This window comes from Rutidosis leptorrhynchoides, unplaced genomic scaffold (assembly GCF_046630445.1).
Source record: "Rutidosis leptorrhynchoides isolate AG116_Rl617_1_P2 unplaced genomic scaffold, CSIRO_AGI_Rlap_v1 contig66, whole genome shotgun sequence".
Taxonomy (NCBI): domain Eukaryota; kingdom Viridiplantae; phylum Streptophyta; class Magnoliopsida; order Asterales; family Asteraceae; genus Rutidosis; species Rutidosis leptorrhynchoides.
The window spans coordinates 3360-75448 of record NW_027266859.1 but is presented as its reverse complement, the minus strand read 5'-3'; the positions used below and the strand labels follow the sequence as shown (position 1 = coordinate 75448).

General features: G+C 39.0%; 3 protein-coding genes and 1 pseudogene across 4 annotated transcripts; 3 read left to right on the top strand and 1 right to left on the bottom strand.

The window, feature by feature from the left end:
- The first annotated feature begins 1147 nt into the window (after positions 1-1147).
- Positions 1148-8481, top strand: LOC139884983 (cytochrome P450 84A1-like; annotated as a pseudogene).
- A 36693-nt stretch (positions 8482-45174) lies between these two features.
- LOC139884987 (protein BASIC PENTACYSTEINE4-like) lies at positions 45175-46238 on the top strand. 2 transcript variants are annotated; one of them, XM_071868944.1, is made up of 2 exons: positions 45175-45246; positions 45381-46238. In XM_071868944.1, the coding sequence occupies exons 1-2, from the start codon at positions 45175-45177 to the stop codon at positions 46236-46238; spliced, it is 930 nt and encodes a 309-aa protein (XP_071725045.1). The 2 variants fall into 2 exon arrangements, with proteins under 2 accessions (XP_071725045.1, XP_071725044.1); XM_071868943.1 differs by having other exon boundaries at positions 45363-46238.
- A 14077-nt stretch (positions 46239-60315) lies between these two features.
- Positions 60316-62607, top strand: LOC139884982 (bZIP transcription factor 29-like). Its single transcript, XM_071868940.1, is given in 6 exon segments — positions 60316-60389; positions 60391-60503; positions 60542-61478; positions 61608-61740; positions 61853-61937; positions 62420-62607. Coding segments are annotated over 6 exon segments (1530 nt in total).
- Positions 62608-63224: 617 nt separating this feature from the next.
- On the bottom strand, positions 63225-64922 carry LOC139884981 (amidophosphoribosyltransferase, chloroplastic-like). The gene has a single exon (XM_071868939.1). It carries the CDS (start codon positions 64920-64922, stop codon positions 63225-63227), a length of 1698 nt encoding a protein of 565 aa, XP_071725040.1.
- Between the last annotated feature and the right edge of the window lie 7167 nt (positions 64923-72089).

Below are 72089 nucleotides of genomic sequence, written 5' to 3'. Positions count from 1 at the left end.
AACTTGTTCCGGTTGTCCATACACGTAGGTGGACTCGGATGTTGGACGAGGAATCCATACCTTTAAAAATACAGTAATTAGTAGATCATATAAATAATTGTATTATAATAATGTATGTTAAAAAAATTATTTGTATTAAAGAATTAGACCAAAAGGAAAAAATTATAGTATATATACCAAAATGATTATAATTCATTTGAATTTATTTCATCGAATTATTATCATAATAGAATTTTATATTTACTTTTTATAATAATAAATAGGATAAAAATAAAAGCCACATGTCAAGAGACCTGTCCGTTGAACAAAAGTGCAACTATATAATTTAATTAAAAATTAACTATATGATTTAACTATAGAATAGCATATTATATATATATGGTTGTTTTAATTATGAAGAATAAGAATACAAAAGAGGACATTATGAGATTTTGTTTCGGAATAAAGAGCTAATTATGAAGTCAGAACAAAAATAATGTATTATAATTTTTTTAATAATAATTTTTAAATGATAAATAGCGAAAATGATTCATGTTCCAAAGTTTAATTCGCCTATAAAAAGTCAAGTGTTAAATTTTAATTCGATAATAAAATCTACAATTGGAACAACTAAATTATATTCGTGGAACTCGAAATATAGATCTATTTATTTAGTCAGATGACCCTTACGTCTCATATGTGAATGTATACTAATTAATAGTTTATTTAAATATATATTTTTCACAAAAATTAAATAGGTGCTATATATAATTATCTTATTATATTTGTAGTTAAGACGGTTAAATTATATATGAGTTAGAGGTCAAAAAAGTATTAAAAAGGAAAACCAACCAAAACAAATAGTACTACCAAAAATGATTTTTTTTTTTGATGTTAAAAAAATGATTTTATTTTTAGGTAGCCTAGTTGTCTATAAAAAATAAATGCATCTGTATATGAATTTTTCCTAAAATGGTTTAATATAGACCATAACTTAATGGTTGTTAAATATTGATTATATAAGCCAAGTACTAGAAGGCTATGATGTCAACTTAGGGAAAAAAAACTTTTAATTTTCTGTTATCGCTAATATTCATACCAACTCTGAACCAATTCTCTCAGTATAAAAGCCCTCAAAAACATTCCTGGGTCTTAGGAAATTATTAACATGGTTTTTGTTCAACTTTTGCAATCTCTATTACAACCTTTATCCTTGATTTTCCTTCTTCTTTCTCTGCTTGTTTGCGTTACTTTCTCAGTTCAATTTCATGGCAAGTTGTCATACCCTCTAGGCCCAAAAGGCTATCCAATCATTGGTAACTTGACGATGATGGGCCAACTCACCCATCGTGGTCTTGCTCATCTGGCCAAAATCTATGGTGGCCTGTTCCACCTTCGTATGGGTCGGATTCATGTTGTCGCAATTTCGTCGCCGGAAATCGCATGTGAGGTCCTTCTAAACCCAAGACGTTATTTTCTAAAATCGGCCAGCAAATTCGGCGATAACTTACTTGACGTATGATTGGGCCGATATGGCCTTTGCTCATTACGGCCCATTTTGGCGTCAAATGAGGAAGATCTGTATGATGAAAGTATTTAGCCATAAACGGGCCGAATCTTGGGCCTCGGTCCAAGAAGAAGTCAACTCAACGGTCTAGAATGTGATGGGCCTGGTAGGGTTGACGGTCAACATTGGTGAGTTAGCTTCTAACTTGACAATGAACATAACTTATAGATCAGCATTTGGTTCGATTTCGAATAAAGGGCAAGAGGAGTTTGTGAAGATTTTACAGGAGTTTTCTAGACTATTTGGAGCTTTTAATTTGGGAGATTTCCTACCTTGGTTGGGTTGGATAAATGGAAAAGAATTTAGTAAGAGATTGGTCAATGCTCGAGCATCGCTCGATAGGTTTATCGAGGATATCATAGATGAGCACTTGGTGAAAAAGAATAAAAGTAGTAGATAATAGCAGATGGGCTCAGGCCCCATTACTTTCATCAGTTCCATACAAGTTCTTATTGTATTATGTTTCTATTTTCTTATCCTCCTATATATAGAATTAGAATAGGCTACAATCCTTATTAGTAAAGGATTTGTATTGTACACATTATACTCTAAATTGAGTGTCTTGTATTGAATAAAATTGCAACAAATTCTAGCCTAAACAAATCTATTATGGTGTTAGAGCTCTTCGACTAACATCACAAACAACAATTTTTATTTTCCTATCTTTCTTCGCAGCTTATACCATCTTGATCGTCCACCATGTCGCTACCACTCGCTGCTTCCTCCTCTTCCAACATGGCCAATCTCACCACTTTCAATATTCTAGGGCAAGCCTCCCTCAAACTGACATCCACCAATTACATGGCATGGAGAATTCAGTTTTATAGCCTATTTATGGGCCATGGTCTTATTGGTTTCATCGATGGAACCAAACCAGCGCCACCAGCCACGATCGTCTCAGGCGATGCAACCACTCCAAATCTAGCATACCAACTATGGTTAGACATGATTACCTCATTCTCAATGCCATCCTTACTGTTCTCAGTCCCGAGATCATTCCGTTTGTTGCCTCTGTCAAAAATTCCAAGGAAGCCTGGGATAAACTTGAAAAAGTTTATGCTCAACCTAGTAGAGGTAAAATCAAGGCTGTAAAAAGTCAACTTCAGAAGCTTACCAAAGGTCAGTCCTCTATTACTAATTATATGTTGGTTGTCCGAATTAAAGTTGATCAATTAGCCTACATGAAAGCCCCCATGGATCCTGAAGATGTCACGGACAAAGTCCTAGCTGGTTTGGACTAGTCATATCGTCAAGTCATCATTAATGTTAATGCTAGGGACACTCCGATCTCTTTTGACGAACTTTAGGAAAAACTCATCATTGCTGAGGCCGAGATGCCACCTACTGTCCAATCACACTTCCCTGCCACAGCCATTATGCACATCAGAACTCAAGTGGTAAGAATTCTAATAAGAACTATTATCAAAATAACAATTGGCGTGTACAGGGACAGCAAAATTCTAGATCTTCAACACAGCTGTACACATAATAGAATTCTAGAAACAATAATCAGAGTTACAACACCATATCTACTAATCAGCAATCTAACAATCAGAACCGGAACTCCACCAATTCTGGCCGCATAGGTTATCTTGGCAAATGCCAACTTTGCAGTGTACAGGGTCATAGTGCAAAGAGATGTCCTACCTTCAAAGTTATTGCACCCAATTCCGATCAGCCTGCTACATGGAAACCGACAGTTAATTTTGCTGCCACTGCTGCTCCTCCCACCGATACTCCTTCCTGGCTTCTTGACAATGGTGCTTCTCATCACGTCACCGCCGATCTGAATAATCTATCCCTACACACACCTTACAAAGGTCAGGAAGATATCATGATAGGTGACGGTACAGATCTGTGTATTAGTCATACTGGTAGTACTAATATTCATACTATAAACTAAAAATTAAAACTTAACAATGTTCTTTGTGTCCCTACCATGCAAAAGAATTTAGTTTCTATCTATCAATTGTGTACTACTAACCAAGTATCTATTGAATTCTCACCAATTTCTTTTGTTGTGAAGGAACTTACAACGGGAACTCCAATTCTCCGAGGCGCACCTAGGAATGGCGTCTATGAGTGGCCGATATTGTCATCTCCTCTTGCCTGTCCGACCACAGTTTCGTCTCCCATCAATTGGCATGCTAGGTTAGGCCATCCTGCAACACCAATTGTAAAAGAAATTTTATCTCATAGCGTCGTCTAGTTCGCATGATTCTTATTGTAATGCATGCTTGGTTCATAAAAGTCATAAAGTACCTTTTTCAACTTCTACTCTTAAATCGTCATCGCCTCTCGAAATTATTTTTTCAGATGTTTGGACTTCACCTGAAATTTCACATGATAAATTTAAGCATTATGTCATTTTTATTGATCACTTTACTAAATATACATGGCTTTATCCATTAAAATTTAAATCAGAAGTAAAATAAGTTTTCATTCGATTTAAATGCTTAGTTGAAAACTTTTTTAACTCTAAAATCAGGACACTTTACTCGGATAATGGGAGAGAATACATAGCCTTGAATGAATTCCTAGCAACTAATGGTATTTCCTTTAGAACATCACCACCCCACACACTGGAACATGATGGGCTCTCCGAAAGAAAGCATCTACACATAGCTGAAATTGGTCTAGCCTTATTATCTCATGCCTCTATGCCGAAAATTTACTGGTCTAATGCATTTATTACAACAGTTCCTTGATTAATCGTATGCCTTTACCTAAACATGACATGATCAGTCTATACATGTGATTATTTAAAGAAAAACCGAATTTTGCAAAACTTAGAGTGTTTGGATGCTTATGTTACCCCTGGTTGAGACCCTATGTTCGAGACAAACTAGACCCTAGGTCTAAAACCATGCATTTTCCTAGGTTATTCACATAGTCAAAGTGGCTATTACTGTCTAGAGCCGACAAGTTCATGCATATACACGTCTCGACATGTTCGCCTTCCAGCTGCTGCTCCAGAGAATTCGGCAGCCCCTATTATAGGTAACTTGATATAAAACTCAACTATTGTTAATAATCGTACTATGGTAACTCGTGGCAAGAATAATATCTCAAAGCCTATATAGAAATTATGCTTGTCTACACAGCTTAGTACTCAGACAGATTACGAACTAACTACCATTACTCAAGCTTTCAAACATCCATATTGGCGGCAGGCCTGTTCTGAAGAATTTAATGCTTTAGTTAAGAATGGTACCTGGAATTTGGTTCCGGCCAGCAATGCTCACAATCTCGTCGGCTGTAAGTAGATTTTCGGATCAAATGGAACTCCGATGGCACCATTCATCGATACAAAGCACGACTTGTTGCCAAAGGGTTCAATCAAAGACCTGGAATTGATTATCAAGAGACATTCAGTCCGGTTGTCAAACCAACCACTATTCATATTATTCTTAGCATTGCATTAACTCATGGTTGGTAAATCAAGCAACTTGATGTAAATAATGCATTCTACAGGGACCTCTATCGAAAAATGTCTATATGCAACAACCACCAGGTTTTATTGATTCAGATAATCCTACTCATATTTGTCACTTGCAAAAAGCCATCTACAGTCTAAAGCAAGCTCCAAGAGCCTGGTACCAAGCTCTCCGAAACTTTCTTACTACATCAGGCTTTACAAATTCATAATCAGATACGTCTCTTTTTATACATAATACTGCTGTAGGGACGGTCCTTCTAGTCGTCTAGTCGATGACATAATCATCACAGGCAGTAGTACACATCTGATTCAGCAATACGTGACAGTATTAGCTACCAAATTTTCTATCAAATATTTGGGATTACTACATTACTTTCCAGGTGTTGAGGTCATCTCTAATGTTGATGGTCTCTTACTATCTTAGAAAAAGTATATCTAGGATATGCTTTATCACACAAACATGATAGATGCAAAACCAGCTACTACACCTATGGCAAGCTCGCCTACTCTGACTCTCAACTCAGGCACTACTTTATTTGACACAACTGAATATCGAAAAATTATTGGGAGTTTACAGTACCTGTTATTGACTCATCCAGACATTGCTTTTGCCATGAATAAGTTGTCCCAATTTACTCATCGATCGACGACTGACCATTGGCTTGCTGTAAAACGCCTTCTCCGTTACTTAGCAGGTTCCATCGATGATGGAATTCAATTGTTTTGATCATCTCCTTCGACACTTCATGCCTTCACAGATCAATCAACAACTTTTCTTCTTCGAGCTTATTCTAATGCTGATTGGGCAGGAGACAAAGATGATTTTCACTCCACCGGTGCTTATATTGTATTCCTTGGCCGGAATCCCATTTCATGAAGCTCCAAGAAACAACGATCAGTTGCTCGCTCTTCGATAGAGGCGGAGTACAAGTCCGTCGCCAACACCGCCGCTGAGCTCACCTAGATCTGTCATCTTCTCGTCGAGCTTCACTGTGTCGTTCCTCAGCCGCCGAATATCTACTACGATAACATTGGAGCAATGCAACTAAGCTCCAACCCTGTATTTCACAGCCGAATGAAGCATATTGCCATAGATTTTCACTTTCTTTGCGATCTCATTCAGGCCGGCAAACTCCGCGTGGCTCACGTTGCTGGCGACGACCAGACGGCTGACGTTCTCACCAAACCCCTCTCTCGATCTCATTTCCTGCTTCTGAAGTCCAAATTGGGCTTGTGTAGACGAAAGCCCATTTGAGGGGTGGTAATAGCAGATGGGCTCAGGCCCCATTACTTTCATCAGTTGTCCTTATTGTATTTATATTTCTATTTTCTTATCCTCCTACATATAGAATTAGAATAGGCTATAATCCTTATTAGTAAAGGATTTGTATTGTACACATTCTATTATAAATTGAGTGTCTTGTATCGAATAAAATTGCAACACATTCTAGCCTAAACAAATCTAGTAGTATAGCTGAAGATGAAATTAAGGATGTGGATATGGTTGATGAATTGTTAACTTTTTATTTTGAAGATCCAAATATTGACGATTCAGAATCCTCCTCTCCTAAGTTCACTATAGATAACATCAAAGCTCTTATCATGGTAAGTCAAATTTTATTTATTTATTCTTTTTTGAAGTTACTTTTATTTATCTAATGAGAATAAGTAACATTTTATTTAATCCATATATGAAATGTTTGTACTTGTATGCTCGTCGAACTCACTAGATGAAATTCCTCTGGATCTGTAAATAAGAGTACAAAATATATACTTTCCCCTTAAATTATTATAAATATTTGATGCCTTAAATTTGAAAATCTCAAGTGATATCTGATTGGTCAATTTTACATTTCTATGATAAATAATTTTCTTTAGATTGATCTTCCATGCATGTATATCTAAAATTATGTTTTAAAATAACTTTTGATCTTGATACAAATTTGAAGGATGTAATGTTTGGTGGAAATGAAACAGTGGCATCAGCAATTTAGTAGGCAATGGCAGAGCTAATGAAAAACCCACAAGAGCTAAAGAAAGTCCAGGAAGAACTCGCATGTTTGTGACGATTGAGGAGGAACTCGGGTTGGGTTCGAACTGGATCAGAGAGCCGCGAACGGTAATAGTGAGAGGACGAACTGACGATAGCACAAGCTTCGAGACGTTCATCCGAAGAGGGAGAGTGGACGACGGCGTCGCAGCGATGAATCTAGCTGGAGGCGGCGGATCTAACCTCGAGAAACATCATCACCTCCACCTGCAAACATATTATAATCTTCTGATTTTGCACGAAATCGATTTGGGAATTTGATCCAACCGAGATTTTTTTAGGGTTTTTAAATTAGAGAAGGGAAATAAATGAATTCGTGGGGAAGATTTTTTTTTTATGAAGTTAATTTGTGGGAGAGATAGAGAGAGGTTATCATTTTGTTTTCATGGATTTCTTCTGTTTGAGGAGAGAATGAAGTAAAATGATTTTTTTAAAAAATCTCTCAATTATATGGCCACGCTTTAAAAAGCGTGACGTAAAGTATCTATCGCCACTCTTTTCTAACCGTAGATTACTTATAAATTCTTCACTGCTAGAAAAACGTCGCGTAAAGTATCTACCACCACGGTTTTTTATAACCACATTCAAAAAACTGTGATTATGGATAGCTTTACGCCACGATTTTCAGCCGTGGAGACGTGTTGCGTGGTGCTAGCCCCATTTTCTACTAGTGCCGACTTGTTTTATTGGCAATTGACGAAACTCAATTTTGTGCGAACAAGGATGTGACTTGATAGTATGGCATTTTCTTTAGGAAGCACAAAAAAGCCAATTTTATGAATCCATAAATATCAGACCAAGTGTGTTTCATCCAAGGATAAGACGAGTCTAAGAAGAGTGGGATGTTGAGATGACTGGTTGCGAGTTCTCCTGAAGATTAGAGACACAAGGTGTCGACGACGATATTTAAGCGTCTACGCTCTAGGTTGTGATCTAAGGCTCACCCAAGACCCTAAGATCTTGGACATATCTTCGTATGAAATGGGTCCACGTGTGAGTGTATGATTTGCCTTTCTTGTGATAGAAAGAGAATTTATTGTCTAATGGTTACTTGATAGTGCTCATTTATTGAGGGGTTTATATAGACATATATTTGGACCCATAAATACCTATATGCCTTCGAGTACGCATGTCTGTTAGATACCGATCGGGCCTGAGACATGGCCTGAAACCTAGCCCATATCGTTTGACCCCTTTCTTGTATAGAAGCCATGATTTTTATGGAAGACATATTACTCATCTTAGACTTTCATGACGCTTAGGCCTTGGTGCACTCTAGAGCGTAGGCAGTATGATGTCAGGAATGTTCGCATTATGAACTTCTAACCTGATCATGTGCTTAATGAAGCATCGCCTGCAAATCTCACGAGAGGTGTATCGAAGGATCTCCACCTTGGTCAGATGCGCAGTCGAGAGCCTCGAGATATTTCTACAGGATTTATGTAGATATTTTGCCCTCAAGTCGAGATCCGTACGGGTCGCGACATGTGTGGGGTCTTTGATTCTCATGGAACTTGGTTGACATGAGTGAGTGGGGTTGAGTGGCGCCTTGGCGTGAGTGAGTCCGCCATCAATGAGGGCCAAAAGAGGGTTATCCTTGTCTAGCTCCACATGATTTGATCATGTATGATGGAATGTTATCTTCTAGCACTTTGGTGAGGATCTTCATGAATCATAATTTTGACTAAGTGTGAAGTTCAAATGCTCAAACACTTGGCAAGTCTTTGAGATCTTGCTCTCTTGGTCTCGGAGTTGGTGTTATTCAAAGCCAAGCGCGCATACACTCAACTGGGTCTCGAGCGGTCGCGAGCATTGTTTGCCCATAGGGGCATCTGGCTAGGGAGTGTGGGAATTGGAAGATATATGAGGGAATTGGCATTGGCACAGATCTGAGCAAAATTTTGATTAGACCAGGTCAAGATTTGAACTAAGTCGGTTGGATTTCAGATCGGTTTGCCTCTTTCCATATTTGACACCTTCACCCTCAGGAAGCATAAAAGGTACGACTCTTGATAGACTTCACAACTCTTCATCATTGGTGTTGTTATTGTACCATACTTTGGGACCCTAATATAAATAAGGGTTTTTCACTTCTCATTTTTCACACTTACTTGAAATTACTACGGAGCACTTGCAAAATATTTTAGCAATTTTACTCTCGAGCTTTGTTAGAAACGTCCTTGACTTCCCTCGAGCTTTCGTAACTAACCTTCTTATTTCTTCGAGTTCCGTCGAGAATCTTTTCTACCCCAGGGACCTTCGTTCTTTCGATCATTTTAAACACCCTCGACCACTCATGACTTCATGAGGAAATCAAGGGCAAGATCCTATAAGAGATCGTATTAAAGATCATATCCATGTGGACATCATATTCAGGCAACACGTGGCAGTATGGTAATTAGCGGACTTTTATCTTTTCTTCGGTTTAGGCAAAGTTTATCACATAACTCTCACATGATTAATTAATGCGCAGCGAAAATCCAAGATTCATCATTTCGAACATGTAATTGAATTACTCTAATTCAATCTAGCATTTTACATGCAACAAATATGTCATCACATAAAACATATAAATGATAAAAATATTCACATAAATAAATATCCAATGTCCAAATTATACACTCCGATATTGATTTACATATTTCGAAAATGACATCCAAATGAAAAATAATGTCTTCTTGCCTTCAAGTCTCCGACTTGCATAAGAGGAGTTTTATTAAGACATGTGTTATATGGAGGCATTTGCATAATTCGATTAGACACATGTATAACTAGGTTGTCACTTTCTGACATAGCACATTGTAGTAATAAATTAGAGTAGGTTATAAATATATCAATTGAATAAAAACATTATGACATTTTATGTATTAGTCTTTTTTAACATTTGTTTGTGTTAATTAAAATATAAAACATAACGAAATCATCAAGTCTCACGAGGCATGGAAGTTCAAATAAGAAGCATCACTTGGATTGCCACATTGGAAACATCAACGGACGAAATCTCCTTAATCAAATCATGTAGGATTGCCAAGGTAGCAAAATCAAAGACTATGAATTGAAGATGTCCTCACCAAGACAAAGATTCAAAGAGATAGGGAGAATGAAGACATGAAGCATAAAAGGAAATAAAGATAAAAAAATACTAGTAGAAAATCTTGATACGGCCACGGCCTGATAAGCGTGGCCTAATGCCAAAATAACCGTGGCGTAAAGAATAGGCCACGATATTTTGACTTTACGGCACAGTTTTGAACCGTGAAATTTGCTGCCGTAGCCTGAGGTATACGCCACGGTTTTCTTCCATTTTTCACCACAGTCATACAAAACCGTGGTGTTTAAATATCCATCCAGGTTAAACAGTTTCCCACTTTTATGTCACGATTTTTTAGCCGTGGCCGTAGAATGCCACGGTTTTTTAGCTGGGATGTACATTGTCATTGTTTGCGCAACGATTATATAACCGTGGAAATGTTGAATTTTTTGACCATGGTTTTATCACAAATAATTGGCATGTTTCCTTTTCATTAATACCATGGCTTATAAATCGTGGCATATTCATGTACTACAACCACATTCTAATTCTTATTTCCGAAGGCACCTGCATGCATTGATAATTACTACTACTAATTAACTAACTATTAAATTAAAAAAACAATTTAATATTTACTTATAATACGTCGTATAATGTCTACAAATTTGTTCTACTGCTCCTTTTGTCAACAAAAAATTGTGGTCCATCCTGTACGACTATCAAAATATCTACGTTCTTCCCTACGGACTAATGATCATCGGCTTCGTCATTATGGCTCTGATACTCTTTATGAGGACGAGCTACCTGAAAGTCAAATACATCTCAAGACATCAAAATTCCACACGCCATAGTTAATAGTTAAGGCTAGACAGTTAACCATTTTAAAAATTCCACGGATAATAATTCAGGCCAAAACACTTAACCATGATAAAATTTTCTCAAAGTCTTAAAGTGTACCATTTGTTTTTATTGAAATATGAGGTAAATACAATAGTTTACCATTATTGGAGTCTTATAGCCTTGTTCAAGGAAAAAACTGTTAGCCATTATCATTTAACAAAAAATTAACCTCAAGCCAAAAATTAACTTTTAGTTTCACATCCTGCATTGTCAATGGAGTCGAACGCACTAACCTCATGGCCATAATCATTGATCCCTATGGAAGAACGTAGAGCACTATTTGCATTCTTTAGAGTCGATAGTGACAACAAGGCATCAATCCCAGCAATCCCACTTAAATCTAACCCTCCCTTCTCTATAACTTGCCTCAACAAGCTCCTAAACCCAGAATGTTCTTTTTCCCTCACCCTCTCCCTCTCTTCTCTCTCCCTCTCCCTCTCTGCCAATTCCCTCAACTCCCGTGCTCTTTACTCTTCCCTCTCTTCAAGTTGCCTCTGCTTCTCCTCAAACTCATTCTGCTTCTGTTGCATTACCGCCAATTCTACTTCATACTTGGCCTCCTGCTCTTGCCTATAGAGAGTTTCCCTCAACATGGTAGGAGTCAAAATCCTCCCTCCACAGCAGACCCGCTCGAGCTTTCTATCCTGAAGACACATTGAAAGGCTTCTATATCATTCTTTCCATCTTCCTAAATTGTTACAAGCTTTTATTATAATAAAAAAATTAATATAGTTCAATGCATCAATCACTAGGAACATTTCAGCTATGTCAATTACTATTCGACTTACAATTGTTCCCAAAGTTTCATTATCTACATCCTTCCATTCGTTAACCTCGTCATGAGGAACATTTCGGCTTGGGTTGGATCTCTTCCATGCTCCTCGTGCTATACCGAGAGGATAAATATATTAGTACTCACAAACATAAGTTTATTCGAAAAATAAGGGCTTATCACAACTCCTTCAAATTCTGCAGCTAAGATAAAAAATCTCTCATTTTCCATTCGATGAAAGTATTTCATTTTGGCCTTTTTCTCAGCTTTTTGTCAGCATATTTACTACAAGTGCACGCCCAAAAAAATAAACATACAACTTTTAGTTAATGATAAAATCACGTGAGCATATAACAAAAACAACATATCGTCAACGCTCACATAATCACCCTACGCAGAGCAGTTCGGGGGTCCCGGATCCTTATGGATCATATCAATACGATTCTCTTTATTAAATCACCATAAATTATGCATAATCATTATCACACAGTAAACAACATAGAAACATCATATCATATTCTCAGTCAACACATAAACAACATAGAAACATGTGAAACAACGATTATCATGTTCTCAGTCAACACATAATCAATATATATCGCATATATACATAAAGCGTAAAACCATATCGAATCTAAGTGAATCAAATACCGGTCTGATACCAGTTGAAGGGAATTAACATGCGATTCAATCATCAAACATGATCATATAGGCAGTGGAATTATATATTAATCGCATTAAACAAATCCATGAACATTTGATTCGACATAGTCATGGTTAGATAAAGAAGAAACATGCAAACCTCGTAGCTTTTCTTCTTCAAATTATCTTCTCCTTATTTCGTGATGGTTAAACTCCGCTCCACTATCGAACCTCTCCTCTCTATTAACTCAGACACATGATTGCACGAAAGAGAAGTAGAATGTCAATTCTACATAACTAGGTTTTAGGTGGTTGTTTTACCTGAGAGAACTGTAGCATCTTTGTCACGTCTAAACCTAATTTCGGCTAAGATTGGGAATGGAAGCGTTTGGTTCGTAGTAGCCATGATGAATCTGATTTTCCAATACATATTCCCATGGACCGGAGGACTCATCGTAAAGCCTTCCTATTTCTTTCTCAAGGCTGACCACTTTGGCCAAAAGTTCGTAGTCATTAATTCATTCTGCTACTCATCTTTACTATAAATAAATTTTTTCTTACTTCTATTACAATATATGTAATAAATATATCAATAATTTTTTTATTAAGTAATTATATCAATATTGAGTACTACTGTAATTGATATATATATATATACACACACGTATCTAATGTTTTGTAATGAAATAGAAATTTTGAACCTCTTAAAAATGGAAGGTGGCGCCTAAAACATTATGCACATGAAGATGAGAGGATCAAATGACACATTGATATAAGTCTTATAAATCGTACTCTGCAGTGCATCCTATTAAGAACAAGTGTATCAAGAGGATTGGAGGCAATGAAATGGTGACATGGCATGAGAGAGGTAGAGAGGAATGGGTAGAGTGAGTGGAGGATTAAGATCATCAATGCTTGAGGAATTAGTGGAGCCTATTTTTATTTTTAAATTTATTTGTCTCTCACACACGTTTTCTTTTCAAACTTTTTTTTAAGAAAATCAATATTAAATCATGTATGTGAAATTGCATAGAGGAGCAACATTTATATTTATATACGTTAACATTGGAACGTTATAAATATATACGTTAAATAGAAAAAAAATTACATATATATTTAAATAAAAATATTATTATTTCACTATAAATATCATACTTTTCTTTTCATTTTCATACACATTCAGTCTATCCATCTTAGTTTTTTCCCTTAAAATCATAATCAAGTTCCCAAAATTGGAACGTCAAATTCTGATCACGAATCAGAATCAAGATCCTCCTTTTTATGTCAATCAATCTCCCATTTAAGAGGCTTGAAAACTATTGACTTAAATAATGAAGAAGATTCCGAGTTTGAAGTGATCGAAGGCGGGAAGACTACAAGCAGAAAAAGGTTATGGAGCAATGCTGAAGATCTTCAGTATTTGGCTAGACACTTCTAAAGGTCCAATAACAAGTAATGATCAAACCGGTAACAGTTTTTGGAAAACTATTAGTAATGCCTTCAATGCAAATGTTGCTACAATTGGCGGTCATGAAAGGTCGAGAAGCCAATGCATGGATCATTGGAGTAAGGGTAATGCAAGTATCACATATTTTTGCGGCTGTTACAAGCGAGCAAGTGACTTGAGGGGAAGCGGATGGAATGCTAAACAAGTAATGAACAAGACAAAAGAGTTCTACTATCAAGAGAAAGGTAGAGAATCTAAGTTGGAACATTGGTGGGAAAAGGTAAAAGATGAGGGAAAGTGGAAATTCATCGAAAAGGACCAAAGTATCGGATTTTGGAGCTTATACATCCTCATCCAATGTGGATGATGACGTGAACAGGGACCGTCTAATTGGACAAAAGGCGGCGAAGAGGAAGGCAAAAGGTAAACAGGATGGAGCAAATCCTTATACACAAGAGTTGATAAATTTGGAATCGAAAAAAATCCTTGCTCTTGACAAGTTAGCAGATGCAATAAAGGAACACGCAGAAGCAATGAAATTCAACAAAACATTAAAAGTTCTATCGATGGACACTTCCAGAATGACGGAGGCACAAAGGATGAAACATGAAGAACTTTGGAACAAATAGTCCATATTCTTCCAAGTATTTAAAGCTACAAATTATTATGTATGACAATAAATAAGAAATTAGCTTTTTTGGTGAATAAAATTTCTTTAGATACAAGTATTATATTGGTGGGTATATGTATAAACATTGAATTGCACTTTATAGATGTGGTTATAACCAATTTGATAATTTGATATATGTGAAATGTTGAAGATATCAATGCTTGAATGATGAATCACTAAAATGCATGAAGCATATAAAGATGCATGCATATAAAGATTAATAGTAAAAGAAAAACTCCCCAAAATCTATACATCAAAATTATACATGCATAACTTAAAAAGAGTATACTTATTCAAGATAGAATATATAGTTATATAACATACATGTTATACTTTTTTTACCTCAAGCATATTGAAAACAAGGATATTGAGCAGAAAATATTTTAATTTATAGAGTTGTCCGTCCAATAATTTACTAAAGAATTTATATTTGCCAAATAAGAAAGCGTTTGTAAATGATCACTAATTTAACATATCCAGAAGATGTGCGGATTAGTTTCAATAGTAAAGATAACGCAACTTGCATTATTTAGTTATAAAAGAAATGATATAATAAAGGTGATAGGACGAAGAATATTTAGCCGAAAATTATTCTACTTTCATAATCTTCAAAAGAATGACGACGTTAATGATATACAAGTGCTGATATCACGGATATATTTATCAAGACATCACATGAAAATTGATATACGAGGTTGAGAAGCGTCAACTCAAAAGTATTAAGTAGTACCGTCATGAGGGGGAGATTAAATTATATCTTACTCTTTTTCTTTAACTTAGATTTTATCCCAATGAATTTTCATAAATAAAGTTTTTAATAAGGCAAGTTTTCTTAGAAATATATAATGGTATACTTTTCATTTACTAGGTTTTCCTCATGAGGTTTTTTACTAGTAAAATCTTTATGAGGCATAAAATAAATATCAAAAGGAAGTACAAGTGCATATTTAATGGATATCCAAGGGAGAGTGTTCTGAACATATTTATTTGGTAGATATCCATAGAATATTCTTATTCATTATCTTTATTTTATTACCATATGTAATCTTTTCTAATCCGATAAAAAGAATATAGAGTAATGATTAATGCTTAGACCTATCACAAGCATTGAGATATTAATCTACGATTAAGATTGACTAGAACTAAAGAGTGCACAATTTAAGAAAAGAATCAAGTGCTTAGATTGAACCATATCTAGTGCAATTCACTACGCGAGAGAATTAATATACCGAACCAAAAATACCGACGCAGACAATTAAGTCGGTTTATAGAAAATACCGACACAGACAATTACGTTGGTATATAGAAAATACCGACACAATATACCAACGCAATTTTAATTGCGTCGGTATTTTTTGTTGGGCTAGAAAATTGCCACCTGAAAATACTATACCGACGCGGTAGTTGCGTTGGTATTTTGGTCAAGTTGACGGACAAAGCGGTCCAATCAGGCGGTGACACGTGGCAGACGGTGAAATACCGACGCAAGTATACCGACACTCTTTCTTGCGTCGGTATTTCACATTATAGATCTGGGACCGCATCTCGTCTCCCTCACAAAACCGATCGTGTCTCTCTCTCTCACCGGAACTCGCTCCGCCACCGTATTTTTTTCCTCTCTCCCTCTCTCTCACGGCCACTGAACCACACTACCGCCAACCCTCACCGGCTGCCATTCTTCCCAGACCAACAGAGGGTGATTTTGACGCCGCCGTCGCTTCTGTTCTTCGTCCGGCGTCCTTAATCGTCGATTGAAGGTATAAAACCTTGTTTTTTTCGATTTTCCCTTTTATTTTAGTATATACACAATTAATTTGTTTTATTTTGATTATTTTTCTGTTCCGACGAGTTTGGCAGCCCCCGCTCTAGTCCCCCGCCATCCAAACCGCCGCCCGCCTCCTGTCTCTGCTCTACCGCCGTTAGTTTTGTCTGGCAGTAGGGTATAATTTTATTAAAATATTTATTTAGTTGAATATAATGTAATATTAGTATGTTAAATGTTAGGTATGTTGTGGTTGTTTAATTTTGTTACGTTATGGTTATTGTTTTGAGTATATGTCATGTAGTTTTAGATTTATTGTTGTAATTTGGAATGTATTTTAGGAATAAAATTGATAATGATGAAATTTAACTCACGCAATATTGATGATGATAAACTTTTTATGTAGCTATAGTCTTGTAAAACTTATTGGTAAAGAAGTTGTAATGACAAAATTGAATGTATTATAAGTAATGTGTTTTAGATTTGTTGTTGTAATTTGAAATGTATTTTAGAATAAAATTGATAATGATGAAATTCTTGTACAGATGAGTAGCAGACGTTCTTCAGGTTCACGAGGAGGTAAAGGCTCGCCTCAATAGCTTTCTCATCGTGTGGAGGCCATACTTCTCAGAGTGGAGGGTCGGCTCCACTAGGGTCTCGAGGCCTAGGACGTATTCATGTTCCGACCCAGCACCGACCGACCGGATCAGAGAGACGTCGACATCATGACGTCCTCGAGTCGAGCCACCATCAAGATCAGAAGATACATCTTGATGAGCGCACCTGTTATCCATCATCTAGTGGTACTACCCCTTCATCCGATTAGGATTCTGCCCTAACACCAGATGATGGTCTCTCGACACCAGGTGATGCCCCATCTACCGTGAGTAGATTCCATATCCTTCCACAACTTCCTCATCCGAGATCTCAGGGGGCACCTCTTATTCGGACTGGAGGTCTTAGGGTTACGGTTTCAGAGAATGGACGGTGAGCGTGTCCATTATCTTATTAAGTTCAAGTTTCATTATTTGTAGGCTTCTGCCATCTTATGAGTGTTCCACCGCTTGCACCAATACTTTTAAGGCAGACTTGATCCCCCGGATATTCTTAGGGTAAAGTCTCGGACGAGATGAAGGATTTTTATTGGTTCAAGTTTATGGAATGTATCTTTATTTCTTAACTTTATATGTATCGCAATTTATTCATTTAACACTTTTGCTCATGATATTTGATATAAATTTTCTTTTATTGCAGAAGAAGTTGGCGCACGTCCCTCTGGAGGAGTTGCCCAAGATTAGGAGGGCGTGGGCGAGGAAGTGTGTAGACAGATTTAGAGATTTCATGGGTGATTGTAAGAAGCTCCAACATAAAGCAAAACCTAAGTGGTGGCCAACCGACGAGGCATGCAATAGCTATCTAGAGCACTGGGAGTCGGAGGAAGCCGATGCAGTTTTAGCCCAGTGATGCAAGAACATGAGGGGTGGGGAAGATATCGAGAGATATCTCGATACCCACACATATGGCCCTATCAGTATCGATGAGACTCATAGGCATCTGATATGTAAATAATCCATCTTCCATATTAGTTCTTAGTTGATTGGGAAAATGTTTATATATGTCTTTGTTTGATTGGGAATATAAATATTTATATATGTCTTTGTGTGATTGGGAATATAAATGTTTATATGTTTGAGCTGATTGGGAAATATGGTTAATTATGATGGTTATGTTGTCATGCTGTCAATATTTTTTTTTCAGCAAGAAGTGCACGGTGAGGTGCGGATTGACCAAACCTTCGTCTATACTAATCATAAGAAGGATGAATCTTCGGTTGTATTGGATGCGGCGTGACAAGTTGAGATAATTTCAACATATACGTATTTATCTTATATCGTATTACGATTGATAGTTTTATCTTATTACTAATAAGTAATTTTTTTCCATGTCATCTCTTAGTCAAACGTTCCCGAACTTTAGCTCAACATGGCCGTATGGATTCGGCAGTTATGGATCGGAGCTCTTCAGGGGAGCATCGTCATCGTCCTATCCTGCTATAGGCGTATCTACATCCGCTCCACCTCCCTCTACTTTTGATGACTTTCGCCGCTTGATAGTTGATGATATATCGAGACGTCTACAGGAGGACCATGCTGAGTGGGCTAGACGTGATGCGGAGCGAGAGGCGGCGATGTTGGCGCGTGAGGCGCGACGTGAGGAGGAGTTGGCTGGCCTATATGGCAAGATGGAGCGGCTTAAGTGGGAGCTCCAGGCCACTCTGAGTAGATGTGAGCACTTGCGTCAAGAGGAGGAGAACGATGATGATGATTCCGACGATGATTGAGTATTTTCCAACTCCCTATTTTCAGTTATGCATGTTTTTTGATTTCCATTTTAGTTATATTTCTGACTTGTGTTTTATGGATGTATGACTTGTGTTTTATGGATTTGTAGAATAACATTTATCTATTGTATGGATTTTTTTATTATATAGTTTTATTTGGAATTATAGATTTTTTGGATTATATTTATGCATTGTTACTACTTTCGGAATAATATTTACGGATTTTTATGTAATCTGAAAAAAAAATATGGGTAAAATACCGACGCAACCACGCCGACACAGAAGGTCAACGACTGGTTAACGGCCCGCCAACCACGCCGCCACAGGTAGAATAACATTTATCTATTGTATGACTTTGTGTCGATATTTTTGTGTCAGCCTGCCATACCGACAGGGTTTTTACCGACGCAACAGTTTGTCGGTATTTTGCGTCGGCATCGCTATATACCGACACATTTACTGTTATAGTGATGCAATAACTGGGTCGGTATTCTGTTCCTTCCGCGTGGTGCTTCTTACATGCGCTTGATGTATCACGTCATTCGACGGATGACGTGGTACATAAAGTGCATGTAAGAATTTCTCCTATATCTAATGTAACGTACGCTTGAGTATTCTCCTAGCATCACTTGACCTAATAGTTCTCTGGATAGGTATCATCTTAAAAATCATAAGATCGATCCTTCATGAATACGAAAAAGATATAGTTTAAAATTAATTAAAAAATAAAAAATCTCTGAAACTATTTTATTATGTATAGATCATCTATCTATAAATAAGAGATCCCTTTCTCATCTCCAAACTTGCACAGTTGCACACAAAAGAGGTGAGAATTTTTAGGGTAAGATGCTCAAATGAACTTTTTACCCTCAATTTTAAAATTTGGGGAAGGTGTATATGAGCTTTAAGTCTTACAGGTGTTGACAAAAGGCGGCCGGCCGAAACGTACCGTCTAAACTTGAGGTTTGTTCTAAACTTGAGGTCTCTTAAAAAGATTTATACCTTTTCTGGGTCAGCTCTCATTTTGTAAAATTAAGGTTTCTGATTTTTCATTCGGTACTCTATCGTCTCTGTGTTTTGGTTTTTATGCTATTGATACGAACCATGAATTCGTCTACTTGGCTGGATATATGGAACTTGAGTGAAAAATGTGCAGCCTTTTGTTTCATGCAGTCTTGAAATCATTCAATTACTGGGTTGATATCGTGTTTCATACCCGATGATAACCTGCGTAGTTTGAATAGGGTAGTTGAAAAACGTTGCAGTCTTTGTTTTCCAAACTGTCACTCTCTGGGTGGCTGTTAATTTGGAAGAGACCTAATGATATGGGAATGTATAGAATTAAGTAGTTGTGATTTATGATTTCGTTCTACTATGTTTTAGGGATATTCATGGAGACAGACAGCCAGATATCTTGCTTCATTGTTACGATTTTATACTGTTTCTCTGTAATTATTGTGTATTTTCTTTGAGAACTTGAATTTTCTTTTTAGTTAACGATTGACTGATTATGATCTCTGTCTGAAGCTGAAGTTTGCTTTGCAGAAATTTGATATTTGACAATGCACTCTCATCTAATCATCTGTCTTTGTGATTGACCCGTTTTAGTATTCCCTCGACTTACTTTTCTTCGAATATGCAGAAATGGCTATGAAGCAGTGTGTGGATGATCTTTCTAGTGAAGATCTAGCTTGGGCTGAGTCTTGCATAGTAAAAGATCCTTAGACTTCAGATATTGACTGGAATTCTGTGAGAGATGCCTTACTAGATGTTTTCACTTCTCAACCTCAACCATCCGACAGTTCTGCCTCCGGAAAAGACAGTCTTCTTGCAGGAACTGATACTGAGATGCTCTCTTCAAGTACAACAGACTTTGCAAGTGATGTTCCGTTACTTCCTTCTGGCAAAGAGGACGGAGCTGCAAAGCCATCCCCGCTAATCCTTATTGACGACGATCAATATATCTCTTTCTATGACGTTCCTAGCGACAAGGAAACCGATGTTTTGATGTTGCAACTTGGCCAAAGCGATACTCCCCAACCTGCATTTCCAGTTATTGAAAAAAATCATCATCATGGTTCATCTACCGAGTCGATCGTCGAGGAAGATATTCTGATGATGTCCCAGGTATTCCGAGGTGGTCTCTCGCAACCTTTAATCGGGGATGAATTTCCGCAAAAGAGTAGTGAAGATGGCAGCGAGAAGGAGGAGATTGAAGGGTCTGATCTGGGATCTGATTCTGACATCTTCAGGGTCTGGGATCTAAACATTCCACCTGAGGAAGAGGAGTCTGAGTTTACTAAACAGTTGAACAAAGCACTTGATTCAGTATCTTCGCCAAAGGATGATTCTGAACTTGTAAAAGATTTGGCAGTGGATAAGTTAATTTCTGGCATTGAAGATTTGTCTATATAGCTAACTTGAACAGATTTTGTTCGTATCCTGACTGACACCATTGAAGCCTGGTTTTGAGTAATTTCTTAGATTTAGAATGTTTTTGTTGTGATATCTATTTCGGATAATGTGAACTAGCACCGCTGCGTTCTTTGGAGACTATGATGTTGATTTAATTTCAAAGATATGGATGATTTCTTCTAGAATTTATCAAAATATTTATGTTGGGGATAATTCATTTTTAGCTGTTTGCATAATTAGCTTTTCTATGAATTTCCAAATGCAGAATAAAGAGATGTTAAGAAACCACAAAATGCTTAATACGTAATTGAAACTAAATGAAAAAATGTGCAGTCTGATGTAAATTTGCAGGCAACTTCATGACCAGCCAACCAGGTACAGAAGTTCTGCAACAAAAATAAGGCCACGTCAGCAAACTTCTGACCTGAAATTCCTTGTTCATTCATCAAACTTCCTCTTTGCATTGTTATAACTAGCTAGTTTTCTATAGGTACACTTCCATTTCCTCGTCTGTCAGTAGTTTTCATTCCTCGAGTCTTACTTTGTACTTGTCTCATTAGTTTAGTAGACGACTTGACGTACTATGCCGATGACACCGTCTGGGGCATCTAGAACACCAACATTTAGAGTTGAGACGAAAAAGTGCATTTTCTTTTGCCATCTTCGGAAATTGCCACCATCAAAACGATCCAATTCACATGTCAATTCTCGTCGAATTTAAACATAGGATAGAGTCACGTGTAGTGATTGGGTTACTTTCATAGTCATCATCACTCCTTTTTGTTGAACTTGACCCTCATTTTCTCTTTTGACCAGAGAACCCTTTGAGTGACGACAACTGGCTCCGAAAGAAAGGATATCAGAGCCAAGAGCCCATTGACGGACTTAATTGGTGCACACGAGCGAAGATTCGAAAACGAGTAACGATCTCGCGATTGGCCAAGAGCCTTAAACCCGACAATTAGATTCGGTGTTCAAATTCCTTACCATCCCTCGGCACTACAACTTCAGGCAAACTGAGTGGAACAAAATTTATTCCCTAAAGCTCTTCCAACAAACTGGACAGAGACCAAGGAAAAAAATATATTCTATATTAAAATTTGGGGTAAAATCCATTAGTATATATAATATTAATGCTAAATCGAAGGGAGTTGATTAATATTTATATATGTACAAAGAAATTGCGTGAAAAAAATAGATACTCTTATCGGCCGACTACTGCTTCGTGGTGAAGAAGGAAACGGTGGCAAAAGGTTTAGGGTTTGCATGAATTTTTTCCCTTTTTTTTATGGTAAGGTTTGCATGAATTATTATTATTATTATTATTTTAATGGTAGGGTTTGCATGAATTAATTGAAGATTGATCTAATATTTGTATACAGTTATAATAAATAAATATACTTTCTTATGTGATAACAAAGTGTGTAAGTGAAATTTATAAATAACGCAAAAAAAAAAAATTATAAATTAAAAGGGTGTTTTAACTTCAAAAAATTAAAAGGATGTTTTTATAATAACTAGTGTATAGTACTCGGGGATTGTCCCGAAAATTCTATAAAAGAGTTAGTTACAAAATACAATTTCCGTCTCAAAATAGATACAAATTTCTCATTAAAATTTACATGTAAAAATTTATATCTATTTTGAGACGGAAATAATACTAGATAAAATGTCATTTTGATTGATCCAACAGATAGAACGCATCATCGGCATTTTCCTACATTTTTTTTATACTTAATAATTTACCACTTTTCTAAGCTACAAAATAAATTATTTTGTTTTTTATGTTAATAAAAAATAAACTATTTAATGCATCATATTTATTCATAAAATTATTGGATGGTATTGAATTTACTTTATCCTTCGACCCTTTTAAACTTGCAAAATTTATATATATATCCTCTAAAACTACAACATTTATTACAATTCATTTACAACCTGTTGAAAAAAAATGACCAAACAAATAATAATTTTTTTTTTGAAGTTCAAACAAATAATAATTTAGTGTTAGTTTACATGCCTATAAAATCTTACCTTTTACGGACACATGCAAACCCAGCCATATAAATAAATTTTGACAATATCTAGCACTATAATTATCTCTTCATTTGTCAAAATCGATTTGATGTTTATCTTTTTTTTTTTTTCATTACCATTATTGCTTTCAAATATGTAAATAAATCATCGTAACAAATCAAATTTATGAGAAAATAATACATCAAATACATTTTAATTGTTATTTTCTTGTTCAATGACACTTTTACATTCTTTTAAGTTTAAACTAAATTAAAATGTTTTATCAATATAGCATCGATCTATATCAATAGAATATTTTCTTCATCATTTTTACCGGCTGGAATATATGCCTTAACACAAATTATGAAAATCAATTCATCCTTTTTGAATTTAGAACTTTAAGATTTTACGAACGATAAATTTTTCATTCTCATTCAATATTCTGGTGTATTACATTAAAAGAATTATGAATCTAAAATAACCCCATACTTAAATTAATATAGTATAATCATACATTATTTTCCACGTTGAGGTATAAATCTTTTAAAAGCTATCTTATAAAAAAAGTTCATGATCACCGGAAATCGTTGAATTTGAAACATTGGAGAAAATAATAGAATTGCATAAAAGATATCAATAAGCGGGAAAATGATTTGTTACCGCTTCGAGCTTGAGCCTTTCACAGTCACGATCTCTCTGGTTCTTCAATTAAGGAAATAAACAACGACTCATACAATTCAAACAATATCCAATAAAATGATCTGATATTAAAAAAAATATACAAAAGATCAAATATATTGAGGAAGAGAAAAAACAAACATATTCTCATAATATTAAATTCTCAATGGGAGAGGAGGATATTCATTAAAAAAATGGAAGAGGAAGTTTGTTGTGTACTCGTGAACGATCCATGGGGATTTAATCTCCGATTTGGATTTGTATTTAGATTTGAATATATCTTTGGTCTTGTTACCAATTATAGATGACTGGTAAGACAATATCATCCTTATAACTTTAACATATGCTCGAGTTGAGAAATTTTTAACGCTACCAGTGACTTTCTAATAACCTTTGGGGTAGTCCTTTTATATCCGCCACATTTTACATCTTCTTGCATCTCACAAAAGAAGAACCAGTTGTTATCCAACAATGTTTCAACTGAAAGACATGAATATATATACATATTGAAGAAGAAAATAAATAATTAATGCAAAACTAATCCAAAAATAATCACCAAATGCACATATAGAACAAAATTAAATCACTAACCAGGTAACTCCCACGGTTCAAGCTTGTTACAATCATCAATAGTGACGATTGTTTAGTTGAGCCCATTCAAATGGTTCCCGATGACTCTGTTTCTTAGATAGTAATCTATCAAATCGTCAGTATTTGGAAATAACTTAGGCCAACTTTGCGCTCCATATTAACTAACGAGAACAGTATCGAGGTCTAAGATAGAGATGCATGAAGTAATAAGAGCCTAAACACAGAGAGAATAGCATACCAAATGTTCAGTACATATATAGTTGAAAACATACCATACCAAAATGCATAAATCATTGTGTGCAAATTTTCATTGCTACCTTTAAAAAAAACTGGTCATTCTTCGTGGGAACATTTGTTACCAACAATTAAAAGTCGATGCTTTTCATCAAATCGCAAATTATATTATTCTATACGTTTTAACATCAAGGCACTATGAGATTTCAACTTAATTGTGCTAAACCGACTACATATAAACTTGACATTGCCAATGAATCTAAATTCACTACGCTGTTCATGTTGTGAATGAAACATCGCTACTCCAAACAAAGAAAGAAAAATAATTGAAATATATATATGCAAATCTTTAAAGATCGATTACAACTGAAGATTACATTAAAAATTAACAAAGTACCCAATTCTTAGTATCAACCCAAAGATAAGTTATGCAAAATTTAAAATTAGTTCTAAGACGAACTTAAAAACCCTAAAGTTACGGAGACCTTTCAATAATAGCTTACAATGGTTACCTTCGTATAGCTTCAACTTAGATTGTGAAGTTTCGAACCCTAATGTAGAGCTTGGCGATCGATTGTCGAGCGTCGATCGACGAGAATTTTTTTGAAAGTCGAGTACTTGATGATTTTTGAGTTTCGGAGAGAGGGTTTGTCATGCTTCAGAGAGAAGTGAATTGCTTTTTGTTGAATAACAAGAGAAGTGAATTAATATTGAAAACGATATGTTGATTGGCGCGCGTGTCCCATTTTAAGTTAGCAATTTTTTTTGAAAATACACGCCACCAAACGACGACGTTTTAACAACAAGACATAGTGCCACGGTTTTTAAGTATAATACGCCACGGTTTTTATTATAATACACCACGGTTTTTTGTCGTCTGACTTCTTTACGGTTTCTAAACCGTGGCCAAATACTATGCTTCACAACAAAAATCGATCTTGTTTCTATCTCGAAGCCACCTACATTAGATTATCCTTCACATACATAGACAATTCGATTTCAATTCCAGTAATAAAATATCATAAACGAGCATTATATAAAAGACCTATAATTAAATTACATAAGAAAGTTTATTTAAGAAGACTGAGAATCTAGCTAGCTAACGTGTATAATTTACCCATAGGAAGACTGATTAGGGTTCTCTACATTCCTCCCATTCCTCCCTTTGTTGGTTGACAGAGTTCATATAGTTTATCATTCTCTCAGAATCTTGGTTGCATACTACACATTCCTCCTATTAATCCCTTTGTTGTACGGAGTATAAGAAAACAAATCGAGTCTCGAGGAGAACAAATAAAGGATACTGGAAAATCACATGTGGGCATCAAGAGGTGTACTTAAAGCTGACTCCAGCTGATCTTCCCAGTCCCTTCCATTCATCCCTTAGTTGGAAGACGGAGTAGTGAATCTCATTGGTCCTTAACATGAAAATGACCAACATGTATAATTGACTCCTACTTGTTGTTAAGAACATGCATTCTAGCGTACAACAAGACTTACAAACACTATGGAGCAGGTACAATCGAGTGTAGTATTGGCATACATTTGAGCAGCGGAAAAGAAGAAACTGATGATATAGGATGTAGACTTTCTAAATTAGGCCAATCACGCGAAAGAAAATATTGGGATGAGTAGTAATGCACACAAGGATCATAATGGAGTATTGACATAGATTTGGAAACACCAAATAGTTTACTAACTCGAAATGTGAAGTACCGTAAACTGGGATGATGTCTCCAAATGTACTTAAATACTGCACTGACCTCTGCCCGCATTACTATCCATCGCCATACATTCTCTTAACATAATTGACCTATTTGGTCTGATTCCCATGACACCGTTGCTTCCTCATGATAACCTCTGTCACTCGGTGACTATTTGGGGTAATAGGGAAGGAGTTGATGACTATTGATCCAACTTTTGGATCAATCTTTTGATGAACTGTATGTTGATCTCTTTTAACCTACTTTATCCTACCACGATGCCTCTCTGCACTAAAAAAGAATTGATGTAGCTGATGCTGGCTCAATTGAAAAATAGTTATTTTTCTTGCTGGACATACTTAAAGACGGCCTACTGACCTACTCTCAAAACCTTAGTGAGGAAGTCGAAGTGAAAAGATCTGAGGTCATTCCAATACATAACAGTCTAAATATGTCCCGTATTGCTATTTCCTCGTCCCTTCAAAATAATCCCCACTCATGACCTGATATATTGCTGGAACAATTGTCCTCCATGCTGACCTTCACCTCACATCTCTAAACCCTAGACCTGGAAAGAAGTCGAAGTGAAAAGATCTGATCAACAGTAAGTCCTAATTGTTGGAGCACTCTAGGTCGGAAATCCTGAAAAGAAAAACAAATAAAGATATTAAACAAATATCTATGATATATATATAACATATTAATTAATAACAAATGCATTTTAAGAACATAACAATGGTGCTTGTTCTGTAACATGTCTCTTTGTCACATCACCATTGAAGAAGAGTTTCTGTAACATCGCGACTTATTACCGTCGAGATCTCTCTTAATAAAGTTTAGGTCAAAATCATTCCAGGTACGGATGACCTATTCGCCCGAGAGTCCCCATGAATTTATAATATCCATCTCAATTATTGTTACATGAGGAATGAGATTGTCACCCTCCACAGCCAAAGAATCGAATCGAAGAGTGAAACCCTCCTTCAAGCCATGTCCGTTGACAAATTTTGAGAATTCTGTAATGGATAATTCGTGCTCATGCATTCAGTGTTTTGAAGACGACATAAAAGGATAGGATATAGTCCTCAACCTGGAAAACTGAGGAGAATATATATTGCAGCTTCACTGCCTGGAATTTCAGTCAGCCCAGCCATTGGCAATAACTGAAATACAATAAGATAATACATTGGTGAATAGTGGGACGCCCTCCCTGCGACATTTAGCCTTGAAAGTCCTCATAATTGCCACTGCGAGAGTGACTTGTTGCAGGACTTCATCCTAGAGGTGGCCATTCGCACGAAGAAATTTCCTGACATCCCATATGTTTTGACACGATGCGAAACGAGATACTAGTGGAGACCACGTGCCTTCTTCCGATTAGTCTTGAGGTAGTTTGGATGACTTAGAACAGAATGGAGGTTGGAAAGTATTTGAGTGTTTACGGCTTGAAGTTGGCTTGCAAGGCTCACCACGAAGCCGAGGGCCTCGTGGAGTTTCTCGAGTCTAGAGAGGGAAGTGTCCTTCTTCTGAAGAGAGAAGTTTGTCCTAGTGTGTTCACTGTAAATCTTGTATGTCTGAGACATTCAAGACAGGTCTTTATATAGGGGAGTTTTTAGGGTTTACTTGGGTGCATAGTACTATGAAAGCGACTTGTATAGAGGAGGGAACATAAGTCTCCTCGGCTTTGGGCGCTCATGGCCTCTTAAGGAGGACAAGGCCGATGGTCTTCGTGCCCCCAGGTTCTCATGGCCTCACAAAGGGGACGAAGCCGATCATGTATCGAGTCTGTCCAAGCCGAAAGCCTACGACTCCACAGTCTAAATTACCTAAAGGCCCTACCGTATCACCATACACGACCAACCACCCCTTGATAAGCTCCTCGTTCAAGGTGGTCATGAAATTTGACAGTCCTGACTCTTTTCGACTAAGTCGCCTAATGCGACATCTGAACGACTTACAACTGAAACCTAATCTAATAATCACTTATACATAATCTCCTTTTTAACGAAGTGATTAATTAGATTTACAAATGATCTACATAAGAATAATCTAAACAAAGATATAAAAACATATTCTTAAGCTAGATTCTAAATAGCAACGGATAATTAACTAGTACTAACTAAAAAGATTATAGTTATCAATCTAAAGATGAATTAGTAAATATTGAACAGTAAATGTCTATAATAAAGTAGTACCGTATGAACTAACACAGATTATAACTAATGATCTAGAGGTAATTCAGAGTATAATAAACTATAAAAGATAATCAACAAGTACTTGGTTAATAATAACTGGACCGGTACTAACAAATCAGTTTACAACCTAAAGATAACATAGTACAGTAAACTATAGAGAGATAGTTCAGTGGGAACTGAACTAGAACAAAGCTTAGTCTACGATATGCTGATGCACCTTAGTTGGTAAACTGATGTCCCCTAAGTTTCTCCTATGGACGACAGTGGAATTGAGACTTAGTGTTGAACAATGATGGACTAGTTTAGTTAAGCTGATATTGAACTAGTATCTTCTGGACTAATTCAGTTTAGTTGATATTGAATCAGTGTCGTCATATCTAATTTAGTTGAGTTTATACTAAACCAGATACGTCAACAACAATTTGCAATATATGAATCTTTAGATATGGAGATCTAGAGATCTAATGAGCTGATTGAGCGACAAACTGTTTGTGATGAAAGTCTATTTGAGGTACGTTAGATCGTGGTTGAGACTTTAAGAATGAATCAGTTATGAATATATTGGAGTTAAATTGATTCTTGACTACTGACGTATAAGTAATAAGTCTCTTTAAGACTGGTAACAAGATTTAGAGACTTATATATGAATCAAACAAAATATATCGAATAGTACATGCTGATTTGATTCGAATAATAGAAATAACACTTCAACAAGTATCGACTCGACCAGTAGTTATAGGGGCAGAATCGAAAACAATCCTCAGTCGAATATGGATTCAATCAGTATTGCAAAAGCATGATTTGATGGGAGAACAATTCTCACTATTAAGTTGATTTCAATAGATCGAATTGTTGGAGCATATAAACGTTGTCGTTAAGTTGGCACAATATAGATTAAGCAACTTAAAGAATAACAAGAGATTAACACGAGATATTTTATTGCAAACACTTTGCGTCTTTTATTTAGATTGTTGTTCGGTGTGTTAACTAGCACCTAAGTCAGCGGGCGATTTCACCAAGCAATAATTTCTAACAATGGTGGGAGATTAACCTCTTGAATTTTCTAGGAGCTTGTGCACAAGCCACACTGCTCAACTAATCCCAGTAACTCGATTATCTCCTATATAAAACTAGACCTAGGCAACCCAATCTATTTTTGGACCCTACTTCACTTAGCCATAGACCGGTTGGTATTCTCTGTTGGGAATCACATCCACGTAAACATCGAATTTAGCCAACACATGGCAGTGTGTTAATATGTGGAATTTTAAATTTTGCTTCAATCAGATCGAAATGTTATCACGTAACATTTACATGATCAATTAACGCGCAACGGAAACCCATGATTTGTCATATGGAGCATGTAATTGAATTACTCTAATTCAATCTAGCATTGCACATGCAACAAATATATCATCATTTAAAGCATACAAATGACAAAACCATTCACATGAAAGAATATCCAATGTCCAAATTATACAATCCGATATTTATTTACATCTTTCGAAAATTACATCCAAATTGAAAATAAAGTCTTCTTGCCTCCGAGTCTCCAACCTGCACAAGAAGGGTTCCAAACCCTAACTTTCGTTTCTCAAACGGAAAAGGTTCAAGAGCCTCACGTGTGACTCCTCTAACGGTATCCACACAAGAGAAAATATCCATACTTATGTATATGCTATGCTAGATCACATATACACAATTTCACAAACATGATATCTCAAAACTCCTTTTGAGACAATAAATTCATAGAACTCCATATAATCGTCGAAACTCCTTTCAACGATTAACCAATTATCATATGCTAACAACTTAACATATCAATTCAATAAAAGAGAAGGAGAAAGAGAGATTACCCTTGAAGAACTCAAGTAATAAGGTCTCCTTCACTCTTTATATATGTTCTCCTTGTCACCAAAAACACCTAAAGCCTTCAATTTGATGAGCAAAGAAACATTCTCTAATTTTTCTTTTAGCTTCCTAAGCTTCCAAAGTTTATGCAAGGTTTTTTTTTTGTGTTCTTTTCTCAATCTCTTTTTGATTCCCGTCAAAACATATCTATATATATGCATAAGATATTTTGGTCAACAATTTAGCCAATAGGAAAAGAAGAGAAAGATTGAATTGTTGACTAAGGGATTGAGGCAAAAATTCTTGCCGCCATACTCTCTAATCAACTTGCATTAATTAATTAATCACATTAATTAATATTGTATATTATATTCCTAATTAATCACATTAATTAGTTATAAGATAATACAACATATGCAAAAGATTTTCCTGGAGCATAATTGGAGTTTCAAATTTAATTTCAACTCTTAAAATTATGAAATTGAATCTATTTCGTATCATCGAAAAATTTCAATTTCGATTCTAACACTTAGAATAAATTAATTTGATTCAATCGTACACTTACGATTAACCAAATTAAATATCATGTCCGAGGTATAGGTTTCTCTTTTGGTGTGTGACCCTTTAGGTTCACCAATACGCTAGTAATAGAATCGTATTCTATAAGTCATGGTTATCGTCTAGCAACGAGTCATGAAGACCTAGATATAGGTGAGTTAAAAGTGAACCTTTCCGCTTACAATTTCCATGTGATACGATCCTTTCGTCGATCTATGTCCCGATTGAACTTAGAGCGTGAATGATTAGTCGAAACTCTATAAGTTCAATAACTATGTATCTATTCAAGCACATGACTTTAGGTCATTAGAAAACTCCTTTTTTAATTTCCACATTACCTTGGCCAAGGATTTAAAGTCATGGCTAATATGAAAACATAGGACATCATTATCATTTCGATAATTGATGAATCCTTTGTTGACACACACCAATGTTCATATATAACAAATCATGCCAAAGTCACACCCTTTAGTGATGCTATGATTAGGATAGTGATTACTAACATAACTTGTTATATATAAGATTACCGTGGTGTCTCAAGTCTAAGGATTAATGACACACAATTGTAACGTGAGAGTCCTATTTTCGACACATAGTTTCACATAGGATTTCTCGTCGGGTCAATACAGTGAACTAGTTCTCTAACTAGCACCCACATATGCACATTAGTGTCTCCACACTGATATCCATGGAATGAGATATCTTCCCAATTGAAAATGCATCATATGTACTAGTCTATCCGAATCATTAATGTCCCGTCTTAATGATTCTATGACTAGGTATATTTAAGATCTAGGCTTGTAAGGAACATATTCCATGATTATCATCACTATGCATAACCATGTTCCATGAGCCACATTGAACTAAGGACCTTATCCAAATTACTTAAATATATTGCATATATTTACAACAAGTAAAATGATAAGCGGTGCTTTTATTAAATACAAATATTTAATTTACATTACTATTCAAAATAAGATTACAGAAATGCCCAGATACTAGCGAATCTAGAGCCAATCACATTGGTTATAAGGGCACATTTCTAACATTCTCGACTTTCGTTTCCCAACCCCTTAATCATGAATAACCTATGACAACAAACAGAGGTCGGAGTGGAGTCGAAAACAAACTCCCTCTCAAATATCCTCTCTCACGTAAGCTCTTTATGCAAAGAAAAATAGCTAGAAAATTATCCTCTATTTATAGTCAAAGCTTGCCTTGTGCGTCACTCAATAACTTGAATAGGAGATTTTGATATGATATGATATGATTTTGACCTTATTTAATTTCCTGTCAGAATATTTTGTTTCCTTTTTCAGATGTATGCTTGAGACACAAGGATGTGCTGCCTGAATCAAAAGATCTTCAACCCGATTTTATTTGCTCTGACCTGTTCTTGACTGCTCCTGATTTCCCATTAGAATATTTTGTTACCTTTATGATATTTTCTTACAGCTGTACGAACGAACCATCTGAGCCAGAAGGAACAAGATTCAATTTTGTTTCCTTTTTATGTTTATATGCCTCAGTATTAGTCGGGTACTATTTTGTTACCTTTATCCTTTTATGTCTTCCAGAATGATATTATTTCCAGTTACACTCCAAATCTTTATTATACCTGATCATTTCGATTCTCTTGACGTATTTGTTTTTCAACCTTTGATCACCTTTGCAATCCTTCTTAGGTAAATCTTATACGTAGATGCTTCAACTGTGGCAATCCATTTGACGCTTCTTATCTTGTTGATTTGCTAACCGAAGTTATTTTTCAAAAGATTCAAATTAATATAATGTTTTTATTCAACTAATACAATTATTAGTCTACTTCTAATTTATTATTTTTTTAAAATTTGACAATCCAACTTTACATGTGTATAATCGATTAATAAAAAAATACCTCGATATAGCACATGTCTTAACAGGTCGGCTCAATCCTTCTAACATGCGCCCAGTCCAGGTCTTGAGAGACACCCTACTAGTTGCACCTCCTGAGGATGACCCGGAGTGGGATCTCTCGCCACTCTCAAAACTATGAAAAAATGGAGGGGTCACATAAGGAGTACTTATTTGTCATGCAAAAATTTTGGGATGGACTCAGACGACGACGACATGATCGTCACTGGCGTTGCACTCTCTCGGCGAGCCCTCTCCTTGGCTCCCCTTTTGGTGTTGACAACTATTTTGACGTGATGGGAAACGAGATAGAGTGGAGAGTGTTTCGTCATGATCCAAACATAGTAGAGGTGAGGAACGTACGGTCTCATGGAAGAAATGCAGCTCGTCGTGGGCATTTATTGGACTCGTGGTCTCATTCAAGCCTAGAGCCGTATCCTTTGCTTCAATAGTGCCGGTTTAGCATAAGCCTTGGCCATTCTCCAATTGTATGCCCCGAAGCCTCCGTCGGCTTGATGGTTTTAGTCTTTTTCTTTAGTCGATTTCTCTTTGGAAGGAGCCAATCTTGGGACTTCAAATTTTTGAATTTTTCCTTGTTCGCTCATAGCGGAAGGCTGTCTGTCTTCTACTGTGTGAAAGGACATCTTTAGAGATACTTTTTGGTAGTCCAGTGGTCTTTGCCCATGTATCATTAATGTGGCAACTGAAGGGACGTCTCCTTTAGCCATTTTTGGAAAGGCAAAAAGGTTTTTCACGAAATGAGGGAATGTTAGTGAACGCTTTACTGACGTGGCGAGTGTTCGCTGAACCGAGGCGTCTCTTCGCCTTCGGACTCTCGGTATTCGTTATCACATATTCAGTCGTTGCTATAAGTAGCCTTCTTCATTGTCATTTTCTCTTCATCCTCAAAGCTTTTGTTTCTGCCATTATTAGTAAGAGATAGCGGGAGAACCGATTTTGTCTTCAGATCTTGATTTTTGGATCTTCTTTATATTTTTTCTTCTCTGCTCCACTTCTCCCTTTTCTTAGAGTGTTGTCATGTTTCACAAACAATCTTATCAAAGCAACGAACCGTCTTTGAGTAGATCCGTACCAAACCGTATCTCCAGAGATCGAAGCAGGCAACGACGCTCTCTAGGGCGTTTCATAACATCTACTTCTGAGAGGAAGAGGGGGAGTATCCTTTGGCTCCTTATAGGTATGTCGATGCAGCGCCTAGGTCGGTGAGGGTGGCGATGGAACCAAGACTGATGGAGTGTTTCTTCAGAGCTCGAGAAGCCGAGGAGTCGAGGATGGTGGACTCCGAGCGGTTATTGCAGATACATACGGCTCTGTCCATTTCTTCAGCTTATTTTGATGCCGATGATGTGAGAGGATATAACGACTGATGGCCATGCCCAACGTGTGGGGGCCGTGCGAGCTCACGGGCTCCTGCCAAAAATTGAGATGGGAACTGGGGAAGGGGTTCGTCTCCGATGTCCGTGTGGTTGAGCTCGTTTTTTGGCAGGAGCAGCGTGACTTCGGTCGCTCTCAATCTTCGACGAGCCATATAAGGTGTGTGGTGGTCGCTCGAAACCTGGGGTTTCTAGTACAAACTGAGTCGAGAATCACATGGGGCTCGCCTAAGGGACTAGTGTGGTCAGGCTTGTTTTTTTACTAGGAATTTCCATGCTTCGATCGATCATTATCTTCAAATGGCGTCAGGAGTCGGGGACGAAGCTACGCTTTGCCGTCGAGGGGGTTAGACTCTTATTCAGGTTTCGGCATCGAGGCTTGGACAGAGGTCTAACTCAGTCGGATGGCAAATTGAGGCGGTCTCGACTTCTGGCATGGATCCGAGGGAGTCTACTACTAACGCGGGGTACTCGAAACTGCCGCCTTATGGGTTTGATTACTATTTGGGCAACGTGGTTGGAGTCTGGCGAGTAATCAAATTCAGTTGGATGGTAAATCCCAATATCTTTGACTCGCGAAGCGAGGATTCACCGAGGGTCTTTTCCGACCTATGTTGGCATTATAGCATTAGCCTTTCTTATAAATTTGATTTATACTCCGTCTATAATTGCTTTGTGATTTTGACCCTTCTTCTTTGGCGTGCAGTTGGTGAGGCAATGAAGCTGTCTGATACCAAAAATGTCGAGGCAATTCGCGATGTCGAATCCCATCCTCCAAAGCGAGGATGGAGAAGGGGACTGCGACAAGCTGGGCAGGCTATGAAAGCTGATGATGCCAAAGTAGTTGTCGGACTTCCCGGGTCGGCTCGTGATCTTTCGCGGGAGAAAGGAAAAGGGAAGGCGCATGGTGCAGATAGCAAGCTTCCATCCAGTGTTCCCCAAGACAAGAAGAGGCAGCTTTCTCCTTCCGTAGCCCGTTTTTGATGCCGTGGAGACCAAACCGAAGGCAGGTGAGGCCAAGGGTATAGAGCCCAGAGTGATCGTTCCAAAGAACGCGACGATCAAACTGGTGTCAAGAAAAGCCGACGTAGAGTGGCAACTTTCTCAAGATGCACCGAGCCTGACTTCCTTGGAAGATGACATCCATTTTGCCGCTAAGCGGGCGGTCAAGGACGTATCCGATGATGATCGGACGAAGCTAGGAGCCAAGACGCTACAGGAGGTGGTGGATGGCATTTTCGGCCATAATGTATTGGTGAGTACCTGTCTTCCCTATCTTTGACCCATTATCCTCCTTAGATCATCGGTTGTTCATATGCTCACTTTGCTCGACTTTATGCCTGCAGGCCGCTGATAATGCTCAAGAGCTACTCAGGAGGCATGAGGAGCTGCGACGGGCCCTTCAGGCTGCTCAGAAAGGCTTGATGGAGTTTGAGGAAAAGCTAGCTAATAAGCAGATCCATCTTGATGATGTGGAGGAGCAACTCTGCCTTGTTCTAGCTTGGGTGGAGAACCTCGAGGGAGAGAAAAAACACTTGAGCGAGCAGCTGGAAGAAATGGAGGACGATGTTGAAGGAATCGTGGTCAAGTATCGACACTCAGAGGATTTCGTTAGTGATGCCTCTTACTTCGCTGATGAGCACTCTAAATCTTATAAGGCCCATGCATTCAGTGAAGCCGTAGCTACTATGCAGGGTATGTACGCAGATGTGGCGCTTGCCGGGAAGCTCTAGAATCCTTACAAGGGAGCGTTGGAATGGGGCGATGTGGATCATGATGCGAAGAGATGAGCGACTCCTGTTATTTGCCATGAGGAGCATCAAGGATGTGAGGCCGAGGAAGAAAGGAAAAAGGCTAAAGCTGAAGCCCAGGATTTTGTTGATTCTCTCCTTTATCAGGAAGATGGAGCCTCGTATTAAGCTCCTACTTCACTGAAAATACCTCTGAGTGGTTCTCCTTGTGATGCTCACATTTAGGCTTTGGGATTCCTTTGATGTTTTGGCTTGCGATCGCTTTTGTTAGCTTTTCTGGCCTGCGCGTCATAGATATCGGCCTCTCAGCCTTGTTTAGATATCAAATTTTGTATACTTGCCTCGGTGGGGCTTTTGACTTTATGAACGCAATAGCTTGATTCCATGCATCTTTGTATTTTTCTAAATTTTTGCTTCTTAATCTTTCCTTTTTGCATACTCGCTTTCATTTTACTTGACTTCGGAGTTGCTTGAAATATCTGTCTGAGGCTTGCTCATAGCTTTTGGCTTCTATAATATGCCTGTCCTAACAAAAACGAGCCTTTGGCACTTGATGAGGGCTTAGCCTTATGGGGTGCTTGGCTTCACTTTACTGATTTAGGACTTAGCTTGATTTTTTGTCCAAACGAAGGTCTGTGGCGTTATGGTCATTGCTCTTAACCGATGTCTTATTTACCTTATGCTCTTGTCCAAGTCTTTATTTTGGTTAGCTGAGGGCGTCAGCTTCATCTTGGTGAGGCGACGACTTAACTCTTGTTGCTGTTTCTAGGCGTCAATGCTGCCTTATCAAAACGAGCGTTGAAGTGGTCGTAGCTCTTACTCGACGTTTTGTTTTTTGTTTCCATAGGTCTTAGTTTCTCTTTTTACTGTTCGAACAAGAATAGCATCGGTTGTGGGCATACCTCTTTGCCGGCATCTATTGCTAGGTTGGGCGTACCTCTTAACTGTGCTTTCTGGACTTTGGGAAACTTTTCCTGCTGGAGAAGAAAATATCATCGACTTAGCTCTTAGGCTCTTAGTCGTGATTTTATCCCTTGAAGATCTAGAATCTTGGTCTATATGTAAGGAAGCATTAGCGTGGTCATAGCTCTTAACCTTTGGCTTGACCTTTTGTTCTTAGGACTTATCAGATTTTTCCATCTATGGGGAAGTATTCGGGTTGGGCGTACTTCTTAACCGACATCTTGACCCCTTGATTTCGCAGTCTAGTATGGGGCATCGGTGTTGGCGTACTTCTTAACCGTCGTCTTATCCTTTTTTGTTGCTTGTATTTAGTGAAGATTCTTGCCTAAGTATAAGGAAGCTTTGGTGTGGTCGTAGCTCTTGACCTTCGGCTTGACCTTTTCATTTTAGGGCTTACTGGATTTGTCCCATGTTAAAGGAAGTGTTCGGCATGGCTTAAACTCTTGACCAACATCTTGACCATTTTGGGACTCCAGGGTGGGCGTACCTCTTAACCGGCGGCTTAGTCTACAAATGTTCGTTGGTGGGTTTTGGTAAGAATTTTATCAATCAAAAGGATTGTCCTGGTGGGATTCCCTCTTAACTGACGCCTAACCCTGGGGTAGGCGTACCTCTTAACCAGTTGGCTAGATCCTTTATGGACTGATCCTCTCGGACCCGAGGTGATGCCGGGGTGGTCTTGACTCTTAACCGACGCTAACGCTGGGGTGAGTTTCCCTCTTAACCAGTCGCTATATTCCCGGGGCTTGAAAGTTACTTTTTGCATTGCCTTGACAATGGGAGCCACCGGGGTGGGCATACCTCTTAACCGACACTCTTCACCTCTTATGTCACGGCGCCGCAACCGCTCTTCTGCTTGTAATCGAGGTCGGTCAAGTGAAAAAGGTCGAAACAGTGAGTGATCATTCACAAATTCGGTCCGTTTCACCCGGCCTCTCAGTTTAGCATAGCGTTTGAGCCAGGCCGAGGGCTAAGATGGTCACGGGCCCATGCCCATCGAAGTGCTCATTTGGCCTGGTCTATATGCTTTATAGGCCAGTAAGATAACCAATCGGGTGGACGCGACCTCGTTCCATGGCGGATGTCGGCTAAGACTGGCCTAGTCTATTTTCACTGAAGATCCTTCCAGTCATGCCTTAAGCATATTTGTGCATCGGGAGTAGTGCGGGGTAAAGGTCGAGTGGACTAAGACTTGAGGGTCTATGTTCGTCCTTTACTCGAGGCCTCACCGCATCTTGTCTTTACATATGTCGAATGATGTCGCTTAGGGGGGCTTACAAAATGTGTCGTGCAAGGCCGAATAAGATTGTTTTTAGGAGAGCCCTATTAGATAGAGACTCGCCCTACACTAGCCGATGATTGCTTTTAGTTGTGCAGGGCCAAGCAGAAGGTGTCGTGTGCAATGGTCGGTGGCGCTGAAGAGAGGTGGAACCTTTCGCAACTTGGTCTATCCTCGGCTTCATACAGTTCTTCGGCCTTGAAGGCGGCGACGTCCGTTTTTGGGAGTTGTATTGCTGGTGTAGAGACCGGGGTCTCACTGCACTGTTGCTGCCATTAATGAGGGCTTTTCGGGCTTGGTCTTGCCTGGGGCTCGTGGCGTTGCCTCTGGCGCGGGTGCTTTTTCTTCTACAGGCGACGTCTGTAGCGTCTGCCTAGACGTGCTGGTTCTTCCCAGGGTGATGATGGGCGTTGAGCCGGAGGTCTTGTGTTTCTCTCGATGCTCTCTTCTTGTCTTGTGGGCTCCATTGTGCTAGGATGACACTTTCCAGTTACGACTTGGGAGCTCCTTAGGGTGGTAGGACTTCCTGGGATGGTGATCATGGCCGGAACGGGGGCACATTTCTCAGCTTGGGGGTAGCGAGCTTCAGCCTCGAAATGGGCTTGGCAGGCATAAGATACCGATTTTAGAGCCTGATCCTCTTCTTTGACAGGAGGTAAATCAAAGGCCATGATGGAGATGATAGGGCAAGTGGGCGGAAGTTCCTCTTTTCTTGGGCTCGCTTGAGGAGCAAGAGGGGTGAAACATTGCCCAATTTCATGAGGTACTCCCGACACTCCGGTGTTTCTTTGAAAAATCTCCTGAGAGCGTCGAATAACTGAACGCCCTTACCTCAGTCATTGTTGGTGCGCTCTTGCACCCTTCCGATGCTCTTTAGCCTCAGCATTTTAGCAATAACCTTAGATCTACCACAAGTGGCATTTGTTCTCGTCGGGGAAACTACGAGGCCGAGGGATTTATCAGACTCTATAGCTAAGGTGTGTTCCACCGAGTTCAATACTATTTCGACGTGTCTCGAAACGTAGTAGAGGTTAGGATAGAATGGGGGTGAGAAGTGTTTGAATGTCTACGGCTTATCCGGGCCTACGAGGCTTACCATGAAGCTAAGCGGCTATGTGGTAGATATCAAGTCTGGAGAGGGAAGTGTCCGACTTCTAGAGAGAGAGTGTAAATGCCCTTAAGTCTCTTGTGTGTCTCTCAACGTAAGTCTTGGCTTGCTTTGGACATCCGAGAAGGGTCTTTATATAAGGGAGCCTTTAGGGTTGACTTGGACTATCAGTGCTGAAAGCGACCTGTATAGTTGTGAGGTCGTAGGTCTCCTCGGCTTTGGGTGCTTCGGCGTCTTCAGGAGGGCGAGGCCGGCGGTGTCCGTGCCCCTAGGCACGTAGCCTCACAAAAGGGACGGAGCCGCTGCACGTACCTGGCCGATCCTAAGCCGGAGAAACCTACGACGGGACAGTCCAAATTACCTAAAAGTCCCCATGTCGTATCAAATCCTGATTGGCCTTTACTGGGCATAGAAACTAATAGTTCTAAGCAATGCCCAATTGTACTAGTTCTAATAGTCCTAACTATCATGCCATTGATAGGTATCCCCAGATAGTAGCTAGCCTAAGGTTTGAAGGTCGTACACACTAAACTTCGAGAGATGATGCCTGCACTCCTGGTGTCGTATGGTAGGGCCATAGAGCAGGGTAGACCTCGACTGTCGGAGAAGGAGATTTTGGGGCATTCCCTCCGGATTTGAGCTCGTTGGGCTCCTCGGCTTGGGCCTGATGAGCTTGGGTCGACGTCGTGAGTTGCGTCAGCTCGGCTTGAGGGGCAATAAGGTCATTCCAGGCATCATGATCCACAGTCGGGGAATGTCTAAGGGATCGTTGTGATGCTTCTAACGCCATAATGGCTCTAGGCTACACGGACACAGTGCGCTTTGAGTGGCCGGCTAATCCGTCGTGCACTTTTGACCCTACGATCGTCGCTCGGTGTTTCCTAACTTCGGCCTGGGTACCGCATACAGTACCAATACCACCAAAAGAGGGAAAGTTAAAGGCTTGGTAGAGAAAAGATGCCACGCCGGAGAAAGCCGATATACCTATTTTGCTAAAAATTTACATCATACTCTGTGGGGCCTTCTATGATCATCCAATTGATCATCTACAGGGATTTACAAGCTCCGGTCCTGATGGTCACAGAGAGCCGAATTCGGCCTTTCACTGAGATCTCAACCCTATTGACCGCGTAGATCGGTCCTGGTGATGGTGACAGATGTGTGTCCATCAAACCCATAGCTTGAAACGCATGGTAGTAAAGGACGTCAATGGAGCTACCGTCGTCTACTAAGACCTTCATGACCGGCATATTGGCTATCAACATCGGCATAACTAGCGAGTCAGAATGCGGAAACTGGATACCCTCTAAGTCCTCCTCCGAAAAACTTAGGTGGTGTTAGGCATTGCAGTGCCGCCAATGGCAGCACAGGCCTTTCCCTTCACCGGTGCTCTCGGGGTCGGTGCGTCATATCCAGTGATCAGATGTATGGTGCCCCCAGTCATGGAGGAATCGAGGTCTGACCGAGTAGAGGTTCTCAGCTCGATTGCAGGAGGAAGGGCATGCCTTGGCGTCGAAGGAGGCACAGATGGCTGCCCGTGTGCAGTATTATAGTACATAGCATAGCCAAATAGAAATCTGCTATGTGCAGCCATAGATGGATTGGCCATATAGTACGCAGGCATTCCCGACATCTGGGCAAACTGATGCAAAGGGTAATACCGCTGCGCGAAAGCGTTGTAGTATGATGCGGCTGAGCTCCGTGACGGAGGGGGCGGCATTCTTCGGTCCAGTTCTTCACAGACGCGGAGTTGGATTTACTCTTCCAAAAGTCGCAGCGATCGACGTGTCCCGAGCCGCAGAGTGCCTCCAGGCGATTGCGAGGAGCGAGGTCGTGGCGGAACAGGAAATTGCCTATGGGTACCGCTGTCATCCGTACGAGGGCAGTTCCTCTCTCTTAGCCTACGCATATCATAAGGTAGAGGGATGTCAGCATAATGCCGAGAGTCCTCTGCTATCCTCTGCTCTTTGATCCTGTCAAGAATCTTTCGTACGTCGTCAAACGCTTTGACCCCCCTAGGGCATTACGATTCCTCATTGTGTCCCGGAGGTCCCTGTCGGGCCTAGATGGCCGGGTGGACTAGGCTTGAGGTCGTGATGTAGCTTCTTGTTGTTGTTGAGTCTGGGCGCGCAAGGGCAATGGAGCGGGGCAGCGGAGCTGAAAGCATCGGGCTGCAAGCGAGGCGCGAATTGACTGCGGTACGCATGGTTCTTTTTAAGGAACTAGAGGAGTGACTCAAACTATTGTCATGCGCTTTCCTATTGGCATATTTGGCAGGTTTTACGAGACTTATGCTGATATCATTTCGCTCCTCAAAAGGAATACGATAAGGTCTCCGGTTTCGAGTGCGATTTACAGTTTCGGATCAGATTCGACACTAGGGGTCCTGATCCTCATGTTTTAAGAGACAGTTACAGTAAGTCTAGAAGACTTATGTAGAAAGTTACTTGAAAAGACAACTGTGTGTTTGAACCTGGAAAAACTCGATGAAGAATAGATGTAGAAAAAGGTACCTTTTCATGTAGTGCCTGTAGTTGGCGCCAATGTTTCGTCATGATCCGAAACATAGTAGAGCTGAGGAGTACGCGCCACTTTCCGATCAGTTTTCGAGTTAGGTTTCGGACTAAGGACAGAATGGGGTGTGAGAAGTATTTGAGCGTCTATGGCCTATCCGGACCTACAAGGCTCACCACGAAGCTGAGCGGCTACGTGGTGGATCTCAAGTCTAGTATGGGAAAGATCCTACTTCTAGAGAGAGAGTAAGTGCCCTTAAGTCTCTTGTATGTCTCTTGGAATAAGCCTTGGCTTACTTCGGACATCTGAGATGGGTCTTATTTATAAGGTAGCCTTTAGGGTTGATTTGGACTATCAGTGCTGTGAAAGCGACCTATACAGTTGTGAGGTCATAGGTCTCCTCAGCTTTGGGTGCATTCGACCACTTTAGGAGGGCGAGGTCGGCGGTGCTCGCGCCCCCGGGCGCGTAGCCTCACAAAGGGGACGGAGCCGCTGCACTTGCCTGGTCGGTCCTAAGATAGAGGAACCTACAACGGTACGATTCAAATCACCTAAAAGCCCCCATGCCGTATCAGAGAGCACGCGCCTTTTTCTGGAAAGTCTTCGAGCTAGGTTTAGTGACTTAGAACATAATACTTCTCGCCCACCATTCTGTTCTAGGCCACTCAACATAACTCGAAGAATGATTGGAAAGAGGCACGTGCTCCTCACCTCTACTACATTTTGGATCGAGTCGAAACACTGGCTGATCCTCATCCGGAGACACCTATGGCTCTACGGTCTAAATTACCTAAAAGTCCCTATGTCGTATCAACAAGCGTAGATTTTCTTACTATAATTGTTCAGACCAGTATGTTTTAAAGAAGGAGAAAGAAATTTAAATAACGGTTGATTAGGTAAAAGCTTGGGGAAAAGGAGGTTGACATAAGAGTTTTTTGAAGAGCACAAGTTCGGACAACCTTAAAAAAATTAAATGGACGGTAAAAGTGAGAAAGTACTCCCTTTTATAGTATTTACAGAGATATCTAGTTGAAAAGTCACTTAGGATAAAAATGGCTCGTTTTGATGCTTTAAACATGAGGAGGGTTTCGGGTTATGCTAATTCAACTCATTGCGCCTAGATCTGCTTTCTAAGACTCGATTTCGAAACTTTAAAATCGTCCGATCTTCTCCACAACACATCACTTTCGTTGGTAAAATTGATCGACTCTAGAAAAGGAAAAGGAAAGTGATGGTAAGGTGATCAGGGCTTGGTCAGAGACCGATGACGATTGGAGGAGAGGCCACAAGGAACAGGAAGGAGAGAGTCACGTGGTGGAAGGAGAGAGATTTGTGGTGAATAGGGGCAGCAGAGAATGACGGGGTCGTGGGAGGGGACAAATCTAGGTGAGCTGGGTGTTGGTGGTGTTTATGGGAGAGGAAAGGCGTTGGGATGGGGATTTGAACGATGGACGGGACGCTGGTGGTCGGATACACGACAGATGATCAGAAACAGTGTGATGAGCGGCGCCGTGAAGGGTGGTGACAAAGGTGGATGACGGGAAAATTGGAAGATGGTGAGTGGCAGGTTTGACTTGGTTTAAAGAAGAAATAGGGATTTTTATGTCTGACTGTGATATAATTAACCTATGATGATGATGTCCTTGAAATTTTACTTTGGACAGAATGGTCCTCGTTTTTTTCAAATATTATTTGTCATGAGGGGTATTTTTATCCAAATAATATTCGTCATTTTTTATCTTGTTCTGTGTACCGATACCTTAAAAATCATATATTTATAGATGGAGGAAGTATGAGTTAAGGTATATTTTGAGTCAAAATGAATTAAAGGTAAATCAAAATGAGGCAAGACGAGACAAGCCAAATCGAAACAAAAAAGGACTAGAATCGTGATTGTTGGGAGGACCCATGTGGTAGAGAAAATGAGATTTTAAGGATAGATATGTTTAGAAGGTAAAGTAATTTTACCTGATTGGCAAGATGACGTGAGTTCAGGGTTCAGGGACCTCAGTATAATTATCCCTAAAAAACTATCATAGACATGTGCACAGCAAAAGACATAACATGAGGGCTGAGGCTGAGGTACAACTTCTGCTTATAATAGGCTTGCACACACCATATCTTAAACTATAGCCTAAAGGTAACCCTAGATTCCTGATTTCATTTTCCTTCAGACCCTAAATCCCAAAATCGAACTGTCCCTTCACTAGAGCCAATTCCATTTCTCTCGCAAGTTCAACTCGTTACTCACAATCAGGTTTGACTCATCTCTCGCGCGCGATCTTTTCTTGGATAGAACATGCTTACCAGTGCGTAATTAGGGTTTTGTGTTGGGTGTGTGATAAATTGATTTGCTTTTGTGGTCGGTGCTCTGAAAAGTTTCAATCTTTGGTACTCTTCTGTGAAAAAAGCTGCTGCCCTTTTTTGGGTTCTTTACGAAATAGTATGTAATTTTAAGTTTAATGGTTTTGCATAATGCTTGTACTTGTCGATACTTTTGATACCATATTAATCTACTTATCACTCAAATGAGTATTTGGGTTACTAAATCTCAAGTATATTGTGTGTTTGATTGTGTTCCTTTTTGCTTTGATGCTAAGAGTTTATGATCTCGGATTGCTTTTTTCAGAAAACATGGGCATCATTGAAGTGATATTGTAATTTGTTTCGCAGTTTCGAATTTTCTTAAAGAATCTCTCTTCACTCTTAAGGGTGTCATAGTGTGAAAACTTTGACTGGGATAAAAATCAAATATATTTGTATATCCTTCTGTGTAGATGCATGTTTGACCATGCAAGATTTTTTTGAAATGGTTTGGTTCATGCTTCTTGATTAAGGGATGATTCAATTGTTTTTTGAAGAATTGTGTAGATCATAGTTGTGTCTTTATGAGATGACTTTGCTGCATGCATCCTGATTAGGAAGGAACCTGTGTATGTTTTATTTAAGTGTTTCAATTTAACTTATTTATTTATGAGATGATTTTGATACGCATCTTGATATGGAGGGAGCCAGCTGTATTTTCGGTTGAAGCAAGCATGCCTCTTTATCAGATATTTTGGTATATGTATCTTGATTAGGGGAGAATTAGCTGTGTGATACTGAAATTACGTAGTTTCATGTAAAATCTCTTTGGTTTCATGAAGTAAAAAGGTTAAATGTTAAGAATTTAATGAGTTTTCAGCTAGTCGTAAATAAGTAATAACATTGGTTGATCACATGCTTTCTGTTGTTTTCCTGCTTGAAATATTTATTTGCGGGACATATAGATTTGTTCTTCCTTTAATTTCATTTTCTGCTTAATTTGTCATCTAGCTTGCGTTTCTTTGGGAAGAAGAGGATATAATTTCCATCACAAAATCTGTTCTAGTGCCTCAGCATCAAGGTGGTATTGCAGCTCTATGTTTTGTTGAGAACTGTGTCGGTTCAAGATGGATGATGGTGGACAACCTGATAACGGAAAATACAAGATGGAGTACTATAATAAAGCGCCACAGAATTCGGTAAAAAATATTTGACTCCATTTGTACTGTTAGTTGTTGATTATATCTTTCTCACATGTGGTATACATTTGCTATACAATGTTTAAGTTATATGTATTCTTATTTCATGTTTTTAGTGGAATATGATGGCTCAGCAACAATTAAAAGAACGAAATAATCATAATGCCCTAGACATGAATAAGAAAATTATGGGCATACTTGCTGAGAGAGATGCTGCCATTAGAGAACGAAATATGGCGATGCAGGAAAAGAAAGATGCCCTGTCTGCCAGAGATGAGGCACTTGAGCAGCGAGAGAAAGCACTTGCTGAGCGAGACAATGCTTTGATGGAGCGTGATAATCTAATAGCAATGGCGCAATATCGGGAAAATGCAATTAACTTTCCCTTGGGCGGTGGTTCTCAACGTGGAGCAAAGCGCATGCACCATCCCACATACCATCACACTGACATGGCTGAAAATGTCAACGGAAGCATGATGCATATGCCTGATGCTTTCCCAGTTACAGTTGTTCCTGCTGAAGGAGGCAAGTCACGCCAAGGAAAAAAGACCAAGGAGATGAAGCCTAAGCCTTTGAAGTCGCCACGGAAAATCAAAAAAGTCGGGGAAGATTTGAATAGGCAAATTAGTCCTGGTGTGAAAAAAGTGAAGACTGAATGGGAAAGCCAAGATGTTGGATTGAACCTGCTTAGTTTTGATGAAACCACAATGCCTGTGCCGGTCTGCTCATGTACTGGAGTTGCTCGTCAGTGCTACAAGTGGGGAAATGGTGGCTGGCAGTCTTCTTGTTGCACTACCACATTGTCTGAATACCCTTTACCACAAATGCCAAACAAGAGGCATGCCCGAGTGGGTGGGAGAAAGATGAGTGGTAGTGTGTTTTCGAAATTGCTCAGTCGGATGGCAGCTGAGGGCCATGATCTGTCACACCCTGTAGATCTCAAGGAATTTTGGGCTAAACATGGCACAAACAGGTACATCATTATCAAGTAAAAAATAAGCACAATGAGAAATCCTTTAAGACAGGTGTTTATTTTCAGTACCCCCTATCTTATGTTGTCTGGATATGTGGCTTTTATGCCTTAGATGTTTATGGTTCAAAAATGGGGATAAAGCATCTTCATTGCAGGAGGCTGTCATGCTTTCCTTTAATTTATGTATGCTTAATTGTAATCTGACTCAAAAGTATTGTACACCCCCTGAAAGACTCTTTTGTATACTACTGTTGGTTTGCAGCATAGGTAGCTGAGCTTGAGGGGTGTTTCATGTTGCTATTAGTTATCCATGTCGTATGCATTTCATTTTCATTTGGCTTCTGCCTCATTTTGCATGATAACATTTAGCCCTCTTTATTTTATTTGCAGACTATGACGTTTCAATTGTTTATTTGTATGTTGCTAATGCTAAACATCCTGAATTACATATCTTGGGTATACTTTATAATAACACCACAATATACCTGAGGTATGACATTTTAAAGTACGTTAGGGGTTCCAAATTTGGAATCCCAATTTCATGTCGTGTGCAACTCATTGAAGTTCTGTTCTTTGCTGATTCTGCTCACTGGAATTAAGGTGTTATTTGAAATTCTGTATATCAGATTTGTTCCTTGCAATTTATAGTCGGATCATGGTAACTTGCTTGTACAACTTAATCTCATTCTTATTTTCAACATGATTGAAGTAATGCTAAAGCCTAACGTTGAAAACATTGGCGACAATGAAATCAACTGCAACGTATATAAGGGTAGAAAGCTTGTCGGTCAATTTGTACGTTTCAGGGTTCTTTTAGCTGCACGAATGAATGCGGAGATGAAATCGTGTGCGAGATTCGAATCATTGAAATTCTTAATTAGATTGAAAATCATTGTCATGGCATTGAAAACACAGCTTTTCATGGGGTTGTCATGCCATTGATTGCAAAATCCCAAGTGGGGTATCGTGAAAAGGTTGCATCAATCATGGGAGTTTTTACATTGATTGCCTTCAAAACGATTATTATACTTTTAATTTAGGAGCTTTTATCTTGATTAGCCCTTTTTACTCCCTCAGAATGTAAAACTTGATAAGTACTTCGAGCATCACAATTTGCCTTGCGAGTTGCGATTTTATCATTGATTTGAAGTGGCTTCGATTCGGGAAAGCCACATTACGACAATGTGCAATTGCGTTGGTTCTTCTTTTGGTGGACTTGCTCACGCATATCATTAGGAATCGGTTTTACCAGGCAGATAAACCCCATGCTAAGAACATTATTAACTCGAGCTTAAAGAATACGATTTTTCAATCATAATGTGATGAGCATCCTCCATTCTAACTACAATCTTTCTCGGCATGCACGTTTTTCTTCACCTTGCTCTTCAAATTGAGCACAAGATTTGCACTTTTTTATTTAGCCAATTGCTCGGAGGTCAACTCTAAAGTCCGCTGTAATTTATACATGAGAGAGCAGTTGTCGCCTAAATCTTCTATTTCGAGTTTGTATGTTTGGCGTCAATTTTCGCTACATCAAAACTAGTAATGGGCAAGCGAGCGAATAGTTTGCGAAAAGTTCGGTTCGTTTATAACCAAGCCGAATCTAAACAAGTTTTTAAGGATCATTTCATAAACGAGCCGAACTTGTTTAGAGCGAATATTTATCGAGTCAAATCCGAACCGAACAGTTCACGAACCCAAAGGGATTTGGTAATTTAATATTAATACTTATAAAATGATATTTTTATGTTAAATTATTTAATTATAATATTAAAAAATTTAATGTTATCTTTTATATTAAAATACTAATAATCATCAAAAAAAATATTAATATTAATGACTTCAAAAAAAATAATATTAATAAATTAAATTTTATGTGTTATTTTAGTCATTTAATAAATATTTTATTTTATGTCATATATTTTAAAAATTTTTGGGGTTCGTTTATAAACGAACATAATTCGACCCGACTCGTACATAAACGAACATTCGTTAAACGAAATCAAATAGATGCGAATTAATTTTTTGTTTTTTTTTTAAATTAGATCCGAACTAGTTGTTTGTCCATTACTAATAAAAACGTCATCATAAACATAATTTTGTATAGTTTGTGACTTGCTCTTTCATGAACTATTGTCCGGGCATCAGATATTAAAGGTAGATTTGAAGATGAGATATTTCTTGTGCTATGGAGAATCTATCTACCTAATTAAGAAGGCACAAACATCAAATCTTGGCATTGACGAAGATTAAAGTTTTAATAAAATTGATTTCAATTTTACGACCTGAAATTGGTTAATTATTAAGACGGCACGAACACCAAACATACACTCTGCCATTATGTATCCGAGTACGACGTCATATTTCGAGTTTGAATCGGTTAAAATGCTACGTAAGATGGTTTAACGGATAAAATTGCGATGTTAGGTGATTTATACATTACTTTCAAAGTTTTTTTTTTTTATACATAAATAATTAGGAAGCTCTCTTATATATTTTTTTAAGATAAAAAACTTTTTTATAGAACGAATCGATAGAATTTGTTTTGTATAGAACGAATCGATAGAATTTCTTATTTTTAAATGAGTTTTTTATTAAAAAAATTCACATCTCTATTATTTTTATTGATCCTCGCACATATTATTTCTTACACGTTATTTTTCATGTACATATTTACTATATAAAAAAATAAAAAAATCTCATATTAAGTATTATGTATTGGAGTATACAGATTCTTATTTTATAACCATATATATATATTTTCATCTAATTTTTGTCAATATGATAAAATCGTAAATAAAAAACTTGCATCATGGTGCTCTAAGGATTCATGCAATAAAGATATAAATATTGATCTCGGTAAATGAGGAGTATAAATCTTGTGATCATTATCTAATAGAGATAAAATGTATATTTTCTTTTCCTTTTTTTTTTTTTCCAATAACATGTATGATATTTGTCTCCACAAAATAGAGTACGTCGATAGAAACCTATAAAATAGAATAGAAAAATAGAAAGATATAGTTACGGAAAAATGTCTACGGTCTGAATGTGACCAACAAAGCACATTATAATGTTTTGACCGAGGATGTGTAGGTATCGAATAGTTGTGGAGATTTTTCCATGAGAGAAGTTCTTGTGTGTTTTGCGAACATTTTGATTGTGTTGTAGGGTTACCTTTAAAGGGAATATATACGAGAGTGTCCCATCGATTAAGGGATTTTATTCTCCATCATCTTCTATTTAAGGTAAAAGTCTTAATGGAGAATATATTTAGGTCCACAAAATCAACCACATAAACTGTTTTTGTTTCGGAATTCTTATGTAGTCACTCGGCTCTTGGCTGGCTGACGGTGTTGTCCGAACAATAATTCAGCTAAGCTGCTTGTGTGGCCGAACTCAGGTCGGCTGAAAACTTTTCCACTACAACTTCATTTTTAGATAGACATATTCTCAAAATCTCGCGAAATGCTTAGACCCAACTCTAGTAGTTAACTAATGTGGTATATTTGAGTTAGCTTTAAATTTGTTTTCTAACTATTGATTTTATTTCATTTTTTAAAGTAGTATATTCAATTGAGAAAATATGTACTTTCATCTTCACGTTTTGTTGAGGTTGCTTGTTGCGTGAGGCCAGCCGATCAAGACATTATGGAAAGCTTGATCAATGAAAGGACTAAAATAAAAGGAAAATTAGTTAAGAAGAAGAAGAATTCAACGAAAGTCAAGCTTTCAAAGAAGAAATTGGACAATCAAGGAACTGTTTTGGGAAAGATTGCTGCCAAAGTCTTTCTAGAGGTGTTCAAGAATAAGTACAGCAACTCTGGACTGAAATTGGCCGTCGGTGGTGGGCCCAGAATCGATTCAGGTAATGTAGAGAAGAGGAAGGTTACTATTGCAAGAATGGACCAAACTGCACATCAAGGAGAAGTCAGGGACCTTGTTGTTGCTGAAAGAAACTTGGAGGATGTCACTGCACAATCTAAAGTTCAGTCGACTGAGAATGCAATTGACTTCACTATGGCCGGACGATGAATAGTCGGAACTACGGACAGCGTGCAATCGACTCAGGGAAGCATGCCGATAATTCACCTACAATTCTCTAAAATGAAAATGCCCAATTCGAAGTCTAGGGTTTTCGTTTAAGGCATGCTACAGTGATTTTAGAGTTTTCGTTTTTAGCTCCATCAAGAATAAACTAAGGTTTAGTCGTTCTTTCGTTATAGTTGATGAAAACAATCCATTTAAAGTTCCAAGTTCACTATATTGGATGCTGTGAATCGAATGGTTAAGTCAATTTTGTCAATTACTTAGTATTGAATAATCTGTAAGTTCGATCAACTGTGTTCTTGAATTTGCTGCTAAAAATTGGGGATTTTATATGCCAGTTAGATTTCTTGTTCTTTTTGATTCAGATAAGGTACGTTATACTTTTAGAAGTTGTTGTGGAGGTGTTTGCAAGATTATAGCATGAGTAGTAGAACATAGCCATTGCCCTTAGTCATTTCAATAGAAGTCTAAACAAGTCCTATAGCCATTTAGTTTTCTAGTTAAGTTAATGAAGAAGTAGTTATGCAGAATCATTTGTTAGCTCATTTAGAAATTTTCTGCAATGGTTGGAATCATCTGTCATGGCTGCAACAACACGTCAACTCCGAAGTCAAACTTTTGAAGTTTTTTGTCCTAATCTGTAGATTTGGAGAAGAAGAGAAGTTTTATTGCATCAAAGTTACCAGTTACTTTACCAGAAATGATAAAAAGAAAAAAGAAGAGAAGTGGTGCTCAAGAAATACGGATTGGTAGAGCTATGTGGTGTTTTCCTGAAGTTGTGGTCCCAAAACCACTAGTTGTTTTGCTTTACTTGTCTGGTTTTATGAAAAACAATTTCTAATTTCAATTTTCAGTTATTATAATTAGATTAATGACGTCTAGGGTTGTATGAGACTAATATATAAAGTCTCTAATCTTAAACTTTACTCTTTATGAGCTGTAAATAAAATTCAGAGAAAACCATTCGAGTTCATCACCATTTTACAGTTTCAAAACCTTATTTTTTGTATTTAGTACTTATGAACGACTAAATTTACAAATCCTTAGTTTTATTTAGGATCAACCACCCTTAAATACCGTGAGAGAAACTCCATCTATAGTATAACTCATCAAATCAACAACATGGAGGTAGTAATCATCGATTTCTTCTCTATAGAGTAGATTTTTTTAGTCAGAAGCATTAGCTCTGTTTACTCTTGTTCTTGAATTGTGTCTGTGTCATTGTGTCATTCCTCTTGCTGTAGGAATCGATTCAGCTCGATCTATATCATAGCGGGACATTTCCTGAGAACATTTCTAAGTCGACGAGATGGCGATGCAACACTATAATGCTCAAGGTATGTAGAGTAGCTTAGTTAAATTCAGTGTAGATGATTTTGATATGTGGGCTGTCTTAGCTAGGAATTATCTGGATATTTTGGGATATAGGATTGTTGTAGAAACTAGAATAACTGAGTGAGGAGCAGAGGAAGGTTAGAAATGATGAAATAGAGAAAGATAAGAAAGCACATATTCTGTTAAGAAGTGCTATTTATTTGTCAGTTCTTAGGAAGATAGCAAGCTGTGAGAGTTTAAAAGAAATATGGGAGACATTAAGAGCAGAATATGAGGGATCTGAGTTGTCCAGAAAATACAAAAGAAGGAAACTTGAAAAGCAATTTGCAGATTTTATGATGAAGGATGAAGAATCAGTAGGAGAAGGAGAAGCTAGAGAAAGGTTTATGGCCTTAGTTCATCAGATGAAGCATTATAAAATTAGAGTTAGCAAAGATAAGATGATAGAGAGATTGATGGATAGAATTCTTAGGAGATTTGAGAGTGTGGTTTTACTGATAGATAGAGATTACCATAAAGATCCTAATTCAGTGACATTAGAAGACTTCTTTAGTGCTTTGGAGGTGCATGAGAATACATATGGTGTTAAGGAGGAGAAAGAATAGATGGTTGTTAGGAGTGAGAGATTCAGAGTTACTGAGAATCCCTCAATTACCAAGCACTATAATCCTGATAGCCCAACTCAAACTGTAGTAAACCAAAATCAGACACAAGTATCAGTCTAGAATTAATTATAGTCTCACCAAAATCAAGCAAGTTATCCTGTCTTACAAGCATATCTGCAATAGCTAGCACAAGTGTACCAGACATACCAAAACCAACCTCAACCAATGCCAGTTTATCAAAACCAACAACAGACATTTCAACCACAACAAATACAGTTTTAGCAATATCAAAGCCAACCATCTTATCAGCAAAGGTACCAAAACCAACATTTTCAGCAGTAGAACTTCAATTCTTGGAGGCCAAATGGAGGAAGAGGTCAGTTTGGGCAGAATATACAAAGACAATCAACCTGAGGACAATTCCCTGAATGTAAGCGCGGCAAAGGTACTAATCACTCTGAAAATAGCTATTTTTAGCATAGTTTAGCTGTCTACAATTATTGTGGGAAGAAGGGACATGCCGAGCAAGTATGCTATGATAAATGGCAAATAAACATCAAGATCCTAACAACAAATTCTACAGAAGAAATCCACCTATCCATCCCTTGCAAAGACAAAGCTATCAGTACCAAAATCTTAACACTAATCCAAATTTTATCCTAATAGGGCAATCCTCAATGCGAAACAATCCCAACCAATGTCCTGTCAACTATGCTGTAGGCTCAACCAACCTTGGAATGACACAATGGCAACCTACAACTCCCCACATAGCATTTCCAAACCCTCAAACCAGTTTGCCAACCCCAAATTACCCTCAGATAGGTTACACTCAACAAAATATCCCCCACCCAAACACCGAAATGCCACAAACACCTGTAGAAGTCCCAAAAACCTTAAATAATGTAAACCAAAGCCATGTAAGCTCACAAAAGTGCCAAAGATGTGGTGGAGAAAGTTATGAACAAGAAGAAAGTGCATTTGTTATAGAGGTTTGTTCTGTATCAAAGAAAAACTGAGAAGGAGAGTTCCTGGATCATTGACAGTTGTTGTTCTAATCATATGTCTAAGAGGGAAGATGCTTTTATAGAGAAAGACAAATGAAATGAGTGTAGCTGTAAAGTTTGGAAATGGTGTGTTTTGTCACAATCCGAAACGTGGTGTAGGTGAGGAGCATGCGCCTCTTTCCGATCAGTCTTCGAGTTAGGTTTCAAACTTACGACAGAATGGGGGGTGAGAAGTATTTGAGTGTCTACGGCCTATTCGAGCCTAGCGAGGCTCACCACGAAGCCGAGTGGCTACGTGGTGGATCTCAATGAGAGAAGTGTCAGACTTCTAGAGAGAGTATAAAGTGCCCTTAAGTCTCTTGTGTGTCACTAAGCGTAAGTCTTGGTTTACTTGGACATCTAAGAAGAGTCTTTATATAGGGGAGTCCTTAAGGTTGACTTGGATTGTTAGTGCTGAAAGCGACCTGTACAGTTGTGAGGCCGTAGGTCTCCTTAGCTTTGGGCGCTTCGGCCTCTTCAGGAGGGCGAGGCGGGCAATGTCCGTGCCCCCAGGCGCGTAGCCTTACAAAAGGGATGGAGCCGCTACATGTACCTGGCCGATCCCTAGCCAGAGGGACCTACGACGGCACTATCAAATTACCTAAAAGCCCTCATGTCATATCATGGTGCAATGGTTCAGGTTGAAGGAAAAGGAACTGTGGAATTGGAAACAAAGAATGGAAAGTATGTCTTAGAAGATGGGTACTTTATTCTAGAATTGGACCAAAACTTGATAAGTGTCGGTCAATTATTGGAAAAGAAGTATGCAGTATACTTTTAAGATGAAGAATGTTTGATCTTCAATGCTGAAAGAGAGTTGGTGCATAGAGTTCTTCAAGTCAATAGGATGTTCAAAATTCAAATGATGGAGGTTGAAGGTTCCTTTTTTGTTGGAACCTTGATAGAGTTAACTTAACTCTGGCATAGAGAATTGGGGCATGCAAACCTTGACAACATAGTTTCAATGCAAAAGAATGAATTGGTTAGAGGAATTCTAAAGCTATGCAACAGATTGAAGCAGGAGGATTGCGAACCATGTGAAAAGGCAAAGAGTCATGTTGGAAGCTTTCCCTTGAGCACTTGGAGATCAATTGAGAAGCTGCATATAGTCCATACAGATGTATATGGACCTATTGAGATTCCTTCAATTAGTGAAAACAGATATTATATGGAGTTCATAGATGATTACACAAGATATTCTTGGGTATATTTCATCAAAACTAAAGATCAAGTGATTGGGATGTTTAAAAAGTAGAGAGTTGATGCTAAATCAAAGTGTGGAACCAAGATAAGATGTCTCAAAAGTGATAGAGGTAGAGAGTACACATCAAAGATCATGCAAGAGCATTGTGAAAGAGAAGGGATATTCCAGCAAGTTTTAGTTGCATACACACCTCAACAGAATGGTGTTTCTGAGAGAAAGAACAAAACATTAGTGGAGATGGGGAAATCAATGATGTTTGCCATGAATGTTCCTAGAAAGTTTAGGCCAGAAGCTTGTAACACAGCTTCTTACATTCAAAACAGGCTACAAACAAAAGCCTTGAAGGGAAAAACTCCATTTGAGATGCTATTTGGAGTTAAGCCTAAAGTCAGTCACCTTAGAGTGTTTGGTTGTGTTGCATACACTCACATATCATAACAGAAAAGGCAGAAAATATCTAAAAAGGTAATAAAAGGTGTCATGATGGGCTATAGTTCTAATTATGAAGGTTATATGATATTTGATCCAGTTAAGAATGAGATGATTATTGCTGCAAGTATAAGATTTGATGAGAATACTGAGTGGCCTTAGAGTGAACCTACAGTGAGAGAGCCTGGAAGAGTGTTTATAGATGTACCAATGCAGGATATTATTATTGATGAAGTCCTGAGTTAGCTTTCATCTCATGATGGAAACTCATCGAGGCAAAATATTTGTGATCCTTTGTTTGATAATGCAGGTGCTTAATCTAGTCCTGAACCATTCTCAGGAGGAGAAAATAATGCTGCTACACTAATGTTGAATGCCCCTAAAGAAGAAGAAGAAGATGAGAATAACAACAACAATGATAGAGTTCCTGAATCTCTAATTTCAAGAGGAGCACATGTGAGCAATGAAAGCAATCTAGAAGAAACTGTAACAAAAGCAACTGATATAGACACCACCATTCCATAAGACATGCAACCAAGGAGTAGAAAAAGCCTGAAATCCATTTATGAGAAGTCACAGCCAGCACCAAATCCAGACATACTTGAATTCATATGCATTGCAGAGGATATTCCTGATGAATAGATGGAAGAAGCAATGACCATAGCACTGAACCAAGAACATTCAACCAGGCAGAGAAATTGCAGAATGGCAAGATGAAATGAAGGAGGAGATGCAAGCTATAGAAGAAAATGCTACCTGGATTCTTTGTGAAAAGCCTTCAGAGAAATCAAAGGTAATAGACACCAAATGGGTGTTTAGAACCAAACTGAATGCAGATAGTTCTGTGAATAGATATAAAGCAAGATTAGTGGTAAGAGGATACAAGCAAGAGTATGGTGTTGACTATGAGGAGACATATGCTCCAGTTGCAAGATTGGAAACTGTCAGACTACTTATTGCTTTGTCTGCAAATAAAGGCTGGAAAATCCATCAAATGGATGTGAAAAATGCATTTCTCAATGGAAAGCTTGAAGAAGAAGTTAACATCAAGCAACCTGAAGGTTTCATCATTCCAAGACAAGAGCACAAGGTTTACAAGTTGATCAAGGCCCTGTATGGACTGAAACATGCTCCAAGGGCATGGTATTCAAGAATCAATAGCTATCTGAGGGAGAATGGCTTTGAAAGAAGTCCAAGTAAAGCTACCTTGTATACAAAGCTTTAAGAAAAAGATAAGCTAATATGTTCATTATATGTTGATGATCTTTTGATCATTGGCACTACAGAATGGCTTGTTTATGAGTTTAAGAGTTTGATGATGGTAGAATTCAAAATTACTGATCTTGGTGAGATGAAGTACTTTCTTGGATTGGAAATAGAGCAAACAGATGATGGAGTGTTCATTCACCAGAAGAAATATGCAGAAGAGATGATAAAGAAGTTCAACATGAAGGACTGCAAAGAGATCTCAACACCAATGGCAACTGAACTGAAGCTAGAACAAACTAAAGCTGGTAAGGAATTTGATTGCACTACTTATAGGAGTATGATAGGTTCCTTAATATATCTATGTGCTTCTAGGCCTGATTTAACTTGTACAGTCAACATGATGTCCTATTATAATGCTAATCCATCCAAACAACTTGTTGTGTATGTGAGAAGAATTCTGATATATGTGAAATATAGTTTGGAGCTTGGAATTTGGTCTGAAAGAGGAGACAACAGTGAATTGATGACATTCAATGATGCTAGCTATGTAATGGAGAAAAATGCAGGACTAGAAGTGGTTATTGCTGTAGCTTTGGCTTAGGCATTTTCTGTTGGAGCTCAAAGAACCAAACAAATGTGGCTCAATCATCTGTAGAGGCTAAATATGTTGTAGTCAACTTGGCAGTAAAGCAAGCAGAATGGATTAAGAAGATTCTCACAGACAGGTGAGGTTAGACAAAAGAAAGTCATCATCTATTGTGATTCTAGTGTTGCAATTTCCATGGCAAAAAATCCTGATGATCACTTAAGAACAAAGCATATGTTGGTGAAGTACCATTACATCAGAGATCATGTAGAGGAAGGAGAGATCAAAATGGCCTTCTGCACACCAGACTTTTAACTTGCAGATATTTTCACTAAAGCTTTGCCAAAGTGGAGATTTGAAGCTCTAAAGAAGACGATTGGAATGCTGGCCCCACTCAACAAAGGAGGAGTTGTTGAGGGTGCTTGTTTCGTGAGGCCAGCCTACCAAGACATCGTGGAAGGCTTGATCAATGCAAGGACTGAATTAAAAGGAGAATTAATTAAGAAGAAGAAGAATTCAGCTAAAGTCAAGCTTGCAAAGAAGAAATTAGACAATCAAGGAACTCTTTTTAGGAAAGATTGCTGCCAAAGTCTTTCTCGAGGTGTTCAAGAAGCAGTACAACAACTCTAGACTGAAACTGGCCGCCGGCAATGGACCCATAATCGATTCAGGCAATGCAGAGAAGAGGAAGGTTACTGTTGCAAGAATGGACCAAACTGTACATTGAGGAGAAGTCAGGGACTTTGTTGTTGCTGAAAGAAACCTGGAGGATGTCGCTGCACAATCTAAAGTTCAGTGGACTGAGAATGCAATTGACTTCACTGTGGCCGCACGACGAATAGTCGGAGCTCCGGACGGCGTGCAATCGACTCAGGGAAACGTGCCGATCAACGACATTACCGATAATTCACCTACAATTCTCTGAAATGAAAAAATACCCAATTCGAAGTCTAAAGTTTCCTTTTTAGGCATGCTACAGAGATCTCAGAGTTTCCGTTTTTAGCTTCGTCAAGAATAAACTAGGGTTTAGTCGTTCTTTCGTTATAGTTGATGAAAACAATCGATTTAAAGTTCTTCACTATATTGGATGCTGCAAATCAATGGTTAAGTTAATTTTGTCAATTACTTAGTATTGAATAATCTGCAAATTCGATCAGTTGTCTTCTTTAGTTTGCTGTTAAAAATTAGGGATTTCGTATGCCAGTTAGATTTCTTGTACTTTTCTTGTACTTTTGTTGTGGAGGTGTTTGCAAGATTACAACATGAGAAGTTGAAGATGGCCATTGCCCTTAATCATTTCAGTAGAAGTCTAAACAAGTCCTATAGCCATTTCATTTTCCAGTTAAGTTAATGAAGAAGTAGTTATGCAGAATCATTTGTTAGCTCATTTAAAAACTTTCTACAATGGTTAGATCATCTGTCATGGCGGCAACAACAAGTCAACTCCGAAGTCAAACTTTTGAAGTTTTTTTGGCCTAATATGCAGATTTGAAAAAGAAGAGAAGTTTTACTACATCAAAGTTACTAGTTACTTTATCAGAAAAGATAAAAAAAAAAAAAAAAGAAGAGAAGTGGTGCTCAAGAAATACGGATTGGTAGAGCTATGTGGCATTTTCCTGAAGTTGTGGTCCCAAAACCATTAGTTGTTTTGCTTTACTTGTCTGGTTTTATGAAAAACAATTTCTAATTTCAATTTCCAGTTATTGTAATTAGATTAATGACGTCTAGGGTTGTATGAGACTAATATATAAAGTCTCTAATCTTAAATTTTACTCTTTATGAGTTGTAAATGAAATTCAGAGAAAAGCATTCGAGTTCATTACTATTTGTACAGTTTCAAAAGCTTATTTTTTGCATTTATTACTTAGGAACAACTAAATCGACAAAACTTTAGTTTTATTTAGGATCAACCACCCTTAAACACCGTGAGAGAAACTCCATCTATTGTATAACTCATCAAATTGACAACATGGAGGTAGTAATCATCGATTTCTTCTCTGTAGAGTAGATCTCTTTAGTCACAAGCATTAGCTCTGTTTACTCTTGTTGGATTGTGTTTGTGTCATTATTCTTGCTGTAGGAATCGATTAAGCTCGATCTATCACGTTTCACCTGTAACACTTTTTCAGTCCTTGCTGTTTTTCGGTTAGCCTAAAAAACTCTCATGTTTCTCGTTAGGAGCATACATACCTTTCTGTCGTTAACTTTGCATATGTGGCATCCAGTGGCGCCTAGTCAGTTAACGGGCCAATATATTTGTGACACGTGTCATCTTACTGATAAAAAATTTTGACACATCATAAAAAAATTTCATATTTTCTTTGTAAAAAAATTATGACGTGGCCAAAAAAGGGATTAGTCATTGACACATGTCATAATTATATGAGTCCGTTAGTTGATTAGGCATGAACTGGCGTGGAGCCCCACATAGATGCCACGTAGGTGAAGTTAATGAGGAAGGGGTATTTTCGATCGCTCGGGAGAAGCGTGAGGGTTTTTTAAACTAACGGAAAAACGTGAGGGATTGAAAAGGTGTTACAAGTGAAACGTGATGAACGAAAATATATGTTTTCTCACATTTAATTCTTATTGAGACTATTGAAAAACATTTAGGGTGTGTTTGGAAAGACATCTCATAATTGAAAAATCGTATAATTGCGTATAACTACACGGTAATTACTTGGTTTGCGCGTTTTTATAACTGTGTAATTACCCAAAACTATGTAATTGCGTGTAATTTGGAGGGTGTAATTACACAGTTTCAATTACAACCTCTCCATATAAATTGGTGTAATTACACAGTTTAAAATTTTTTCTTATTATATTATTTATTTTTTTATAATCTAATATTATAAATACCAACTGTACAATCAAACATAATATTTGTGATTTTAATATAATTATACAGTATTAATCAAACAACATAAAAAATATTAATTTATACGTAATTATACGTACATATAATTACAACTTAATAATTACATGTAATTATACCTCGATCGATCAGGAAAGAAGGAATAGGGGACAAAACTGTTACTACATTATTTAATTTGAGGAGAGAATTCATGCTCTAATAGCTGCGGAGACTATGGAAAATGAAAATACAAAAAGTATATAAATTGGTCGGAATGAAATTGAAATGAAACATTGAAATTCAAATTCCATTTAAATTCACGCGTCTCTCGTCATGAAATCCGTGTCGTCATCGTCTTCTTTACAACACTACATTTGTTTGTGAGCAACTACAAAGTAAAGTAGTACTAGTAACTACTACTAAGTATTTGGCAGAGATTTTCTAGAGAGAAAAAAAATACATTAAATATATATATATAGAGAGAGAGACAGATAGTGAAGAGATCGGCTTGCTTCTGCTTCACTATCATCGCCATTTCTGTTGAAACGTCGGCGGCGGGGAGGTGATTTTTCTATTGCTATTTAGGGTTTAATACTACTGAGTAGTATTTAACCATAGTGATTTTTCTATTGCTATTAACTATAGTCTGGCTTATTTCCATTGTATAACTGTTGCTCAAGTATTGTATTTTGTTGTTTGTGTTTTAATAGGAACTGGGTTATACTCAAATTGTGATATTTTCTAGGAGAATCATATAAATTCATAAATCAGTTTTTGAAAAATGGATGAAGCTAGTACTGATATTGGACAGAGATTACATTCTTCATTTACTGCCTCGCCCTCTACCATTCCTAAACAGCCCTTTCAAATGGGAATCAATGCCTTCTCGCAATAATTTCACTGGAAGTAGTGGTGATGGTAACAAAAGATTTGGTATGCCACCTTCACATCCCAACCCGATTTCACCATATTCTCACATTCCTATGTCTAGGCCTGCCAATCACCACATTCTCAGAATTTCAATACTCATTCCAGCTCTTTATCTCAACCGCCCTTCTTTTCCTTTGATTCCCTGCATCCTCTGAGTCCGTCTCCCTTTCGTGACTCGCCGTCTACGTCTATGTCCGATGCTATGTCTACCGATTTGTCCATGGAAGACAGGGATACTAGTGCTCATTCTATGTTTCCATCCTCGCCTTATGGTAGAGGAGGGAATGGCCCGGGTTTGCCCCCATGTAAAGCTCACAGGCGCTCGAATAGCGACATTCCATTCGGATTTAATAGTATGACGATGAAGTCTTCAACATTACTTACTCCGTGTAAAGGTTCCGGCATGGCGGCTAAGCCAGCTCAGTTGGTCAAAAGAGAATCTAGCTGGGAGAAGAGTTATGATACTAATGCAGAAGGGATGGGTGAGAGGAAATCTGAAGGAGAAGTTGACGATTTTATATCAGCGTACATGAATTTGGATAATATGGATGCTCTGAATTCGTCTGCGACCGATGACGAAATAACCAATGAGAATCGTGAAGATTTGGATAGTAGAGCAAGTGGGACAAAAACAAATGGTTGTGATAGCAGTGACAATGAAGTGGAAAGTAGTGTGAATGAGACTCCCAGAGCAGGAGTGTTTTCTTCAGCTGAGAAGAGAGAAGGTATGAAAAGGAGCGCAGGAGGAGATATTGCTCCGACAACGAGGCACTACAGAAGTGTGTCCATGGATAGTTTCATGGAGAAGTTGAACTTTGGCGACGAATCACCGAAACTGGCACCTTCACCAGGACTTCATTCAGGACAATTATCGCCCAGCAACTCCATCGACGGGAATTCTGCTTTTAGCTTAGAGTTTGCGAATGGAGAGTTTAATGGTACTGAGTTGAAGAAAATAATGGCAAATGAGAAACTTGCTGAAATCGCAGTATCCGATCCGAAGCGTGCAAGAAGGTTTTAAACATGAACATAGTTTATATTACTTCAATGATAAACTATCATTATGGTTGCTAATATAATTACCAAAAGTCTTGAATATACATTATACTTTTTGTTATCTTCTTGGTTTGTTGGACACTGTAGGATTTTGGCAAATCGTCAATCGGCAGCTCGCTCCAAAGAACGGAAAATGCGTTATATCTCGGAGTTGGAACACAAAGTTCAGACTCTTCAGACAGAAGCTACCATGCTGTCTGCTCAGCTTACTCTTTTACAGGTAAGGACATAGTTTTGAGATTTCACTTTCTTAGTATTTAAAAAAACATTAAACAGTTTTCTCATTTCTGTATCTTGATGTTCATTATGTCCGACTACTGTATTATATCCAGCATGATTCTCTCGGGCTGACAAATCAGAACAATGAGTTGAAGTTTCGTCTTCGAGCTATGGAGCAACAGGCACAACTTCGTGATGGTATAATTTACGTTTCCTAATCTCTCCCTTGCATGTCTAACTGTGTATGGCTTATGAGATTGAATTACAAAAACATCAGTGAATTACATGTCATACTTGCTGAATCGCACATTGAAATATTACCGTAATTATCTCTTTTGCTCCATAACTAAGAAAGTTGACTTGACTAATCAGTCTAATCCACAACTGTAAGTAGTTGATGTGGTATTCTGAATATTGAATCAGTTTCTTTTTAACTGGAACGGGACAGTGGACTGATTTGTTCAGAAGAACTTGTGTGTATTGTGCTTAAACATAAATATCCTATTCTTATTTTTCAGATTAAAAAAAATAAATTGTTTATGATTTACCGTTCAAGGTTGCACCTTTCCTGTTCATCATGCAATGTGGATTAAGTCAGGACTTGGATCTTCTTAATTCTGTATTTGTTTATTTAGTTATTTATATGTCATAACTTATAATACTTAACTTTGATATGTCAGCTCTGAATGATGCATTGACTGGGGAAGTCCGAAGATTGAAGATTGCAACCACTGAGCTGGATGTTCATCATCAGATGCAATTGCGACAGCCATCCGCTGCGGTCAATGGTCAACAATCTCATTACCAGCAACAACCGGAACAGCAAACTGGCAGCTGCTCCACTGCTGAACCGGAGATGAGTCAGTAAAGTGTAAGGTTGATTATTCTATTCACATTCTTAGAATAATGGTATGAAAGTCAATTTTTTTAACTAGTTAGATTATTCTATTCAAAGTAGATATTTACAATCTGTTACTATGTATAACACTTTAAACATGATTTGTTTGCTGTGGTGACGATGGAAAGAAAATTTTTTCATTTGATATTTCAGGTTCTTTTTCCCTTGGCTTATTTCGCAAGGGTTTTATTCATTCATTCTACTAATAGTATGTAGAGCATTATCAAATCAAATGGATGAATAAACTGAAATTCAACTTTCAAGAGTGAATTCATGCTTTTACATGATCAAATGACATTTGAAAGAACATGATCAAGTCAGTCGGGGGTGACCGAGTGGTCTAAGGCACTAAACTCGAAGAATTTCGAGTCCACATACATACATGACAACCGAAAATAATGTTACAAGAAACTGTGATAAAAGTTCCATCTTAGAGAATAAAAATCAAAATTGAAAGGATTCAACACAGCAGTATTCCCATTCACTTGGTCCCTAACAAATCCTTCGAAGTAAATAAAACTCGATACGAATTCCACAGACAAATCAAAGAGGTTTATTGGCTCTCATGCTGCTGCTGATATTCCCATTCACTTAGTTTGTTTCCGTGGCGCTTGAACCCAACCTCCATCAATGGATTCAAGCTCTCCATAAATACCGTCATCCTTAAAATCGCCAACTCTTTTCACCTTGAGTTCAGTTGGCTCGACCGGATACTTCCCAGAGAAGCAAGCATAACAGAAATTCTGAGATTCGTTACCCAAAAGCTTCTTCAAGCTATCGATCGGAAGAAATGCAAGAGAATCACTCCCAATATACTCCCTAACTTCCTCGACGTTCATCCTATTCGATATCAACTCTTCCGGACTAGGAGTATCCACTCCGTAATAACAAGAACCGATGATCGGAGGGCTAGCGATACGCATATGGACTTCTTTAGCTCCCGCCTCTTTAATCAACCTAACGATTTTCGATGAAGTGGTTCCTCTCACGATGGAGTCATCCACAACCACGACTCTCTTCCCTCGTAAAACACCGTGGACTGGCGACAGCTTAAGTTTAACACCGAAGTCCCTAATCTTTTGCGAAGGCTCGATGAAAGTCCTTCCGACGTAATGAGACCTAATCAAACCTTGCTGAAAAGGAACACCAGCTTTGGCTGCATAACCTAATGCAGCCACAACTCCAGAGTCAGGAACAGCAATCACAACATCACAGTCAACAGGAGCCTCTGTTGCGAGTATTTCGCCGAAAGTGTACCTAGATTCGTAAACCGACCTTCCGAATACGACCGAATTCGGCAACGAAAAGTAAATATGCTCGAAAATACATTGTTTGTGCTCCTTGTGAGGCATCAAGCACATGGATTTAACCACCCCATCTTTATCGACGACCAAGACCTCGCCCGGATAGACCTCTCTCTCATACGTTGCCTCGATCAAATCGAGCGCGCAAGTCTCGGACGCAAAAACCACCGCTCCGTTGCTCCTCCTACCCATGACTAATGGCCTAAACCCATAAGGGTCACGCACAGCGACGAGCTTATCTTCCGTGAGGAAAACCATCGAATAGGCACCTTCAAGCTTCTCACAAGCTTCCACAATCCTCATGAAGAAAGGCCTAGTCTTTGAAATAGCAATCAAATGCAAAACGACCTCAGTATCAGAGCTAGTATTGAAAATGGAGCCGTTATCTTCTAGCTCGGCTCTCAATTTCTTATAATTAACTAAATTGCCATTGTGTGCAACACCAATTGAACCAAACCTATAACCAGCAACGAAAGGTTGGACATTCTTCAGCATTGAAGAACCAGCTGTCGAATACCTAACATGCCCAATTGCAGAATCGCCAGGTAATCTATCGAGTTTCGATTCATTGAAAACCTCTGAAACTAAACCAACACCAGTAACGGTCTGTAAGACGTTATTGTTAACGGCGACAATACCTGCTCCTTCTTGACCACGATGTTGAAGCGCGTGGAGAGCTAGATAACAGAGTCTTGACGCTTCTGGGTCTCCGAAAATTCCCACAACGCCACACTCCTCGCGGGGTTTGTCGTCGTCGTCGACATCGTATACAGAGTCGAAGAATCCTGAGATCGGGTTTTTGGAGGAGACTGAGAAAGATGGCTTCTTCTGGGTTTCGTTGTGAGATGATGATGAAAAGAACAAGTTGGGTTTTTGGAGAGTTTTGGGGAGGAAGGAGAGGGAAGGTTTGTGGTGGCTGGAGTTTAGAGAGAGAGAAGGGTTTGATGAAAGAGGAGAGAGATTGGTTGTTGTGGCTGCCATTGGAGAGTGGCAAGCAAGACCTTAGAAGCAGAGAAGAGAGGCTAGGTTTGTTTTTTAAACGAAAGAGAAGAATCTCTTTTTAAGTGGTCGTGACGTCGTATGCTTTACTTGTGCTGTTTTCTATAAGACGAGTAAATTGCAAAAAAGTCCTTCATATATTTCTTTACTCTAAAAGTTACCCTCTTCTTTTTAGAAACTCGTATTCTCCCTTTTCTTTAAAAAAAAAATAAAAAAATTCAAACAACGAGTAAAACAAGTCCTTCATATATTTATTTACACGTTAGTACAGGTAAACTTTTTTTTTTAGAATGTTATTGCAAGTAAACTGAATAACGGGTAAAAACGAAATAAAATGTGCATGAGTATAAGCCGCTCTATTTTTTGACACCGTCTCTTTTGACAAACTTCCAATGACATAATTCAAATTGCGAGGCGGCATTACGCTGTATTGCAGGCATTAAATTCCCCATGGCGAAAAACTTCCGACTGGTGAACATAGATCGTTGATAATGGCCTGACAATCCCCTTCAATCTCCAAGTATTTGACTACAACACAACATCCATTTCAACACCTTTAACTGCTGCATTAGCTTCTATAGTGGCAGCATTTTCCGTTCTCCCAATGACTCTCGAGGTTGCACCAATGCACTGTCCAAGTCTGTTCCTTCCTATTAAACTATATCGACTATAGTCCATACATACATAATAACTTGCATCCAAATTTATCTTAACAAAACTAGTAGGTTGACGACATAATTGCGAAATCACAGGTCAATTAATAGAAGTATTCATAGAGCTAACCTGATCCATTTTTTCGAAGCTCAGAAGCCATTTCTAAACGCCTATTACATCTTGTGATGGAATCTCGTATTTTGCACGAAATACATAACCGTTCTTGATAGGGCAGGCCTTAGAGTCTAGTCTCATAGATAGGCATGGAGAGGCTCTGCACAAAGATAGAGCTCGACCTCCCTGGTCGGCTCCACGACCCTTAGATAGAGACCGATGGAGAGATCCTCTCGGCATGGGTCTCTCGGTCTCCCGTTCCTTATGTGTCTTGACATGCACTCGGGGGAAAAACAGTCACTTCCGGATAACCCTAGTGACTCCCTATAAATATCCCTTGACGTGACATTTGTCACATCATCTGATAACACCTAATTGTCCGCAATCCTAGCTCACTAGCTCGGTTCCGTACACTCTCTCTTTATCACTAGAGACGTAACACACACATCGACACCTCTCTGCCCCGAGACTAGTGTCCACGCCTAGAGCCTAGCTTAGCTATCGGCCTCTAGGTGAGCCTTGTTGGCCCGGGTAGGCCGTAAACGCTCAACTACTCTCATCATAGTCCTCCTCCTAAGATCAAGACCGACTATAACCATACAAGAAGCACGTGCTCCTCACCACTCTTTACGTTCCTCCTAAGACCAATTCAAAGGAAAAAATCGCTCGATCCTGGATGGACTCAAGAAGAAGCTCAAAGACTTGCCAAAGAAAGAATGGGTCAACAAAATTCCAAAAGTGCTATGGGCTTATCGGACTAACGCCAAGGTTGCAACCGGCGAGACCCCTTTCAAGCTTACTTTTGGCACAGATGTCGTGATTCCAGTCGACGTTCGGCTCCGCTCCTTCTGCATTCAACATTATGACCCCGTTCCTTACAAGGAGGGAATCCTACTCAACCTCGGTCCGAGATGATGTCGCCGCTAGGATCGCCGAATAGAAAATTCTCACCGCTAAGTTCCATAACATGAGGGTCCGCGGCCGAGCCTTCAAGGTAGGAGATCTCGTGCTTAGAAAAATGGAGGCTTCCAAGCCGAAGGAAGCAGTGGAAAAGCTGAGCCTGAACCGGGAAGGCCCGGACCGAGTCATACGCGTCTCTCGGCCCGGCTCATATCACTTGGCAGAATTGGACGGCAAGGAGATTCCACGAAGTTGGCATGCCACAAATCTTTGTGCCTATCACCCTTGAAAAACTCTCCAGTCCAGTGGACACGGGTCGAGAAAGCCCGTCCATTACATTAACGTCGACATTTTGCTAGGTAAGCCCGATACTCCCGAGTGGAATCGGCATTTTGGACACTTGTTGTGGCACTTAAAACTTATTCAAATATTTGTCTATGTAAGCCTCGTGCGGCAACTATTAGTCATTTGCTTGTAAACTTGTCCGTCGTACTTAGATGAAATTGCCTACAAACTTGGCCAGAATAGACCCAAGTGTCTTAGCCGAAAGGCATTCATCCTTTAGGCTTTTTAGCCAACCTAAAAGGAAACAAGGATGGAGGCCGACAAATAGTCAGTTGAGGATAGTCGCAGGCCGACAGCCTTCCAACTTTAGTCGCCCCAATGCTCGAGACGGATGCCGATAACAATAGGACTGAGTCGAACTCGCTCTAAAGCGAAACTTCTCAAGCCTTAGTCGCCGGAAACTCAGTGGAAAATCTTATAACCTATTAGAAGAAAGTAAAGCCCTGATGGACATCAAAAAACCAGCCCACTCGTGTTAACCCTTGGCTCGCCTCGTTTTGTCTGGGGAATGTCGCACGCTAAATTTAGCCAAGTTTAACATCCAAGAGATGTAAAATTGTCTTTTTTTTCGAGGGGAATAGTCATTTAACGCAAAGTGTGAAAAATCTAAAATCCTAAATTGAACAACAAGTCATCGGCCTCTCGAGCAGAGCCGATCACTTCGTTTTGTTCGTATAACATCGCATGCAAATGGTCCTCCAAATAAAAAAACTAGCCAAACTAAAGCCTAAACGGTTTAGATTTGCCTTGTTTTTGTGGGGGCAACCATTCAAAACAAAGTAAACGAACCTAAAGACCGAGGGAACATTAAGTAACCGGCCTCTCGAGCAGAACCGATCGCTTCGTTTTGTTCGGGCAAGGATAGTACACACAGTGAAGTTCAATGCAAAATTCGCTAAGTACAAAAAAATTGATAAATGCAAACAAGATGAATAATCCAAAAGCATAAAATCAAATATGAACATAGAAGTTAAGCAAATATTTGGTACAACCATCCAACAAATGTTTAACAAGTTTTACAAATACAACAACAAGGGGAGTCAGGAGCCGAGAGGAAGAAGAGTGAAGCCGAGAAAGGCGAGTTATCTCTCTGGAAGCTTGGGCTCAATCCAGGTTCTCAATGTGGACTTTGGGTTTGACAGAGTCTTGGCTCTTGTTGGCAACGTCTTTGCTAGCCAAGGCTCCATCGGTCCTTGTCTTCTCAACAGTCTATTTTCGGCCTGAGTCAACGAGACTTGATTCAGCCAAAATCTCAGTCTCTTTCTCCCTGCCCTTGGTCTCATGCTCCACAGCATTGACCTCAGGGATCTTCTCCCCAATATTGTCATCGACATTGAGCTCCTCCTCCTCAACCTCTTCATCATTCCCAACCTCGACTTGCTCATCGGCATCAGGGGCCACCACACCCTCTATATCGAGTCTCAAGTCATAGGTGTTGCCAACTCGATGAAGCAGGTCCATCTGGGGAAAATCCTTGGCCAAGTCCACCAATGCTTCCTGGTAGTACTTACAGGCGAAGTTAAGCACTTGTTCCTCCAAAGCAACTCGAGCATCGCTAAAGAATTGCTCAACCCCTTGTAGTCTGAGAGGGCATTAGCCGATTCCCTCTCCAAAGCCTGAACCCTAGACTGTGCCGACTCATACAGTCCCTTGTGGAGATTGGCACTCTCCCTCAGCTCTCGGTTCTGCTCGTTCAAACCCAAGATTTCCTGCTTCGTATTCTACAGCTCTACTCTCAACCTCAATTGCTCCTTGCGAGTATCAAAGAATCGACTCCCCATCTCATAAGTGTGATCTAGGGCCTGGGAAACAAAGAAAACACAAAGAGATAGAGTCAATAAAACGGCAAAGCCGAGAAGAAGGAGTAAACTAAGAGACAAATGCAGAGAGGACAACGCCACAATGACCACTGTCAAGGCTTCAACGTGGAAACCCGAACAAAAGTCAAAATCCCAAGGGGGTAAAATAAAGCGTCGCCCCGACTAAAGGAAAGACGAATGCCGAAAGGTGTTCCCACTTTGCCGAAATCTGCCATCCCACTGAACTTGACCTATGCCTAAGCCTTGGTGCCGAGACTCAAAATAGGAGTCAAGTCCGGTGGATGGCAGAACATAACATAATGGAGATAAAGGATGAGTGTCGAGAGAACAGTGTTGCTATGTATTTACCAATGGAGCTCGACCTCTGCCCAAGCTCCAATATCGAAACTGAAATAGGATTCGAACTCCTTGGTAGATACAACTCAACACCGCTCTCGATCGTTTAAAGGAAAGATAAATGCCGAGAGCATGCCGAAACCCTTTATATCGATGGTCTCGACCTCTGTCCAAGCCTCGAGGTCGAAACTCAGAAAGGAGTCGAACTCATGGGATAGAGGGACATGACTCTGCCCTCAACCATAACGAAGACTTATGAGTAAGGAAGACTTACTGCCTTAGCATGGAAACAAGACTCGAAGAAGATCTGCTTGGTGCTCTTCTGGCTCAGAAGCGCTTGATCGGCATCTGTGGTGGTCATGGAGGCAAAATCCAACGCTTTGGCCGGATCCCCGTGAATCGATTCGGTCCAAGGGAAAGGAATCCAAGGATTCCAAGCCATAGTGCCCGATTTCTTGGCCTTCTTCGGCACCGTTGGATCACCAGCCGACGCGTCGGGGGAGGAGAGTTCGATATCAGTGTTGGCTCCCAGGCTCTCAATGGCAACAACCTTCGTCTTCGTGCCCTTTTTCCTCTCAGTATCAGAATCTTCTGCCTCTCCCTCTCGGCCCTTACCTTGGTTCTTCTCGTTCAACTTGACCATCTTGGACTGCATTTCCTTGGTCCTCTTGACCCTGTCCCTCAGCTTTGTACTATCTACGAACGATATTAGCCGAAAAGGGTTAGACTCAACAGACAGGAATGAGGAACCAAAGGTTTAAAATGAAAATAAAGCAAGACGTATCGGGCTCTTTCCATGGAGAAGACAGAGCTCGAAACGTTGGGGCTCAAATCGGATCCTCGCTAATCACAAGATGAAGACCGATAAACCCGCTCCCATCCAAAGAAATGACGAGTCGATCCAACATGTTGACCCAGTTGCTTTTCTGCTCGCCTGCCTTTTTCGAGGCTCTCAATGTGGCCTTCTCATCGTCATTCAGATCCTTGAACCGGACAGGCTTGTCTTTCGGCTCCTTGCTATAGGTCCCTCTAAATATTCGCCTATAGTCCACTAGACCCTTCATCATAGCATAGTGGCCTCTCCAATGTTGGTTCACAGGCCTCTTCACTACAAGCATGATAGTCTTAGTACCATCCCTCTTATGGAATCCCAACCAGCCTTTCCAAGGCCTCTTCTCGACTTTCTTCTTGTCCCTAGGCTTTTCGGCCTCAGTCTTGCCGTCCTCAACATTGACCCCCTCAGGCCTGGTCGACTAGTTGTCCTCTTCATCAGAATCAAGGATTATGGATTTCCCCGTTCTAGAAGAACCGACAGCCAAGCCTTTCTTCTTCTTTCCTCTCAATGCTTTCTTATCGAAATTCCTCTTGACTTCTTCGAGCTCTAGGGGATATTCCTTTTGGATCTTCCATTGACTCCTGAAGACCATAGGATAGGCTGGAACGCCGACCAGAAAGCACTACACTTCGAAGACACGGACCATGCCGATAGCCTTGCCGATAAATTATTGAGGAACTACCACTAACTGGTTCATTAGATCTTCAAAAAACTTGTTGTACGGATCCCTCAAGCCGTATTCCAGATGAGTCTTAGAACATGGTCATCCTATTCTCCGACCAGTCGTAAACTCTCTCGTCTTCACCCATAAGCTCGAAGTAGTAGCATTTGTCTGGAACTCCGAAAAGATCTAGCCACTCATCCACTTGGCTCTGATCGGTGATCGTTGAGCTTATACCGCTCATTTTCCTGAAGCTCATATCGACTTCCCTCTTTGGAAGGATCTCTATCTCCTCAGCATTTTGCTCATACAACAACTCATCATCATCCTCATTCGACCCATCAATCTCTGACTCATCATACTCAGAGTCGTCGTCGGCTTCCCTCTCATAGCCCTCAAACTGACTATGGACCTCTTCTCCTGAAGACCATTCATCGACATCGTCATCCAATCTATGATCGCTCTCGGTCGCTTCGCTATCAACCCCGTCGAAGTAATCCACCTTTCGACGTCTTAAAGAAGCCACCAAGCGAAACTAAAACAACACAGCTTTTGACAAAAGAGAGACAAGAGCCGATAAGCCCCCAATTATTTAAAATTACAAGAGAAAGAAGGGAGTAATAGAAATTTATCGTCTTTAAAAAGCGTCTCCTTTAGCAGTGGGATTGGAGACTTCCCAGCGGTTGTCGGGCGCGTGCTCGTTTCTACCAAGGGCTTTGGGACCCTCATTTGGGCGGAGGTCGACAAGGGTGCTTGCAAAGTCACCAGGTCGTCAACAGAGTATGAGAGCGAGGCCGAAGGATATTCTTGGTGACCTCTTTCTTCTTGTTCGGTATCCTCACTCTGTTATTTTGGGGGAAGCCCGATTGAGAGAGAGAGGCATCGCCGCCTTTGTTGTTCTTGTTGGAAGATTCGAAGAGATCTCGAGTTTGTTTAAAGATTTGTTGAAGAAGCAAGTCGAAGTCGAGGACAGAAGCCGAAAAGATTGGCTAAAAGATTCAAAGAAATACCCTCCCTCGGTCTCTTGCTTGCTTATTGGGCTTTGTCTTTCTAAATGAAGCAAAGCTCTCTCAAAATTTGCAAAAGTAAAAAAATAAGAAGGGGGAGGCAGTATTTATAGGGAGATCGAGAAGCATGATGAAATAACTTGTACACAAAGTGGAAGATGGAGGGACTCAATAACCATTATTACACTATCGGTTCGTGTGCATGGGTCGACCCGTGACCAGTCGGTTCACCTTCCCCAACCATGAAGCACGAACCTACCCGTTTCCATCCAACCGATCCGTCCCCCTGATTCGGTTCAATCCCGATCAATTCGGCTCGACTCGGTTCACCATAAAATAAGTTAATTCATGCTCCCTCTCCTTGAAATTCGATCGGTCGAACGCCCTATGGATCGATATGACAGTTTGGTCTCATAATCCGCTCAACGTAACACCGATTATTACCGGTCCAACTACGAATCAGAGCACAGAGAACAC

What these genes read in the sequence shown, in the direction of transcription:
- LOC139884987 (XM_071868943.1), top strand. Translation starts at nt 45,175, where the DNA reads ATGGATGATGGTGGACAACCTGATAACGGAAAATACAAGATGGAGTAC. An exon ending in ATAAAGCGCCACAGAATTCG is followed by an intron (nt 45,247 to 45,362) that starts GTAAAAAATATT and finishes TCATGTTTTTAG; the next exon opens with TGGAATATGATGGCTCAGCA.
- LOC139884981 (XM_071868939.1), bottom strand. Translation starts at nt 64,922, where the DNA reads ATGGCAGCCACAACAACCAATCTCTCTCCTCTTTCATCAAACCCTTCT.